The sequence below is a fragment of the Heptranchias perlo genome, chromosome 22, assembly GCF_035084215.1.
Source record: "Heptranchias perlo isolate sHepPer1 chromosome 22, sHepPer1.hap1, whole genome shotgun sequence".
NCBI lineage: Eukaryota > Metazoa > Chordata > Chondrichthyes > Hexanchiformes > Hexanchidae > Heptranchias > Heptranchias perlo.
The window spans coordinates 18642779-18702835 of NC_090346.1; the positions used below are offsets into that span (position 1 = coordinate 18642779).

General features: G+C 46.4%; 2 protein-coding genes across 3 annotated transcripts in view; both read right to left on the minus strand.

The window, feature by feature from the left end:
• The window catches only part of llgl1 (LLGL scribble cell polarity complex component 1), a 116532-nt gene extending 99777 nt beyond the window's left edge, over positions 1 to 16755 (minus strand). For both annotated transcript variants that reach the window (XM_068003091.1, XM_068003090.1), the window contains exons 1-2: positions 16378 to 16755; positions 15103 to 15200 (exon numbers count right to left, since the gene is read on the minus strand). In XM_068003091.1, coding sequence (XP_067859192.1) covers positions 15103 to 15200; positions 16378 to 16458 — 179 coding nt within the window. In that variant the 5' untranslated portion in view covers positions 16459 to 16755. The remainder of the gene's footprint in view (positions 1 to 15102; positions 15201 to 16377) is intronic.
• A 10442-nt stretch (positions 16756 to 27197) lies between these two features.
• Positions 27198 to 59185, minus strand: alkbh5 (alkB homolog 5, RNA demethylase). The gene is made up of 4 exons (XM_068003092.1): positions 58086 to 59185; positions 33279 to 33359; positions 31147 to 31302; positions 27198 to 28221 (listed from the first exon to the last, which is right to left on the minus strand). Exons 1-4 carry the CDS (start codon positions 58790 to 58792, stop codon positions 28026 to 28028), a joined length of 1140 nt encoding a protein of 379 aa, XP_067859193.1. The 5' UTR covers positions 58793 to 59185; the 3' UTR covers positions 27198 to 28025.
• Between the last annotated feature and the right edge of the window lie 872 nt (positions 59186 to 60057).

Below are 60057 nucleotides of genomic sequence, written 5' to 3' on the forward strand. Positions count from 1 at the left end.
TATTTCTCAACACACCTGGTTAATGCCATCACTTAGAACTGGAATGGGCAACTCATTCCTGACCAATGGGGAAGGGAGACACATTAACGCATCTCACAGTAAATCAGTAGGTCACAACAAACCGGCAACATATGCATTACTTGTTCAAGTCAATGTGGTTCGTCCGTTTATTCAACTATCTAGAAATCCATGCCCAGCAAGTGTAGTCCATAACCTAGTGCCAGACAGGTAGATGGGACTAACCGTACATTCCAACTTCAACATCATCAAATCTTCAACAAACCAAAATGTTTTCAACTCAGTGGCAGCATAAACAAAAGTCTGTTCCTAAAAGAGCCTCCACCAGAAAGCCCGCCTCCAGCCTCCAGCCACCCCCCCCCCACCCCGCCTCCAGCCTCCCAGCCACCCCCCCCCCACCCCGCCTCCAGCCTCCAGCCACCCCCCCCCACCCCGCCTCCAGCCACCCCCCCCCCCACCCCGCCTCCAGCCACCCCCCCCCCCACCCCGCCTCCAGCCTCCCCCCCCAGCCACCCCCCCCGCCACCCCGCCCCACCCCGCCTCCAGCCTCCCCCCCCGCCACCCCCCACCCCGCCTCCAGCCTCCCCCCCCGCCACCCCCCCCCCACCCCGCCTCCCCCCCCGCCACCCCCCCCGCCACCCCCCCCCCCCTCACCCCCCCCCCACCCCGCCTCCAGCCTCCCCCCCGCCACCCCCCCCCCCACCCCCCCACCCCCCCCCCCACCCCGCCTCCAGCCTCCCCCCCCGCCACCCCCCCCCCACCCGCCTCCAGCCTCCCCCCCCCCACCCCGCCTCCAGCCTCCCCCCCCCCACCCCGCCTCCAGCCTCCCCCCCCCCCACCCCGCCTCCAGCCTCCCCCCCCCCACCCCGCCTCCAGCCTCCCCCCCCCCACCCCGCCTCCAGCCTCCCCCCCCGCCACCCCGCCTCCAGCCTCCCCCCCCGCCACCCCCCCCCCACCCGCCTCCAGCCTCCCCCCCGCCACCCCCCCCCCCACCCCGCCTCCAGCCTCCCCCCCCGCCACCCCCCCCCCCACCCCGCCTCCAGCCTCCCCCCCGCCACCCCCCCCCCACCCCGCCTCCAGCCTCCCCCCCCGCCACCCCCCCCCCCACCCCGCCTCCAGCCTCCCCCCCGCCACCCCCCCCCCCACCCCGCCTCCAGCCTCCCCCCCCCGCCACCCCCCCCCCACCCCGCCTCCAGCCTCCCCCCCCGCCACCCCCCCCCACCCCGCCTCCAGCCTCCCCCCCCGCCACCCCCCCCCCCACCCCGCCTCCAGCCTCCCCCCCCCGCCACCCCCCCCCCCCACCCCGCCTCCAGCCTCCCCCCCCGCCACCCCCCCCCCACCCCGCCTCCAGCCTCCCCCCCGCCACCCCCCCCCCACCCGCCTCCAGCCGCCCCCCCCCACCCCGCCTCCAGCCCGCCCCCCCCGCCACCCCCCCCCCCACCCGCCTCCAGCCGCCCCCCCCCACCCCGCCTCCAGCCCGCCCCCCCCCCCCCCCACCCCGCCTCAGCCGCCCCCCCCCCCACCCCGCCTCCAGCCGCCCCCCCCCCCCCACCCCGCCTCCAGCCGCCCCCCCCCCCCACCCCGCCTCCAGCCGCCCCCCCCCCCACCCGCCTCCAGCCGCCCCCCCCCCCCACCCCGCCTCCAGCCGCCCCCCCCCCCACCCCGCCTCCAGCCGCCCCCCCCCCCCACCCCGCCTCCAGCCGCCCCCCCCCCCCACCCCGCCTCCAGCCGCCCCCCCCCCCCACCACGCCTCCAGCCGCCCCCCCCCCCCCACCCCGCCTCCAGCCGCCCCCCCCCCCCACCCCGCCTCCAGCCGCCCCCCCCCCCACCCCGCCTCCAGCCGCCGCCCCCCCCCCACCCCGCCTCCAGCCGCCCCCCCCCCCCCCACCCCGCCTCCAGCCGCCCCCCCCCCCCCCACCCCCGCCTCCAGCCGCACCCCCCCCCACCCCGCCTCCAGCCGCACCCCCCCCCACCCCGCCTCCAGCCACCCCCCCCCCCCCACCCCGCCTCCAGCCTCGCCCCCCACCCGCCAACGCACCCCGCCTCCAGCCTCGCCCCCACCCGCCAACAACACACCCCGCCTCCAGCCTCCCCCCCCCCCCCACCCCGCCTCCAGCCGCCCCCCCCCCCACCCCGCCTCCAGCCGCCCCCCCCCCCCACCCCGCCTCCAGCCGCCCCCCACCCCCAGCCGCCCCCCCCCCCCCACCCCGCCTCCAGCCGCCCCCCCCCCCCCACCCCGCCTCCAGCCGCCCCCCCCCCCCACCCCGCCTCCAGCCGCCCCCCCCCCCCACCCCGCCTCCAGCCTCGCCCCCCACCCGCCAACGCACCCCGCCTCCAGCCTCGCCCCCCACCCGCCAACAACACACCCCGCCTCCAGCCTCCCCCCCCCGCCAACGCACCCCGCCTCCAGCCTCGCCCCCCACCCGCCAACAACACACCCCGCCTCCAGCCGCCCCCCCCCCACAACACACCCCGCCTCCAGCCTCCCCCCCCCGCTAACAACACACCCCGCCTCCAGCCTCCCCCCCCGCTAACAACACACCCCGCCTCCAGCCTCCCCCCCCGCTAACAACACACCCCGCCTCCAGCCCCCCCCCCCGCCAACACACCCCGCCTCCAGCCCCCCCCCCCGCCAACACACCCCGCCTCCAGCCCCCCCCTCGCCAACACACCCCGCCTCCAGCCCCCCCCCCCTCGCCAACACACCCCGCCCCCAGCCCCCCCCCCCGCCAACACACCCCGCCTCCAGCCCCCCCCCCCCCGCCAACACACCCCGCCCCCAGCCCCCCCCCCCCCGCCAACACACCCCGCCCCCAGCCCCCCCCCCCCCCCGCCAACACACCCCGCCCCCAGCCCCCCCCCCCACCAACACACCCCGCCTCCAGCCTCCCCCCCCCCGCCAACGCACCCAGCCTCCAGCCTCCCCCCCCCCCGCCAACGCACCCCGCCTCCAGCCTCGCCCCCCACCCGCCAACGCACCCCGCCTCCAGCCTCGCCCCCCACCCGCCAACAACACACCCCGCCTCCAGCCTCCCCCCCCCGCCAACGCACCCCGCCTCCAGCCTCGCCCCCCACCCGCCAACAACACACCCCGCCTCCAGCCTCCCCCCCCCCACAACACACCCCGCCTCCAGCCTCCCCCCCCGCTAACAACACACCCCGCCTCCAGCCTCCCCCCCCGCTAACAACACACCCCGCCTCCAGGCCCCCCCCCCCCGCCAACACACCCCGCCCCCAGCCCCCCCCCCCCCCACCCGCCAACAACACACCCCGCCTCCAGCCTCCCCCCCGCTAACAACACACCCCGCCTCCAGCCTCCCCTCCCCCCCCGCCAACACACCCCGCCTCCAGCCTCCCTCCCCCCCCCCCCCCCCGCCAACAACACACCCCGCCTCCAGCCTCCCCCCCCCCCCCGCCAACAACACACCCCGCCTCCAGCCTCCCCCCCCCGCCAACGCACCCCGCCTCCAGCCTCGCCCCCCACCCGCCAACAACACACCCCGCCTCCAGCCTCGCCCCCCACCCGCCAACAACACACCCCGCCTCCAGCCTCCCCCCCCCCACAACACACCCCGCCTCCAGCCTCCCCCCCCGCTAACAACACACCCCGCCTCCAGCCTCCCCCCCCCGCTAACAACACACCCCGCCTCCAGCCTCCCCCCCCCGCTAACAACACACCCCGCCTCCAGGCCCCCCCCCCCCCGCCAACACACCCCGCCCCCAGCCCCCCCCCCCCACCCGCCAACAACACACCCCGCCTCCAGCCTCCCCCCCCCCACAACACACCCCGCCTCCAGCCTCCCCCCCGCTAACAACACACCCCGCCTCCAGCCTCCCCTCCCCCCCCGCCAACACACCCCGCCTCCAGCCTCCCTCCCCCCCCCCCCCCGCCAACAACACACCCCGCCTCCAGCCTCCCCCCCCCCCCCGCCAACAACACACCCCGCCTCCAGCCTCCCCCCCCCCCCCCCCCGCCAACAACACACCCCGCCTCCAGCCTCCCCCCCCCCCCGCCAACAACACACCCCGCCTCCAGCCTCCCCCCCCCCCCCGCCAACAACACACCCCGCCTCCAGCCTCCCCCCCCCCCCGCCAACAACACACCCCGCCTCCAGCCTCCCCCCCCCCCCGCCAACAACACACCCCGCCTCCAGCCTCTCCCCCCCCCCGCCAACAACACACCCCGCCTCCAGCCTCCCCCCCCCCCCGCCAACAACACACCCCGCCTCCAGCCTCCCCCCCCCCCCACCCTCCCCCCCCCCCCCACCCCCCACACACACCGCGCCTCCAGCCTCCCCCCCCCAACACACCGCGCCTCCAGCACCAGCACCAGCCACCCACCCTCACCTATGCCAGCGCCTGTACATTAGGGTTGCCTCCACTCTCCTGCTCTGCAAAATCTATGAAAAACTTCACTCAAATTTATTTTGGAGGCTGCATGGCCAGAGGGTAGTGTGTTCATCAGTTTAAAGTCACCTTTTCACAGGTTAATTTTTTGCTTTCAATTTAACTGTGGCTGAACAAAACAGCCTCAATGTGAAACCATTTGGAAAAGATTTGGAAGAACGTTATCTGGAAGAGCACGTACAGTTCAGACAGTTTTAACTCAGTGAGATAACAAAAATTCAGTAATTTCAGAGGATCGCTGTCCAAGGAGATAACTAAAACACATCAACACCAGAACAAAAATCTCAACCAGGAGCAACAGCCTTTTTGGGGAGGAGGCCATATTAGTTTACTCCATCCCCTCCACAGGCATGGCATCCAAGGAATTATCCTTTCCCCGCCTGGGAACCATCCATGAGCAACCTATCTCAAGGCCTCTTCCAAGGGCTGAAATTGAGCATGTTATGAACCCATTAATTTCTCCTTCCCTCCACTTTCTCACCCATTTATAATCAAAGCAGCTTCCACTGGCAAAACTGATGGACCCTCAATCAGCTGGTACTCTGGAACTACCATAGATACATAAACTTGGTGAGCACAGGGAATCAGTCGGAACCATGAATCTGTACTTTCGTGCAATTGCACGGGGGTAGTGTTAGAATTATCAACTGCAATTAGATTTCTGATCACTGCCTGTTCCCTATACTGTGATATGGTCCATATAATCCCACAGCCAGATAGAGAAATAAGAGGCCATTAGAACTTTGCCTCAAGGCCCTTTGGAAGGCTAGCCTGGGATGTGGTCCCTAAGCAGCAATATAATAAGTGACAACGGAATGGAAAGGTTATTCCAATTAGACACCGTAACACATTCCAGAGCTCAGGACACTACTTTATACCTGTATCTCCCCACAAGGCATGCTTTGGATCGTAACTTCTGTGTTAACTGTATCCATGATGTGGAGATGCCGGTGATGGACTGGGGTTGACAATTGTAAACAATTTTACAACACCAAGTTATAGTCCAGCAATTTTATTTTAAATTCACAAGCTTTCGGAGATTTCCTACTTCCTCAGGCAAATGTTTTTGATTTCCTCCTTCCTCAGGCAAACATTTGCCTGAGGAAGGAGGAAATCTCCGAAAGCTTGTCAATTTAAAATAAAATTGCTGGACTATAACTTGGTGTTGTAAAATTGTTTACAACTGTATCCATGTGATTTATATCAATTGCTGTTAATTGTATTCAGGTGGTGTGTATCAATTGGGGCTCTCGTATCCATATATAAGAGAACTTATCTAGGGTGTGTTGGTGTAATGGGATCTCTGAATAAAGGCTTGGAAGCAACTGAAGACCAGGCTCCAGTATTCTATGATTCACCCCCAGGCTATCCAATTTTGTAACATGTGTGGCTGAGGTACATTCAGCAAACGATCCCAAGCACTCAACAACTCCTCAGTAACACACGCCTGCATGTGGAGCACAACATTAACGAGGATATAGGTCTCCTACAACCAGCCCCCTGCTAATCGCAACATTAGCCATGAGGTGCAGCCATTAGGAGTCACCTCAACACTAAAGCTCATGTCCCTGCTTCGAGTAACATTGAAAAAAAAAATCAGGTTATTTACAAACAGAGATGGCGATCGAGCCCCACAACAGGCACGGCAGTTATCCAATTCATAGTTTTATTAAAAAAACATATTGCACTTCTTTGAACAGTAAACGGGTATCCAACTACAGCAATACCTTGGAGACAGCACACAATCGGAGACCACCCTCCAACTGGTTCTCAGTTGCAAGATCACTAATCGACAGGACAGGTTTATCAATCATGCAAGCCTTGAAGTTCGGCAACATATATGGAAAGGAAAGCCAGAGCAGCAAACAGTGAAACCCTGCTACTGTCCCACCCACGGTCACAGAGCTCCTACCTGCGGGCTACAATAGGGCCTGGTTGTACAGTGAAACCCAACTAGGGCGTTTTGGGGGCGGGGGGGGGGGGGGGAAAGAGGAGGGACACGACCCACAGGTGAAACTGTGCATTAATCTTAAAAGTAAGTTGTGAAGAGAACATAAGGAGTCTGCAAAGGGATATCGATAGGTTAAGTGAGTGGGCAAAAATTTGGCAGATGGAGTATAATGTGAGAAAATGAGAACTTGTCCATTTTGGCAGGAGGAATAGAAAAGCAGTATATTATTTAAATGGAGAGAGATTTCAGAACTCTGAGGTACAGAGGGATCTGGGTGTCCTAGTACACGAATCATAAAAAGTTAGTATACAGGTACAGCAAGTGATTAGGAAGGCAAATAGAATGTTGTCATTTATTGCAAGGGTAATGGAATATAAAAGTAGAGATGTTTTACTGTAGTTGTACAGGGCATTGGTGAGATCACATCTAGAATACTGTGTGCAGTTTTGGTCTCCTTATTTAAGAAAGGACATAACTGCTTTGGAGGCAGTTCAGAGAAGGTGAGGGGATTATCTTATGAGGAAAGGTTGGACAAGTTGGGCTTATATACACTGGAGTTTAGAAGAATGAGAGGTGATCTTATTGAAACATACAAGATCCTGAGGGGACTAGAAGGGATAGATGCTGAGAGGATGTTTCCCCTTGTGGGAGAGACTAGAACTAGGGGCCACAGTTTAAAAATAAGGGGTCTCCCATTTAAGACGGAGATGAGGAGAAATATTTTCTCTCAGAAGGTAGTGAGTCTGTGGAACTCCCTTCCCCAGAGAGTGGTGGAGGCAGGGTCATTGAATATTTTAAGGCCGAGTTAGATAGATTACTGATTAACAAGGCAGTCAAAGGTTATAGTAGGTAGACGGGAAAGTAGGGTTGAGGTCGCAATCAAATCAGCCATGATCTTATCAAATGGCAGTGCAGGCTCGAGGGGCCGAATGGCCTACTCCTGCTCTTAATTTGTATGTTCGTAATATATTACCCCCAATCCCATGAGTCCTTATCTTGTGTAACAACCTCGCGTGGCACCTTATGGAATGCCTTTTGAAAATCCAAATATACTACATCTACTGGTTCCCCTTTATCTACCCTGCTAGTTACATCCTCAAAGAACTAATAGACTTGTCAAACATGATTTCCCTTTCATAAAACAGTATTGACTCTGCCTAATCACATTATGATTTTCTAGGTGCCCTATTACTACGTCCTTAATAATAGATTCTAGCATTTTCCCTACTACTGATGTCAGGCTAACTGGCCTGTAGTTCCCTGTTTTCTCTCTTCTCTCCTTTCTTGAATAGCAGGGTTACATTTTCTACCTTCCAATCCACAGGGACCATTCTAGAATCCAGGGAATTTTAAAAGATCAAAACCAATGCATCTACTATCGCTGCAGCCACCTCTTAAAACCCTAGGATGTAGGACATCAGGTCCAGGGGATTTGTCATCTTTTAGTCCCATTACTTTTTCTAATACTTTTTCTTTACCAATATCTTCATCACCAAGTTCCTCCATCTCATTAGACCCTTGGTTCTCCATTATTTCCAGTATGTTTTTTGTGTCTTCTACTGTGAAGACAGATTTAAAATATTTGTTTAACGTCTATGCCATTTCCTTATTCCCCATTATAATTTCTCCTGATTCTGCCTCTAAAAGACCCACATTTATTTTTGCTAATCTCTTCCTTTTTACATACTTGTAGAAGCTCTTACAATCTGTTTTTATATTTCTTGCTAGTTTACTGTCATATTCAATTTTCTCCCGATCAATTTCTTAGTCATCCTTTGCCGATTTCCAAAATCCTCCCAATCCTCAAGCTTACTACTCTTTTTGGAAACATTGTAAGCCTCTTCTTTTAATCTAATACTATCCTTAAACTTCTCTAGTTAGCCATGGTTGGATCACTATTGTTCCTCAAGGGAATGTATAGTTTTTGTTCCTCAAGGGAATGTATATTTGTTGGGAATTGTGAATTATTTCTTGAAATGTTCACCAATGCTACCCAATCAAGGAGGGGTAGTGTAAATTTTTGTGAGGAAAGGATAGAAATAGGTTTAAGAAACCAAGTGTCCACAAAAAATCATAGACTAATATTGTCAAGGCCAGTAACAGGCTGGGGATTAAGGTCCCAGACAAAAGAGAAAGACTGGATAGAGGTCAGCAAGTACATCCTTTGTCCAACGAGACACAGCTTGTATGTTGCACTGTGCTTCGAGTTATGCTCTAATGCAGCTCAACACAATGCCCGGACACAGGCTTTCTACTAACAAAGGGACTCTTCTCTGGACTGCTCTATTGATCATTCATGCAATTCCTGAGCTACCAAGAGGCAAATCATTTCCCCATAGATGTTCTGCATTTAAAAAATCTTCAGCCAGGATATAGAACTGATACAACCAGAGGAATGTTGGTGCACGAGTGAAAAGTCACTTTCTTTTTGCAAGTTAGGGTCACCATCAAGCACTCTCAGATTAGGGGGAGTAGTTAGATTTAGGATAAAAATCCATGCATTATGTCTATACAATTGCAGTTAGAATTGTCCCCCCCACAGAGCCTCTTATCAGATGGTCAGTTTAAATCTCCATTTCATGGTTTGTTTGGCATCAATCTAGTCCATCATTTCAGGCTGAGGAGAGAGAGAGAGAGAGAGAGAGAGAGAGAGAGAGAGAGAGAGAGAGAGAGAGAGAGAGAGAGAGAGAGATCAGTGCCACAAAAACCTTAGAGGAAAATGTTATGCCTGGAGTGGGTGCAATATAGAGGCAGAGGTGAGGAAGGAGAAGGGAGTAACAAGGGCAGCTGGTGTAAATCTCTGAGACAAAGAAATCTATCAGCTCCTTGCATGGGATTAAAGGGGAGAGCGCAGTTAGCTTTGGGGAAGTAGTATCCATAACCATACTTGCTCACCAGGAAGATCTTGAATAGGAGGCAATTTTGATTGAGGAGAACGGTATAGTAAAGCTGGTTATGGTTACACAGTCAGGCAGTTGGGCACCAGGTATTCTACAGTTTAAGCTCCTCTGACTGGAGGGCATGAAGATGTCGTCTGTACCAAAGGAGACCAACAGTGATGGGAGACAGTGATCGATTCATTAGGAACGCGAGTCGAAAGTAGAGGCAAGAGCACAGTTCATTAGATCAATAACAGTGGATGGACTGCTAGAGGAGTGCACACAAAGATAGTGAGTTGCCTTCGTACATTTCAGAGACTGAGAACAGATAACGGCTGACAAACACCATGTAGTTGGCATGGGGTAGAGGGTCCCAGATCACCAAACAGGATCTAAGCAGTATCAAACTTGCATATATGTTGCATCTCTTGATTTGAAACCACCCAGAACCAAACTGCCTGTACATATTCTGGAATTCTAAAGAACAGTGGAAAGCTCATTTTACATTTACACAACCTTCAGTAACAGCTTCAAACAATGCAATCTGCATAAAGTAGTGAAAGGATTGCAACAAGGTCACACATTTATCACATATTAGAGGAACCTTCCTTTATAGTCTAGACCATCTTGTTATCCATCATCAAGGCCACGCTACTAGCTCAGTGAGTCACGTGGAGATTTTTCTTTTCACCCTCCCCCCACCCCATATCCAATAGTCTCCGCAGCAGACCCCAAATTGCAACAAAGAGAACTTTTTCATGTATTTGGCCACTGATTTGTGGGGTTTTCCAGTTCCATTTATTTGTTCTTGGGATGCTGGTGACACTAACACAGCTGCATTAATCAACTGAAAACACAGCCCAGAGTGAGCGCTCGCAGCTTTATCTGTTTTGGATGTCATTCATGAAGCAACTATGTTTAATGTGCTTGCTGCTCTGAAAACTGCACATTTCATAGTCTATTTAAAATATGTAGCAGTGCTGACAATAGGATTTCAGTTGTGCAAAGGTGTGCGTGAAATGCCAATAAGTCCACCTGAACATTACAATTAGATTCTGCCTCCCTTTCTTGGATTGCACCTGAAGGCTGCATTCTGTGCCCTTTACCAGTGGCAGACTGGACAGGCGGGCACTGCTGGCAGGGGCATTCAGCTGAATTGACAACCTGATGTGCATTATGTTACAGTTTTGTGTTTTCCAACCATTTTCTTTTTCAATGACTTCAGAGCAGATAAAAAAAGTCAATAATTTTGGTCAATAAGCTTGGTTAAATAAATATCTTTAAAAAACTGAAATCATTAAATTGTTTCAAACATCTGCAGTAATTTGAACTTACACAGGATGTTTATGATTTAGCTGCATCATCAATAATGCTTCAGCAAGAGCAGGGTCAGTGACCACACATTAATCCCAATGCTCCCCCCACCCCGAACAGGCCCCACACATTAATCCCAATGCTCCCCCCACCCCGAACAGGCCCCACACATTAATCCCAATGCTCCCCCCACCCCGAACAGGCCCCACACATTAATCCCAATGCTCCCCCCCCGGAACAGGCCCCACACATTAATCCCAATGCTTCCCCCCCCCCACCCCAAACAGCCCCCACACCCCAAACAGCCCTCACACATTAATCCCAATGCTCCCCCCCCCGAACAGGCCCCACACATTAATCCCAATGCTTCCCCCCCCCCACCCCAAACAGCCCCCACACCCCAAACAGCCCTCACACATTAATCCCAATGCTCCCCCCCCCCAAAGAGGCCCCACACATTAATCCCAATGTTCCCCACCCCCCCCGCGCAAACAGGCCCCACACATTAATCCCAATGCTCCCCCCTCCCCCGCAAACAGGCCCCACACATTAATCCCAATGCTCCCCACCACCCCCCCCGAACAGGCCCCACACATTACTCCCGATGCTCCCCCCCGAACAGGCCCCACACATTAATCCCAATGCTCCCCACCCCCCCCTGAACAGGCCCCACACATTAATCCCAATGCTCCCCACCCCCCCCCGAACAGGCTCCACACATTAATCCCAATGCTCCCCGCCCCCCCCCACCCGAACAGGCCCCACACATTAATCCTGATGCTCCCCACCCCTCCCCCGAACAGGCCCCACACATTAATCCCAATGCTCCCCACCCACGAACAGGCCCCACACATTAATCCCAATGCTCCCCACCCACGAACAGGCCCCACACATTAATCCCAATGTTCCCCACCCACGAACAGGCCCCACACATTAATCCCAATGTTCCCCACCCACGAACAGGCCCCACACATTAATCCCAATGCTCCCCACCCACCCCCCCTCCCCGAAACAGGCCCCACACATTAATCCCAATGCTCCCCACCCCCCTCCCCCGAACAGGCCCCACACATTAATCCCAATGCTCACCCCCGAACAGGCTCCACACATTCAGCAGCCTCTCGGCTATTGGGACCCAAACAACAGACATTGATCAGCACAGCAGCTACTGCTGCAGCTATTGAATCAACATCTTCAGTCCACCAGATCCATCTACCCCCACCTGGGGACCCCCACCCCCGCCATTGCAGCCCAAAGACAGGACAGAAATACAAACCAGGCCATGACGACAGGCAGTCCCTCAGCCGGGACCGCTCTACAATTGACCTGGGCTCCCTTATCTGAATCACAATCTGGCAACATTAGCAGGTGAAAGGTGCAGGACTGTGCCTACGATGCAACTTTATTTTCTCTTTCAGAAACTGACTGACCTGCATTTCCAGCATTTGCCACTTTTATCTTTCATCCCTCTGGTATGTAAAGGCCAGATTTCCTTTTGTTACCAGTTCATTTATTTATTTGCAAACATAATATTAAGAAAGAATTGATTAGTCACAGAGTAAAAATACACAGCAAGTTTGGCATTAGTGTTACAGAACAGGTTAAAACAATCATTGGCCCCAGCACAGCTCTAGAAGATGCAACTGGGAACAATAATCCAGACTGTAAACCCCCTGACACACAGACACCATTAATACACTGCAGAAACTCCATTTAATGGTGGCTGTCTAGTAGAATATTAACAAGTTGTGCATTCCCATCAATGCTGGCTAAACAGGTTGAGGATGTAACTGGTAGAATAGATAAGGGAGAACCAGTGGATGTGGCGTATTTGGATTTTCAGAAGGCCTTTGATAAAGTCCCACATAAGAGGTTACTGTGCAAAAAAAGTATGGAATTGGGGGTAATATACCAGCATGGATTGAAAATTGGTTAACAGACAGGAAACAGAGAGTAGGAATAAATGGGTCTTTTTCGGGGAGGCAGGCAGTGACTAGTGGGGTACCTCAGGGATCAGTGCTTGGGCCCCACCTATTCACAATATAGATCAATGATTTGGATGAGGGAACCAAATGTAATATTTCCAAGTTTGCTGACGACACAAAACTAGGTGGGATTGTGAGTTGTGAGGAGGATGCAAAGAGGATTCGAGGCGATTTAGACAAGTTGAGCGAGTGGGAAAATACATGGTAAATGCAGTATAATGTGGATGAATGTGAAGTTATCCACTTCGGAATGAAAAACAGAAAGACAGAGTATTATTTAAATGGTGATAGATTGGGAAATGTTGAAGTACAAAAGGGACCTGGGTGTACTTGTACACCAGTCACTGAAAGTAAACATGCAGGTGCAGCAAACAGTTAGGAAGGCAAATGGTATGTTAGCCTTCATTGCAAGAGGATGTGAGTACAGGAGCAAGGATGTCTTACTGCAGTTATACAGGGCCTTAGTGAGACCACACCTGTAGTATTGTGTGCAGTTTTGTTCTCCTTACCTAAGAAAGGATATACTTGCCATAGAGGGAGTGCAGCGAAGGTTCACCAGATTGATTCCTGGGATGGCAGGACTGTCGTATGAGGAAAGATTGGGTCGACTAGGCCCCTGTATTCACTAGAGTTTAGAAGAATGAGAGGGGATCGCATTGAAACATATAAAATTCTGGCAGGGCTAGACAGACTGGATGCAGGGAGGATGTTTCCCCTGGCTGGGGGATCTAGAAAGAGGGGTCACAATCTCAGGATACAGGGTAGGACATTTAGGACTGAGATGAGGAGAAAATTCTTCACTCAGAGGGTGGTGAACCTGTGGAATTCTCTACCACAGAAGGCTGTGGAGGCCAAGTCACTGAATGTATTTAAAAAGGAGCAAGATAGATTTCTAGACACAGATGGCATCAAGGGGTATGGGGAAGAGAGTGGGAATATGGTATTGAGGTAGAGGATCAGCCATGATCATATTGAATGGTGGAGCAGGCTCGAAGGGCCAGACGGCCTTCTCCTGCTCCTATTTTCTATGTTCACAAGAGATGAGCTTCGGTTTAACTGTTGTTCTTATCCAGCTTAAAAATCCAGTCTTGTGGCAACAAGCAAAAGGGAGGCAGGTAGTTTAATACCAACATCCCTTTTAGCTTTAGCACATGACTCTGCACTTACAGCCAGTGGTGTTGTGGTTCCCACTCACATCTTCATGCGCATTTGCAATTAAATTTTGAATCAGATAATACCCAGAAACCTGCCTGATACCCAGCAGTCCCTTAACCACAAGGCCAAGCTCTTGTTTCAAAAGAGCTGACCTTCTCTGCACATCTGTGAGTTTCTCTCTCCTGGGGAATGTTGTCATTTGCCACTCACCTCTCCCCATTCCCATCTCCCCTGTTAACGTAAGCAGATGTTCCTCTCTCTATGACCTTGCTGTGATCTGGTTAGTTACTATGGCAAGGATTGGAGTGTGATTTACCTGAGATTCCCCTGCCCATGTTGCTACCAACAGCCATGAGGGAGTGCATATTATTTTTTTTCTTCTATGGGAAAGAGGTAAGGATGAAGTCCATGTTTAAGCAACCCTCCCCATCCAATCCCCGACTGTATTTATATTCTTCCAACGACCACAACCTCTTGCAAACTCACTCAGCATCTTGCTGCAGCCACAATACCACCCATCTTACGTGACAGTTTGAACTATAAACATACTGTACACAGAGAAAAAGGAAGCAGCAACCAACGTCTGCAGTAAACTGTATTAACCAAAAAGTCATGCATTTTTGTACCGGCTACAAGACTTCTGCATTAACTGGATCTACTGTAAAAGCCAAATCTCACGTCTCTGCCATTTCTACAAGGTAGACATTGTGCAGGAGGCAAAACATACTCAAGGTGTACCTGCAACCCTCTAATCAGTTTTACTTATTTATATACAATGAATTTGGACAGCAGCATTACCTCTTCTCTCAAATGCTATGACACAAAAGCATGGTATTACAATGTCTTTACAAAAAGTTTATACACAACTGCCAGGAATTCCCTATTTCACCAAATGCCCTGTTTGTCATCAATCCAAAAATCTACACTGATCTGCTCCAGTCAGTGCTCTGGATCTCTGGATTAGCCACTGAAGGAAATCCAAGACATGCCAAATTCCAATACCATCCGTTGGGAAAATCTACCTCAACTGCCAAGGGATAACATGTTGAGAAAGCACTGCAATTATTTTTGCTTTTTAAACTTCAGTCTGCAACCAAGTACAAGCAAAACCAAATGCAAAAAACGGCAATAAAATCTCAAAACAAAAAACTATTTTCAAATTCTCCATTCCGTCATTTTCCACAAGAAAAAGCCTGTTGTTGTGGTAACCGAGTCACATCACCAGACATGCATCCTAGTTGGCCAAGCTGTTACCCTGGCTGACAAAGCTTGCTGGAATTCCAATCTATTCAAACATCTGCTGCTTAATAAGGGACTTCAACAACAGTTAACAGCTTACCTTTATGTGAATCAATCACATCACAATACAGCGTTTTAAAAATAGGAAGGATACATTTTCACAGCTCCTGATTTGGTTGCAATGGCCAGAAGTCGGAGTTTTGGATCATGCGCCAAAGAGCTGGGCTGATTTGGAAATCCATGTTCCACTGTCTGCAAGGTAGGAAAAAATGCATTCATGATTCATCCAACATCAGTAAAGAAGTCTTACTGGACCAATCATTAATTGTTGACTATAAATCAATGTGCCTGGGGAGAACAGATTTCTACCATGTTAAACTTACATGATAGACATTTATCATTGCTGAACCCAATAATCAATAACCATAATGCAGGAAAATGGTGTTGAGGTAAAAGATCAGCCGTGATCTTGTTGAATGACGGAGCAGGCTCGAGGGGCTGGATGGCCTACTCCTGCTCCTATTTCTTATCTTCTTCCGAGACCATACCCGTACCCCTCAGTCCAGCGATATTCCATTACAATGCTTTGGAAATGAGAGGCCCCAGGAGGCTACAATCGTCCAGAGACAACCAGTAGCAAGAAAATATCCAAGTGTTTTATACACTATATTTAAATTGGAATTTTAGCCATAGCAATAATTTTCATTTAATACTCTTATCTCATAAGTGCCAACTTTCAAAAAGGAGCAGGAACTTTCATTAATCTCATTTGCAAGTAGCTGCTGGGTTGCCTTACACAAGGGAGCACCCTGCATCCAGTGTGAAGCACTTTTTAGATACAGTCAGGATGTGATAAGAGCTACATAAATACATGTTCTTTCTTTAACTCAGTCTTTTTCAGGACCACAGCTCTCTTTACTTGCTGCAGTCTTCCTTGACTCAGACAGTCTTTAGGCTTTTAAAACCACAAACCTGACATCACCTAATCACTTCTCCCTTTACTTAGGATTTTCTTTTTCTACTTTCAATCTTACTGATATCCTGCAATATGGGTCCTGGTCCATCACCTTGGTTTCACAGTAATAAAGACTGGCTGACATTCACTGTCTAGGCTCACACATGACAAGTAGTCAGTTAGCCAAAGTACCAAGGACTGGTGGTGCATGTAAGGCAACATACCAAGCCTGTAGAACAGGGGTTTGGTGAAGGCCAATCAATGATGCCCTGAAACCAGCTACAAGTACTCAAGAGTTCAGTACAATTCTCCATCCATTACCTCCTTAGCTGAAAGTACCTAGCCTTAGCTTGGCATCTCACTCCTTCCTTCCTCTCTCTCCCTCCACCACCACCACAACCACAATCTCCTCCCATTACCATTCCTCCGACCCCCCCAATTCCTTCTCCCCAACCTCCCACCCCATAAACCCACCTTATTGAAGGTGAAAAGCTCTAGTTTGAGTTTCTCCCGCTGCGGGTCGTTGCCGGGCCGGCGGAACCGAAACTTCATCATGTTCCCGGGTCGCTGGGCCTCGGTCTCGGGCGGGGGTTCAAGGGGGGTTCCCGGGCCTCGGGCTGGGGTTCAGGCGGGTTCACGGTTCCCGGGCCTCGGGCTGGGGTTTTCGAGCGGGCTCACGGTTCTCGGGCTGGGGTTTTCGAGCGGGTTCACGGTTCTCGGGCTGGGGTTTTCGAGCGGGCTCACGGTTCTCGGGCTGGGGTTTTCGAGCGGGCTCACGGTTCTCGGGCTGGGGTTTTCGAGCGGGCTCACGGGCCGCTCCGTCTCAAGCGGCGCTTCAGTTCCTTTTGTGGCAGCTCCAGTCCATTAGCCCCGCCTCCTTCCGAGCATACCACCCATTGGCTCCCTCCGCCTGACTGGGCCAGATGGGCGGGTCCTCCTGCCAATTAGTGCCCTGATTCCCTTCTGCCATGTGATCCAGCAAGCGCCAATCGTGTGGTGCAGGACGGTGGGCGGGGCTTCCTGAAGCTGGCATTCTGGGATATGTAGTTTACAGCAGGGAAGCAGGCGCCTCCCCTTCCCTCCTCACGTCACCCCCTCCCTCACCCCTATCACCATATCCTTCTATTCCTTGCTCCCCTCATTTGCTTATCCAGCTTCCCCTGGATATACTATTTGCCTCCTTGTGGTAGCAAGTTCCATATTCTAACAACTCTTTGGATAAAGAAGTTTCCCTATTGGATTTATTAATGACTATTTTGTATTTATGACCTCTACTTTTGATCTCCCCCACAAGTGGAAACATCTCTACACCTACCCTATCACGTCCTTTCATTATCTTAAAGACCTCAATCACGTCACCCCTTAGCCTTCTCTTTTCTAGAGAAAAGAGCCCCAGCCTGTTCAGCCTTTCCTGATAAGTATATCTTCTCAGTTCTGGTAACATCCTTATAAATCTTTTTTCCACCCTCTCCAATGTCTCTTTATCCTTTCTAAGGGCAAAAGGGTAACTAGGGAGAGAGTAGGGCCTCTTAAGGATCAACAAGGTCATCTATGTGCGGAACCACAAGAGATGGGTGAGATCCTGAATGAATATTTCACATCGGTATTTACGGTTGAGAAAGGCATGGATGTTAGGGAACTTGGGGAAATAAATAGTGATGTCTTGAGGAGTGTACATATTACAGAGAGGGAGGTGCTGGAAGTCTTAACGCGCATCAAGGTAGATAAATCTCCGGGACCTGATGAAATGTATCCCAGGACGTTATGGGAGGTTAGGGAGGAAATTGCGGGTCCCCTAGCAGAGATATTTGAATCATCCACCGCTACAGGTGAGGTGCCTGAAGATTGGAGGGTAGCAAATGTTGTGCCTTTGTTTAAGAAGGGTGGCAGGGAAAAGCCTGGGAACTACAGACCAGTGAGCCTGACATCTGTAGTGGGTAAGTTGTTAGAGGGTATTCTGAGGGACAGGATCTACAGGCATTTGGAGAGGCAGGGACTAATTAGGAACAGTCAGCATGGTTTTGTGAGAGGAAAATCATGTCTCACGAATTTGATTGAGTTTTTTGAAGGGGTAACCAAGAAGATAGATGAGGGCTGTGCAGTAGACGTGGTCTACATGGACTTCAGCAAAGCATTTGACAAGGTACCGCATGGTAGGTTGTTACATAAGGTTAAATCTCATGGGATCCAAGGTGAGGTAGCCAATTGGATACAAAATTGGCTTGACGACAGAAGACAGAGGGTGGTTGTAGAGGGTTGTTTTTCAAACTGGATGCCTGTGTCCAGCGGTGTGCCTCAGGGATCGGTGCTGGATCCGCTGTTATTTGTTATTTATATTAATGATTTGGATGAGAATTTAGGAGGCATGGTTAGTAAGTTTGCAGATGACACCAAGATTGGTGGCATTGTGGACAGTGAAGAAGGTTATCTAGGATTGCAACGGGATCTTGATAAATTGGGCCAGTGGGCCGATGAATGGCAGATGGAGTTTAATTTAGATAAATGTGAGGTGATGCATTTTGGTAGATCGAATCGGGCCAGGACCTACTCCGTTAATGGTAGGGCGTTGGGGAGAGTTATAGAACAAAGAGATCTGGGAGTACAGATTCATAGCTCCTTGAAAGTGGAGTCACAGGTGGATAGGGTGGTGAAGAAGGCATTCAGCATGCTTGGTTTCATTGGTCAGAACATTGAATGCAGGAGTTGGGATGTCTTGTTGAAGTTGTACAGGGCATTGGTGAGGCCACACTTGGAATACTGTGTACAGTTCTGGTCACCCTATTATAGAAAGGATATTATTAAACTAGAAAGAGTGCAGAAAAGATTTACTAGGATGCTACCGGGACTTGATGGTTTGACTTACAGGGAGAGGTTAGACAGACTGGGACTTTTTTCCCTGGAGAGCAGGAGGTTAAGGGGTGATCTTATCGAAGTCTATAAAATAATGAGGGGCATAGATAAGGTCGATAGTCAAAATCTTTTCCCAAAGGTAGGGGAGTCTATAACGAGGGGGCATAGATTTAAGGTGAGAGGGGAGAGATACAAAAGGGTCCAGAGGGGCAATTTTTTCACTCAAAGGGTGGTGAGTGTCTGGAACGAGCTGCCAGAGGCAGTAGTAGAGGCGGGTACAATTTTGTCTTTTAAAAAGCATTTGGACAGTTACATGGGTAAGATGGGTATAGAGGGATATGGGCCAAGTGCAGGCAATTGGGACTAGCTTAGTGGTATAAACTGGGCGACATGGACATGTTGGGCCGAAGGGCCTGTTTCCATGTTGTAACTTCTATGATTCTATAATAGGGAGACCAGAACTGTGCCCAATACTCCAAGTGTGATTAACCAAAATTCTATACATGTTTAATATAGCTTCCCTGCTTTTCAATTCTAGAGATGAACCCCAGTGCTTGATTTGCCTTTTTTTGAAATGGCCTTATTAACCTGCGACACTACTTTTAGTGATGTGTTTATTTGTACCCCCAGATTCCTCTGCTCCTCTACCCCGTTTAGACTCTTATTATCCAAGCAATATATGGTCTCCTTATTCTTCCTACCAAAATGCACCACCTCACACTTAACTATATTGAAATTCATTTGCTGGGTTGCAATTGTAAAATTAACTGGACAGCAAGTTTGTTTCAAAAATATGAAAAGTTCCCTCAGTGACTCAGGAAGTCTAGCCAAAAAAAAACTGCTTGCAGAGGCACTGGGCTAGAGCGAGGCCATGGAGGTCTATGTCAACACCTAGAATCATAGAAAGGCCTCCTTCCGTGCTGTAACCTTTCAGCTCATCGAGGCCGTGCCAGCTCTATGCAAGAGCTAGTCCCACTCCCCTGCCCTATCCCCGTAGCCCTGCAAATTTTTCCTTTCAAGTATTTATCCAGTTCCCCTTTGAAGGCCATGATTGAATCTGCCTCCATCACCCACTCTGGCAGTACATTCCAGATCCTAACCACTCAATGTGTAAAAAGTTTTTCCCTCATGTCACCTTTGGTTCTTTTGCCAATCACCTTAAATCTATGTTCTCTGGTTCTTGACCCTTCCGCAAATGGGAACAGTTTCTCTCTATCTACTCTGTCTAGACCCTTCATGATTTTAAATACCTCTATCAAATCTTCTCTCAACTTTCTCTGTTCCAAGGAGAACAACCCCAGCTTCTCCAGTCTATCCATCTAACTAAAGTCTCTCATCCCTCGAATCATTCTAGTAAATCTCTTCTGCACTTTCTCTAAGGCCTTCACATCTTTCCTAAAGTGTGGTGCCCAGAACTGGACATAATACTCGAGTTGTAGCTGAATCAGTGTTTTATAAAAGCTCATCATAATCTCCTTGCTTATAATGGAAACTATGTAAACTTGTCACACTGTAATTACTCTCCTGAAAGTGGTGGTGCTTTTGTACCTCTCTCACCTCCTTTAAGACCCTCCTTAAAAACTACCTCTCCTAATATCTCCTCCTTTGGCTCAGCCTCTATTTTTATCTAATTATGCTTCTGTGAAGTGCCATGGGATGTTTAGTTAAAAGTGCTATATAAATGCAAATTGTCTCAATTTTTTTTTTTAAAAATGAACTTTTAAAATAAATATTGATTCAGTTCCTGCTCTTGATCCATTGACTCCAGTCTCAGGATAGGCTTCAGTTATGATGGTCAAATAGCCTATTGACACCTGTGGAACCAACCCCCCAACAAGAGTCAACTCCTTCAGTAGAGGATGGAAGAGAAAACAAGGAGCTACTATCTCCATCAGGATGTCTTTACTTAATTCCTCCCATTTCCTGCCCTTCTCTGCTGCAGGCAGGTAGCTATGCTGTGAAATGGCTTTCATTTGGCAGCTCCTCATTACCTTGCCCAACTGGTCATCCTCCAGTGTGACCCTTAACAGCGAGTGTCAGCACGCTGTTTGACTGTGGCAGCATCAAGTGGGCCTGACCAGCTCCCTTTCCATAGAATCATAGAAATTTACAGCAGAGAAGGAGGCCCATCATGTCTGTGCCAGCCAAAAAAGAGCTATTCAGCCTAATTCCATTTTCCAGCCCTTGGTCCATAGCCTTGTAGGTTACGGCACTTCAAGTGCACATCCAAGTACCCTTTAAATGCGATTAGAGTTTCTGCCTGTACCACCCTTTCAGGCAATGAGTTCCAGACACCCACCACCCTCTGGATGAAAAAATTTCTCAACTCCCCTCTAATCCTTCTACCAATTACTTTAAATATATGCCCCCTGGTTATTGATCTCTGCCAAGGGAAACAGTTCCTTCCTATCCACTCTATCTAGGCCCCTCATCATTTTATACAGTTCTGATTGAGGGTCTCCACCCAAATCGCTAAACTGTCCTTTCTCTTTTCATCTGATGACCTGCGGCACATTGAGAATGTTCTGTTTCTAGCTCTGAATATTTGGTGCTTTTATTCCTTTCCCTGGCCAGCTGTTTTTAAGCCTGTGACCCACTTGGGCCTCAGCCATCAGTGATCTCACCCTACTCACTGTAAGCTGTGGTTTCAGATTATCTCAGAGTGGCAGACCGTTGACAAATGGAGTGGTGGCTGGTTCACAACACAGGCTTAAGCACCATAATCGATGTAACTGGTTAATCTTTGACAATCCCGGGATAATTACTTTCTGACACCTGTGCAGTTCCAATACGCCACATGTAGGTCGCAGTCAAAGCAACTGAGGGATAGATAACTATAAAAAGTAGAGAACTGCATGAGGTAGAGAATGGTACTAGGTAGAAAACCGTACAAGAGATGGAGAACCACGAGAAATAGAGAACGGTATCAGATGGAACCTTGTGATATTGGGAAGCGGGTCACAACCCTGTCAGGACCTGCTTGCTTATCTGCCAATAATCTACCATTATGGATGGAAAATCACACAGGCATTCTCAATATCTACTCCATCACACAAAGCTCAGCACCAAGGGAGCCAGTTAGTAAAATTTAACACTCGTCTTTTATCTGTAATCATCCATGAAAATGTTATTCCTGCAAAAGCCTAAAGCTTTGCTTTAGAAAGTGATTCAGCAGTCATCAGAATCTCAAAGCTAGTCAGTTCAACGGTAATTTTTTTTGTGGAACTGTTTGATATTTCTCCCTACCTGGCTCATTTAACTCTCCTACTGCTTTCCAGCTGAGATCCGCTAACTCAGCAAAAAAAGGGATCAAACCCAGCACTTTTCTGCCCTGAGTGCCTGTATGGGTGAATTTTCCACATTAATAGCAGTACTTCTGTGTGTTCGTCTTAATTCAAATGGCAAGGAAGGTCTCATGCTGTGTTATTTAAATTGCTTAATTTGAACTGCTGAATAATTCAAATTCTTTGAGCAAAAAATAACTTTGAATTAAGAGTTGACTGTACTGACTTCACTGTGTTAGAGCTGGGATTGCCACTGGTCTCATTTATATACCTCTGCTGCCATCTTCTGTACCAGCTGGAAATCTACATTTAAAGCTCCAGTTCTGCCAGCTCCGTACCTTTTGCCTTGAGCCATAGGGGCAGGAATCCAACAGGGACTGAGTGTTAGTGGAGACCTGGGAATTAGATGAAATGTCAGGAATTTAACTTAAGGAAAGGAAAGAAGTTTCAGGGGAGCAGAAGGAAAAAGGAGGAAAATATAAATAGCAAGCCTTTATAAATAAACTCATCGCTATCTCAGTGCAAGTGCAGTATTTTGGGTATGGATTATTAAAGACTTCTTTGGAGATTTTTAATTTAAAAACATGCTTGTTTTTAGGTTTTATTAGCAGCATCAAAAACTGGGAGAAAATCAGAAAAAAATGGAGTCCTAAAAATCCTGGGTAAATCAGTAAAAATTGTTTTTATTTAGAACACCACTAAAACTAAAAACAAGGGACTAAGAGCAGGGACAGTTAAGCTAAATGAGAACCCAAAATTACTTACACAGTTCACAGTCACCACTTTGTGTCAGCTTAGCTCAGTCGTAGCACTCTCACTTCAAGTAAGAAGGTTGTATCAAGCACCACTCCAAAACTTTTAGCATCTAATCTAGGCTGGCACTTTAGTGTAGTACTGAGGGAGTGCTGCACTGTCAGCGGTGCTGTCTTTCAGATGAGATACCAAACTGAGACCCCATCTGCCTGTTTAGGTGGGCATAAATGGCACTATTCGAAGGAGTAGGGAGGTATGATGGCCAACATTTATTCCTCAACCAACCCCACCCAGATTTACTATTTCCACAGGTGTTTGTGGGATCATCTTGTGTGAACATCTGGTATGAAAATTGGCTGCCTTGTTTGCCTACATGAGTGACTGCACTTCAAAAGTAATTCATTGGCTGTGAAGCACTTTGAGATATCTTGGGAATGTTAAAGGAGTTATAAAAATGTCTGTTCTTTATGGAGCTCAGTGGCAGTTCCAAATGTTCAGGCAGGTGTATGCTTTACTACTGCCTTTAGTTTCTAGTCATTTGAGTCACAGAATCACAGAGCCTGAAATCTGTGCATTTCTGTTGTCTCTTACACATAGCTTTTAATTGTATATATACTGGGAATTTAGAATACGTGGGGAGTAATTACTGTAACGTTGCACACAGGAGTCAAGACTAAGTGCAATCTTCAGGTGAATCAGGGATAACAGGACTAAGGCACATAGATGTAATTCGGTCCCCAATTTAGTCATACATTCTGTCCTTATTTTATTTCTATTATAAATTCCTATATCTACATTTATAATTAAAACAACCTATGTAAACAACACTGTAATTACACACTCCCACCAGTGGTGGGATGACAAGTTTATAAAAGCAGTTCTCATTTTAAATATGGATATAGGGATTTCGAATGGGAAATGTTGATAGGAAGTGTACGCAGACACAAGATTTTGATCGCCTGTGGGACTGCACGTGGAAAGTTGGAGAACATAGCCTCTTACCTGTCTCTGCTGTCTTTGTGTGGCTGTTTCTCTGTCTACTCTTCAGGTTGTCTTTCTCTTCTGCTTCTCTCCCAATTTTCCCCCTTTCCTTCCAGCTGGTGGGAGGTATGGAATAGTGAATCCGGAACTGTAGCCGGTGAGTGGTATGGAATGGTGAATGCAGAACGGTGTAGTGAGCAAAAAGAGCCAATGACTGCATTTGGGGAAGGGGGTTGCAGGGAAAAGGTCCTCAGCAACTTCCTTCCCATCTCCCCCATCCCCTCACTTCCATCGTGAACCTCAACTCGTCTTCTTCACAGTCTATTCCCCTTATCTATTCCTAATTGATTAGCATTGACTGTCAGGTGTGGTGATACAACAAAGGCTATGGGCTCCGACAACATCCCGGCTGTAGTGCTGAAGACTTGTGCTCCAGAACTAGCCGCACCTCTAGCCAAACTGTTCCAGTACAGCTACAACACTGGCATCTACCCGACAATGTGGAAAATTGCCCAGGGATGCCCTGTTCACAAAAAACAGCAAAATCCAATCCGGCCAATTAACGCCCCATCAGCCTACTCCTAATCAGCAGCAAAGTGATGGAAGGGGTCGTCGACAGTGCTGTCAAGCGGCACTTACTCACCAATAACCTGCACACCGACGCTGAGTTTGGGTTCTGCCAGGACCACTCAGCTCCAAACCTCATTACAGCCTTGGTCCAAACATGGACAAAAGAGCTGAATTCCAGAGGTGAGGTGAGAGTGACTTCCCTTGACATCAAGGCAGCATTTGACCGAGTGTGGCAACAAGGAGCCCTAGTAAAATTGAAGTCAATGGGAATCAGAGGGAAAACTCTCCAGTGGCTGGAGTCATACCTAGCACAAAGGAAGATGTTGGTGGTTGTTGGAGGCCAATCATCTGCAGGAGTTCCTCAAGGCAGTGTCCTAGGTCCAACCTTCTTCAACTGTTTCATCAATGACCTTCCCTCCATCATAAGATCAGAAAAGGGAATGTTCGCTGATGATTGCAGTGTTCAGTTCCATTCGCAACCCCTCAGATAATGAAGCAGCCCGTGCCCGCATGCACTGTGACCAGGACAACATCCAGGCTTGGGCTCCTAAGTGGCAAGTAACATTTGTGCCAGACAAGTGCCAGGCAATGACCATCTCCAACAAGAGAGAGTCTAACCACCTCCCCATGACATTCAATGGCATTACCATCGCCGAATCCCCCACCATCAACATCCTGGGGGTCACCATTGACCAGAAACTTAACTGGATCAGCCACAAATACTGTGGCAACAAGAGCAGGTCAGAGGCTGGGTATTCTGCAGCGAGTGACTCACCTGACTCCCCAAAGCCTTATCCACCATCTACAAGGCACAAGTCAGGAGTGTGATGGAATACTCTCCACATGCCTGGATGAGTGCAGCTCCAACACTCAAGAAGCTCAACACTATCCAGGACAAAGCAGCCCGCTTGATTGGCACCCCATCCACCACTCTCTTCACCATCGGCGCACCGTGGCTGCAGTGTGTACCATCCACAGGATGCACTGCAGAAGCTCGCCAAGACTTCTTCAAAGCACCTCTCAAACCCACGACCTCTACCACCTAGAAAGACAAGGGCAACAGGCACATGGGAACACCACCTGCATATTCCCCTCCAAGTCACACACCATCCAGACTTGGAAATATATCACCGTTCCTTCATCGTCGCTGGGTCAAAATCCTGGAACTCCCTACCTAACAGCACTATGGGAGAACCTTCACCACACGGACTGCAGTGGTTCAAGGCGGCGGCTCACCACCACCTTCTCATGGGCAATTAGGAAAGGGCAATAAATGCTGGCCTCGCCAGTGACGCCCACATCCCATGAATGAATAAAAAAAAATTAGCCAGCTTCAAAATTCTTTGAAATAACATTACATGGACACTTTTTCCCCCCACCATCTCCCTCTCTCTGACCCTAGTGTCTCCCTTAATTTCTGAAAATTAAAGGAACACAAAACAAAGGCTACAACAGATATGTAGTCAAAACTCATTTTTTCCTCGTTTACACAGACTGTTTAAAAACATACACAATGACTTTTACTTCAGTAAAGCTTTTGAAATTTGTCCTCTTGCTTTTCTTCAAATAATTTTGAAAAAATTTGAGCAGAAACTGCTAAAGAAAAATATTCCTCAGTATAGCAGACTGAACAGTACTGATGCATTCTGCACCTGCTCAGACTGCACAATCCACATTCAACTCAGCATCAATATCACCTCTAAGCCCAGGCTTTTGGGAGAGGCTGAGGCTTTCAACTAAAAACTTTAATAAAAAGGATTAAACAACAGAAAAGAAGTGAAATAGATAAATTTAACCATGCTCTTGCAAAATATGTAATTTTTATTTTGGTTAAAGCTTTATTTTGGACTTTGAAAATTTCAGTTATTGAGCAGAAAAAGACAGGATGAAAATGCTTTCAGAAAGCACGGTGAGATTTGTGGGAATCCAGTGGCCAGATTATGCAATAAGAGTGATGACTTCACAGGCAGCTTCATTATAAGTCTGGCATTAGACATTATAATGGAAAAAGTTGACCACAAAAAATGTGACAGAAACATGACAACAGGAAGTGATCCAGATGGGAATTGCATGTAGACATTAGATTTTTGTTACAAACACACAGATTTCTTGTATGGGGTCTGGATTATGATTGTGATGTTTAGTAGCTAATTTCCTTCAAGGTCACTACTCTAAATAGGAAAATACAGGGAATTGTAGCTACTTATAAACAGTCGAGTTAATCAGAAGGCAGTTAGAATTTCTCAAATTTCAGGCTTCAGGTGAATAACTGGCTCTCTTAAAAAAATTGTTTTACATCTGCAAGTGTGTGGTGTCCAGTGTGTGACACCAACACACACACACACAATACAAGAACGGAAATACTTGTACATCAATGTCAAAAACTATACGCACAGAAACAGCTAGTATGCAGACAGTGAAAATAGTTATTGTGAAATTAAGCAGTTTCCACCTCAAGTTTGCCCCTCCTCCCCTCAAGGTGCTGAGGTGCACTCAATGGACCAATGTGTGAGCCAGTTAGTGTCAGCAGCTATCTAACTGTGAGAGGCATCACAGCAGATCCCATCCTGTCCTCATCCAATGCCACCGACACACACTAACTTTTAACAGCAGAGGTCACTAGCTAGCAACCAGGAGCAAAAGAATCCTCTCCCTAAATTGTCTTCCCTAAGCGAAGTGTGTGGAGGCCAACTGTAACGACAGGGAATGATCCTGGCCTGAGTCTCAGTTCACTTACTGAGTGAAGCATTGAGGGAGCCACAATGTCAGAGTTTTATAGTAGTTTTCATACTGTTCACATTAAAAACCAGCCCAGGAATCAAGTATACGTTTGGACACAAAACACAAACACACAGATTAAAGTGATGCTCTTTGCATTTAATCAAATTTAGCATTTGTACAAGAAATAAAGTAAGCATCAAGGTCAAAGACCTCACTGACAGTCAAACTCTCCTTTTGACAGTTACCCAAATTAAAAGTTTTTTGTTTGTTTTGTTTTTTACATAAAATACCTATTTTCATTTACATAACTTTTTTAATCATTTGCGTACATTTTAAACTTTTTTTGTTTTTTTTCAGAACTGTACAACTTTGTTACAAGCCAACACGTTGGTGTTTTTTTTTCCTTCCCCCATACGGAAACAAAAATTCCTCTCAGTAAGAGTTCCTCTGCAACAATATATTTAACGTAGATTTAGGAACTTTCCTTAACCTGCGACACTAACAATGGAAGCGCTGAAGTTCGAAGGCCGCGCAATACCATGATACTCTGGCTGCTTCTCATTTCAACAAAAAAATGTAGCTTCTGTTTTTTAAATTTTAATTAATATACATTTTTAAACACTTTGCTTTCACACGCACAGAGCAGTGCGCGTTGTTTTGGGGTTTTAAATACATAAAACAAAGAGAGGAAAATAGGTTATACAACAATACCCAGTAACAAAGGTACATTGAAACACTGAGGCCCCCAGCCTGCAACAGAACGGCAATCATCTGCCGCAATCCACCATCAGAGTTCAATAAAATCCATTTTTTTTTTAAAGAGTGTTTTTTTAAAAACTTTTTCCTCTTTGAATTTGAACGTTACTGTTGAGCTGTCCCATTCAGAACTGAGTAGTGCACTTCTTGTCCATCAGCCTTCAAGTTAAAGTCCCCATTTTCTCTCCCCTCCCCAATCAAAAGGTATCAGTGTCGTCGCATTTTAACTTTTCGGACTGGACTATCTACCCCACCACCTTCCTCACCCTCGTCATCATCATCGTCCACACAATCGTGCGTCCTTCTCCAGTAATTTTCTGTAGCACAGTCACTCCTCCTGCGGTGTTTTGGTAAAATCACAGAGCGCCGATTCTCCTCTTTGTCCATTTCTAAAATTCTAGGCCTTTGAAAGGAAACAATGATGGCAGAGTTAACCTCGTACGCACCAATGCAGAGTGTGCTCAAATATTAAGACATTTAGCTGTGTTACTAGTTATATCACAAGTTGACTAGTCTCTTCAGGCCACTGACTTGGGGTGGAATCCTGTTCAATTCTAAGGAATCTTGCTCCATTGGCCACTCTTCCTGCACACCGAGTGACGACAGGTTGTTATACTGTGGGGTCTCAGAACCGATCCCGATCCTCAACTCAGCCAACGTCCATATAACATGCTTTGCTGCAACGAACACTGGACAATCAAAAGGAGCTGGCCAAATGTTCCCCTCCCTAACTCAGTTGAGGTTGGCTACCCTTCACAGTGGATTCTAGGCTGACACCTCAGTGCAGCACTCAGGAAGTATTCCATTGTCAGAAGTGCAACCTTTGAAATGGGAAGTTAAACCGAGACCCCACCTTTCGTTATGTCCTGAATTGGGGGACGTAAAAGATCGTGGGGCATTTTTCAGAGAGCAGGGAGCTCTCCCAGGGTCTTGGTCAACATTTATTAAAAATCATAGAATGGTTACAGCACAGGAGGCTGCCATATGGCCCATCGAGCCCATACTAGCTCTCCAAGAGCAATCCAGCTAGTCCCACTCCTCCATCTTTTCCCAGTAGCCGTGCAAATCTTTTTCCTTCAAGTACTTATTTAATTCCCTTTTGAAAACCACAACTGAATCTGCCTCCACCACCTGCTCTGGCAGTGCATTCCACATCCTAACCACTTGCTGCGTAAAAAAGTTTTTGCTCATGTTGCCTCTGGTTCTTTTGCCAATCACCTTAAATCTGTGTCTTCTGGTTCTTGACCCTTCTGCCAATGGGAACAGTTTCTCTCTATCTACTCTGTCTAGACCCCCTCATGATTTTGAATACCTCTACCAAATCTGCTCTAAGGAGAACAACCCCAGCTTCTCCAGTCTATCCACGTAATTGAAGTCCCTCACCCCTGGAACCATTCTAGTAAATCTTTTCTGTACCCTCTCTAAGGCCTTCACATCCTTCCTAAAGTACGGTGCCCAGAATTGGACACAATACTCCAATTGTGGCCGAACCAGTGTTTTATAAAGGTTCATCTTAACCTCCTTGCTTTTGTACTCTATGCCTCTATTTATAAAGCCCAGGATCCCATATGCCTTTTTAACCACTTTCTCAACCTGCCCTGCCACCTTCAACGATTTGTGTACATATACCCCCAGATTTCTCTGTTCCCATACCCCTTTTAGAATTGTACCCTTTAGTTTATATTGCCTCTCCTCATTCTTCCTACCAAAATGTATCACTTGGCAATTCTCTGCGTTAAATTTCATCTGCCACGTGTCTGCCTATTCCACCGGTCTGTCTATGTCCTTTTGGAGTCTATCACTATCCTCCTCACTGTTCACTACACTTCCAAGTTTTGTGTCATCTGCAAGTTTTCAAATTGTGCCCTGTATACCCAAGTCCAAGTCATTAATATATATCAAGAAAAGCAGTGGTCCTAGTACCGACCCCTTAGAAACACCACTGTACACCTCCCTCCAGTCCGAAAAACAACCGTTCACCACTACTCTGTTTTCTGTCACTTAAGCCAATTTCGTATCCATGCTGTCACTGCCCTTTTTGTTCCATGGGCTTCAACTTTGCTGATAAGCCTATTATGTGGTACTTTATCAAACGCCTTGTGGAAGTCCGTATACACATCAACTGCATTGCCCTCAGCAACCCTCTCCGTTACCTCATCAAAAACGGAATCAAGTTGGTTAAACACGATTTGCCTTTAACAAATCCGTGCTGCCTTTTCTTAATCAATCCACACTTGTCCAAGTGACTGTTAATATTGTCCCGGGTTATCGTTTCTAAAAGTTTCCCCACCACTGAGGTTAAACTGATTGGCCTGCAGTTGCTGGGTTTATCCTTACACCCTCTTTTGAACAAGGGTGTAACATTTGCAATTCTCCAGTCTTCTGGCACCACCCCCATATCTAAGGATAATTGGAAGATTACGGCCAGTACCTCCGCAATTTCCAGCCTTACTTCCCTCAGCAACTTAGAATGCCTCCCATCCTGACCTGATGACGTGTATTTTAAGTACAGCTAGCCTTTCTAGCACCTCCTCTATCAATTTTTAGCCCATCCAGTATCTCAACTACCTCCTTTTACTGTGACTTTGGCAGTATCTTTTTCTGGTGAAGACAGATGCAAAGTACTCATTTAGTACCTCAGCCATGCCCTCTGCCTCCATGCATAGGTCTTCTTTTTGGTCTCTAATCGGCCCCACCTCCTCCTCTTACTACCCGTTTACTGTTTACATGCTTATAGAAGACTTTTGAATTCCCTTTTATGTTAGCCGCCAGTCTATTCTCATACTCTCTCTTTGTCCCTCTTATTTCCTTTTTAACTTCCCCTCTGAACTTTCTATATTCAGCCTGGTTCTCACTTGTATTATCAACCCGACATCTGTCATGCGCCCCCTTTTTCTGCTTCATCTTACTCTCTCTTTCATCATCCAGGGAGCTCTGGTTTTGGTTACCCAACCTTTCCCCCTTGTGGGAATCTACCTAGACTGTACCCGAACCATCTCCTCTTTAAAGGCCGCCCACTGTTCAAAAACAGTTTTGCCTGCAACCAATTCCAACAAAACAGATTAAATGGTTGTTTCTCTCATTGTTGTTTGTGGGACCGCTTTGAGACAGCCTGAGGATGTTGGAGGCATTACATGTGCAAGTCCTTTCTTTCACACAATCCAGCAGTGAGATTTATACATCAGCAGTGTACCATGCATTGGATTCACACATACACCAATACAACTCCTGCGGGGCGGGGCGGGGCAGGGCAGCTTCCAAATAGGATGAGTCCCTAGATTGCTCCATCAAGCAAGTTGCTCTCTACGGAACTCCCATTCCTTCTTACCTGTGTGCAGCATCTGGGTCTGCTTTCCGATGAGACCGTTTCTGTTTCAGTACCACTTGGTATCGGTCACTATTGGACTGTCTGTTGGACACATGAACTGGTAACACTGAGCTGATTAATGATTTTGACTCCAAACGTGGTGCATCTGTCCTTGTTCTGTGGGAGGAAAATATAGAAGCAACAAAAAATAAATCTTGCACAATAGGGCAAATCTTATGAACATCGCTGGTGTAGAACTTCGCACAAGCCAAGTGCATATTGGAAATGCTGGATATATGGTTGTTCCCATCCTACAGTAGCTTTGCAAGACATAACCAAGTGGAGGAATTGGGAATAGCTGAGACAAAAAGAAAAATGACAAATACACAAAATCTGAAATAAAAGCAGAAAATGCACAGCAGAGAGAAAGATGTTTTGGGTGCGGTCCTGCCAAAAGCCCCTTAGTGCTACACAGTCACTGTTACATCCCAGGCAATTAACTGGAGGGTGGAAGTGAAGCTGGGGAAAGAGTGTGGTGAGCAGGAGGGTGGGCAGAAAGAGAGTACATGAGACAGCATGCACAAGAGGGAAAGAGGAGCCAAAGAGTAACACAAAAACGGACACACAAAGTGCCCTCTGCCAGTGTGAGGCACTGCGGTTCTACAACAGACAACAACGTGCATTTATATAGTGCCTTTAACGTAGTAAAATGTCCGAAGGCACTTCGCAGGAGCGATTATCAAACTAAATTTGACACCGAGCTACACAAGGAGATATTAGGACAGGTGACCAAAAGCTCAGTCAAAGTGGTAGGGTTTAAGGAGTATCTTAAAGGAGGAGAGGTAGAGAGGTTAAGGAAGGGAATTCCAGAGCTTAGGGTCAAGGCTGCAGAAGGCACGGCCGCCAATGATGGAGCAATTAAAATCGGGGGTGCACAACAGGCAAGAACTGGAGGAGTGCAGAGATTCCGGAGGAGATTACAGAGATAGGGAGGGGCGAGGCCAGGGAAGGATTTGAAAACAAGGATGAGAATATTAAAATGGAGGTATTGCCGGACCAGGACCCAATGTAGGTCAGCAAGCACTGGGGTGATGGGTGAACGGTACTTGATGCGAGTTAGGATACGGGTAGCAGAGTTTTGGTTGAGCTCAAGTGTATGGAGGGTGGAAGATGGGAGACCAGCCAGGAGAGCGTTGGGATAGTCAAGTCTAGAGATAACAAAGGCATGGACAAGGATTTCAGCAGATGAGCTGAGGCGGGGTGGAGACGATGTTACAGAGGTGGAAGTAGACGGCCTTGGTGATGGAGTGGATATGTGGTCGGAAGCTCATCTCAGGGTCAAGTAAGATGCCAAGGCTGTGAACGGTCTGATTCAGCCTCAGACAGTGGCCAGGGAGAGGGATGGAGTCGGTGGCTAGGGAACGGAGTTTGTGATGGGGACCGAAGAAAATGGCTTCAGTCTTCCCAATATTTAGTTGAAGGAAATTTCTGCTCATCCAGTACTGGATGTCAGACAAGCAGTGCGAAAAAAATCAGAGACAGTGGAGGGGTCGAGAGAGGTGGTGGTGAGGTAGAGCTGAGTGTTGTCAGCGTACACGTGGAACCTGACTTCGTGTTTTCGGATGATGTTACCAAGGGGCCGCATGCAGATGAGAAATAGGAGGGGTTCAAGGATAGTTCCTTGAGGGACTCCAGAGTCAACGTTGCGGGAGCAGGAAGAGAAGCCATTGCAGGTGGTTCTCGGGCTATGATTGGATAGGTAAGAATGGAACCAGGCGAGGGCAGTCCCACCCAGCTGCATGGCAGAGGACAATGCTTGTAACTGTGCAGCAAGAACAGCAGATGGTCTCCTGAGCGAAAAGCTGAGTGAACTCCTCCAGGTTTCAATATTAAAACTGAGTCCAATGGTCAAAATTTATGGATAGAAAACTTTCTCTCTCTATTCATACTCCCTCCAGTCAGAATCAACAACAACTTCATCACTTTCTAAACTCATTCTTTTAGTTACACAATTAGTTATCTTTTTGTCCCTGTACACCACAAATTATTAAAATTAGAGGGGAAAGAACACCTCTATCTGTAGGCATCAAACAGAAGAGCACACTGGTTAGCATTAAAGCTGCTGCATCATAAAGAAAATGAGAATCTCTTACTTTCGTAGTATGATAACAGCCCTCCGCTCCCTGATGTCTTGGGGTCGAATGCAGTGAGTGATTTCGTCTGCTGCATAATCACTAAGGAAAGAACAGATCAAGGGTCAGTGGAAAAAATGTCACTAGTTCTACCCACACACTCATTTGCTCTAGTTTCTGGCCACTTCATTGCCTTTTTTTCCCTTCACCTTCTGAAGCCACAAACTTTAGCTGATTTATAACACCATGGACTCAGGTACCTCATCCAAGAATCACATGAGCCTAGACTGTGAGCATCAGCAAGATATTGTACCAAGGGAGACATCTCAGCTGAGTATGATCCTGTCCATTCTACACATGCAGGAATTACTAGATGACCAGGAACAGGAACTCCGGCAAACAGATCCTCACAGACCAAGATACTTTCCAGCAGGGATAGGGATCAGGAGCAGGGACTTTGCCTCACTCCACGGGCACTGAATCTAATGCCCAACACCTGACCTGGCTGAGTTGCCACATACCAGGTATCACAGAAAATGAACTACACCACGATCTGCACTGATCAGCCCAGAAGATACACACAGCAGCTACAAAACTCGCTGCTTTAAGCTGACATTGCATCTTCTACAATATAAAATCATGGCATATAATATAAACTTGTGGAAAGCCACAAGGGAACAGTGCAAATGGGTTCAAGAGGCAACTGGATGCGTCACTGGCAAGAGGACACCGAAGGACGTAGTATATAAGGTTGAGATCAAACAGGAGTTTCCCCAAAGATCCACCCTTGTTCCTATATCTTAATTTGTATCAAACTCAACAAAACAGTGTCCCACTCTGATATGTGTTCTGGATCAGTTAGTACAGTCACATTCAGCAGCTTGGTGAGTTCCACCTCAAGCAGCAAAGTAAACTTACCAAGTGGGAGGTACCCAAGCATACTCAATCAGCAGTAAGATCACGCTGATAAAAGCACAGCTGCAATGGTCAGAACCAATGGTTATATGAAAGATTCCAGAATGCCAAAAAGGATCCTCTACAACAAGGTGGAACAGAGCAAATGGAAGCCAGGTGGGCTCAAGCACAATCTCAAGTACTGAAATATCAATGCTGCCAGCTACAAAAAGCTCATGGGTGTTCGCACAAAGCGCGTGCAGTGATACACAGTACTCAGTTGGCACGAACAACAGCACGGAAATCATGAATGACAGAAATGTGAACAGCAGCAGGCTGTCTCCCTAGAGGGGCTGTTTGGATCCATGAAACATGGAAGAGAGCTTGCCTCTCCCACATACTGGCCTCCATAACCATCAGTGCTGTCATCATAACCGATTTTCTTTAACAAGGGTCATCGTCTTCAATTTGTGTTAAGTAATATTCCCATTTTTCTGACTTTTTCCAATATTATTTATTTCTATTTATTGCTGCAATTTATTCCCAACTATCACCCATTCTGAGAAAAGCTGGAACAGCAAGATTAATCCCCAGGGGCAGCGTCCCTATACTTCCTCCTTTTTCAATCATGCACATGAATATTGCTCGTGCATTCAACACACCCCAGGAAAATTAATTGTGAAATGTCTCGACAAGAAATGCTATAAATTAGCAAATTTAAACCTGGATTAGTGTCAAACTAAAAGACATGGAACAGAAGCTCTATTATTTTAGCTGAATGTTTGTGTGGAATCTTAAGTATGAGTCAAGAGCCATGTGCCAGGTATTTAAATAGCTCTAAACAGGTTTCAATTCTGTACCTGAGTTTGTCGATGTGTTCTTCAGATTGAGACTCAACCAGGAATGCTATGCTACGCCAGCCAGAACTGTACAAATGAGACATTGTGAAAAAAATCTTTCACTCAAACCTTCCCCATCCCAAAGTTGTCACTCCTCACCCACACTACTTTGAGTCAGGAAGATCACATCTGAAGACATGGATACAGAATTGGCTAAGTAACAGGAAGCAGAGAGCAGTGGTGAACAGTTGTTTTTCAGACTGAAGGGAGGTGTACAGTGGTGATCCCCAGGGGTCGGTACCACTCCTATTCTTGATATATATCAATGACTTGGACATGGGTGTACAGGGCACAACTTAAATTTGCAGATGACACAAAACTTGGAAGGGTAGTGAAGAGTGAGGAGGATAGAGATAGACTTCCAAAGGACATAGACAGGCAGACAGGTTGGTGGAATGTGCGGACACATGGCAGATGAAATTTAACGCAGAAAAATGCAAGGTGATACATTTCGGTAAGAAGAATGAGAAGAGGCAATATAAACTGAAGGACACAATTCTAAAAGGGGTACAGGAACAGAGAGATCTGGGGGTATCTGTGCACAAATCGCTGGAAGTAGCAGGGCAGGTTGAGAAAGTGGTTAAAAAAGCATACGGGATGCCGGGCTTTATAAATAGAGGCATAGAATACAAAAGCAAGGAAGTCATGAAGAACCTTTATAAAACACTGGTTCGGCCGCAGCTGAAGTATTGTGTCCAGTTCTGGGCATCGCGCTTTGAGAAAGATGTGAAGGCCTTAGAGACGGTGCAGAAGAGATTTACTAGAATGATTCCAGGGATGAGGGACTTTAATTACATGGATAGACTGGAGAAGCTGGGGTTGTTCTCCTTGGAACAGAAAAGGTTGAGGAGATTTGATAGAGGTATTCAAAATCATGAAGGGTCTAGATAGAGTAGATAGAAAGAAACAGTTCCCTTTGGTGAAAGGGTCAAGAACCAGAGGACATAGATTTAAGGTGATTGGCAAAAGAACCAAAGGTGAAATGAGGAAAAACTTTTTTTATACAGCGATTTTAGCTGGATTGTTCTTGCATAGAGCTAGCATGGATTCGATGGGCCAAATGGCCTCCTTCCATACTGTAACCTTTCTTTGATTCTATGAGTGGTTAGGATCCGGAACGCACTGCCAGAGAGGGTGGTTGAGGCAGATTCAATCGTGGCCTTCCAAGAGGAACTGGATAAGTACTTTAACGCAAAATATTTCCAGGGCTACGGATAAAGGGTGGGGGGATGGGACTTGCTGGATTGCTCTTGCACAGGCTGAATGGCCGCCTTCTGTGCTGTAAGCTATGATTCTAAGATAGTTATCTACAGCAGTAGAAGACATCATCTCTCCTTGCCAAATTTCTTCTCTGTACAACAAAATGCACATAATTTGGGGGCGAGGGCAGAATTTGAATATCAGAAAAGGTTTGACCTGTTATTTTGCACTTGCAACTCCGATATTTTGGCATGGAGGGAGGGAGGGACCTGCATTTCTATAGCACCTTTCACGACCTCAGGATGGCCAAAGTACTTTAAGGTCATCAAAGTACTTTAGAAGTGCAGTCACTGTTGTAATGTAATAGGGAAACACTGAGTAGTAAACAACTCATTGCTTGGTTTTCGCTCCATCATGGTTCCATAAGTACCTGAGCTTACAGCACATGGTTTAATCAGTTCAGAGTTTAGTTGACAGAAGCAGCACTACACGTGCAGTGTTAAGGAATAGCTTGCCATCACTGGTACAGGCCGATAACTGATCTAAAGAAACTTGTGGTCCTCCTTTGCACATGTTGGGATGTGGATAAAATTAGACTTTTAAAAAAAAAAGCCAGAAGGAATCGGGGATGTTAGCAGATGTCGTCTTAATGGGGATTAACTGCACTGTACAACTCGGCTCTGCCCTCTGGTGCTAACAACCAGTACTGCTGTACTATAAACAGAAAATGCTGGAGGAGGGTGATGATGGATGGGGACTAGTTTCGCCTCTGGAAGATGTTAAAGTATTTGAGCAAGTAGAGAGCTGGGGAAAGGGATTGGGGGGGGGGGGAAAAAGAGGGGAGGTGAGGAGAGGAAAGAACAAAAGGCAGTGTACAGCAGTACTGCCAAAAGCAAAATACTGCGGAGGCTGGAAATCTGAAATAAAAACAGAAAATGCTGGAGAAGCTCAGCAATCTCATCATTCTATTGTTTCTCAATCTGTCCCATTACTACCTTCCTTGCCTTGCACCATCATCCCTTTTGTCATTTAATCACTTGTTCCCTCTACCCTATCACCCCTCCCTTTTGTTCTTTCCTCTCCTCCCCTCCCCCCCCCCCCTTTCCCTGGCTCTGTACTTGCTCAAAAACTTTAACTCTCTTAACATCTTCCAGTTCTGACAAAAGGTCTTCGACCTGAAACGTTAACTCTGTTTCTTTCTCCACAGATGCTGCCTGACTTGCTGAGCTTCTCCAGCATTTTCTGTTTTTATTTCAGATTTCCAGCCTCCGCAGTATTTTGCTTTTGGCAGTACTGCTGTACACTGGTCAACTGCAAGCACTTCCCATTGCACACTTTAAAATACTGCAGCAATACATAGCCAATATCCAATTGGTGTCCCTGATTTTACCATTAAAATACAAAGATACCAGCCACTAATTGGAGGACTAGCTTAGAGTACGTACAGCATTTGAGAGAACCTCCTAAAATGTCAGGTCGTGTGATGGAGAGCAGTCAGTGAATATTCCTATTTTAATAAAAAATTCTCAATTATTTTTCTGAATTTCCATGTTGAAAGTTAAGGGGTGTTAGTGCTGGAGAATGGAATAGCCTCCAATTTCTGCATTAAGTATGATGTGGAGATGCCGGTGATGGACTGGGGTTGACAATTGTAAACAATTTTACAACACCAAGTTATAGTCCAGCAATTTTATTTTAAATTCACAAGCTTTCGGAGGCTACCTCCTTCCTCAGGTGAACGATGTGGAAAAATGCATTAAGTATCAGCTAGGTTGTGGATTCAAGCACCACTCCCAGGACTTGAGGACATAACCTAGGCTGAGGGAGCACTGCACTGTCATAAGTGTGATCTTTCAGATGAGACATTAAACCGATGCCTCATCTGCCTGTTTAGGTGGGTGTTAAAAATCCCATGGCGCCATTTGAAAAAGAGCAGGGGAGTTCTTCTAGTTTCTTGGCCAATATTCCTTCCCCAACCATCACCATCAAAACAGATTAATTGATCATTTCTCTCACTGCTGTTTATGGAATCTTATTGCCATGCTTGCCTTCATAATAACAGTAACTACATGTTTAGAAGTAATTTATTGGCTGTGAAGTGCTTTGGGACGTCATGAGGACATGAAATACACTATATAAATGCAAGTCCTTTCTTTCTTTGCATCAAGCATAGCAGTGTTGTCCAATATGTTAGCCACTATCCACATATGGCTAATTGGGAATCCAGATGTGAACAATTACTTTTTTTATTTACTAAACAAAATTGCAACAAACACCATTGTTGGGCATGTGACTTCAATCCTCATGAGTACTTCAACCATTTGGTGCATGTGTTGGTAAAATGGTAAGACAAAAACCAGAGTGTGCAAGCGTTTTTTGATAGTGTGCGCTGTACTTCCTTGGTAACAGCTTATTGGTTATTGGGGGCGGTGCTAGAGGACTGGAGAATTGCAAATGTTACACCCTTGTTCAAAAAAGGGTGTACAGATAAACCCGGCAACTACAGGACAGTCAATTTAACCTCGGTGATGGGGAAGCTTTTAGAAAGGATAATCCGGAACAAAATCAATAGTAACTTGGGCAAGTGTGGGGATTAATAAAGGAAAGTCAGCACAGATGTGTCAATGGCAAATCGTGTTTCACTAACTTCATTAAGTTTTTTGATGAGGTAACAGACAGGGTTGATGAGGGAAATGCAGTTGATGTTGTATATCTGGACTTTCAAAGGTGTTTGATAAAGTGCCAGCAACATTGAAGCCCATGAAATAAAAGGGGCAGTGGCAGCATAGATACAAAATTGGCCAAGTGACAGGAAACAGAGTACAAGGTGAACAATTGTTTTTTGGACTGGAGGAAGCGATACAGTGGTGTTCCCTAGGGGTCGGTACTAGGACCACTGCTTTTTTTTTTGATATATATTAATGACTTGGACTTGGGTGTACAGGGCACAATTTCAAAATCTGCAGATGACACAATACTTGGAAGTGTAGTGAACAGTGAGGAGGATAGTGATAGACTTCAAGAGGACATAAATAGACTGGTGGAATGGGTGGACACATGCAGATGAAATTTAATGCAGAGAAGTACGAAGTGATACATTTTGGCAGGAAGAATGAGGAGAGGCAATACAAACTAAAGGATACAATTCTAAAAGGGGTGCAGGAACAGAGACCCGTGGGTACATGTGCACAAATCTTTGAAAATGGCAGGACACCATTTGGACACCAGACCATTTTGGACTCTAGGGGAATCAAGGGATATGGGAATCTGGCAGGAAAGTGGAGTTGAGGTTGAAAATCAGGCATGGTCTGACTGAATGGCGGAGCAGGCTCGAGGGGCCCTACGGCCTACTCCTATTTCTTATGTTCTGATGACAGGTTGAGAAAGCAGTTAAAAAAGCATACAAATCCTGGGCTTTATAAATAGAGGCATAGAGTATAAAAGCAAGGAAGTTATAAAAACTAGTTCAGCCACAACTAGAATATTGTGTCCAATTCTAGGCATGAGGGACTTCAGTTACGTGGACAGACTGGAGAAGCTGGGCTTATTCTCTTTGGAGCAGAGATGGTTAAAAAGAGATTTGAAAGAAGTGTTCAAAATCATGAAGGATTTATATAAAGTAAATAAAGAGAAACTGTTCCCATTGACAGAAAGGTCGAGAACCAAAGGACACAGATTTAAGTTGACTGGCAAAAGAACCAAAGGCGACACGAGGAAAAACTTTACATAGCGAATAGTTATGATCTGGAATGCAGTGCCTGAAAGGGTGGTGGATGCAGATTCAATTATGGCTTTCAAAAAGGAATTGGATAAATACTTGAAGGGAAAAAATTTGCAGGGCTACAGGGAAAGAGCGGGGTAATGGCACTAACTGGATTGCTCTTACAAAGAGCCAGCATGGGCTCGATGGCCTCCTTCTGTGCTGTAACCATTCTATGTTCTATTAAAATAGTGTGTTACATGGGTGAAAACACCAGACTTTAGCAAAATGGAAACAGCAGCAACAATGTACGGAGAAGTCAGCGCAACCAATCAGATTAACCACTGCAGGCCAGCAGAAAGCAACTCACTCAATAACACGTAGATCTAACAGGGCACATCACGGCAAAGGGCAAGCAGCATCTAACCGCATTCTGGATCGACAGCAGGGTCAGGTGTGGTGTGAATCACGACTCAACATTCTCAGCTGTCACTCTGATGAAGTAAAAGTACCGCTTGCAACTGCTGGACAAAAACCTAGACATTGCACCAAGATGTGCTACGTCTGATGAATTCATGCCTGAATTACAAACTTTGATAAAAGAGAAAGACTAGAATGTTTCGCACTGAATGGTGGCAGATGTTTGTTAATATACGTGTCAAGAACATTTACTTGTATCGTGTGTATAGTGTTTTCTACTAAAATTAGTGCATGTGGCAAGTTACCAATTTCTACTGGACAACACAGAAATATTGCAATGTTATATACCTAGTAAATCTCCCTCTGCTCTGCCCTAGCATCAGAAAAGCTTCCTCTACTGCAGAGTAACAGTTATAGTTCACACACCTGTCGCACTGCCAATTTGTATTGAATTAAGGGCAGTTTAGTGCAGTAGGCACATGCCTACTGGGAAATGGATTGAGACTACCAAACTCATTTCACATATCACCTTACAACCAATAAAGATACAGGAATCTGTGACCCAAAGATGAGAGGCCAGTGTGTGCTAAAGCATCCTGATTTTTTTTTAAAACCCAAAAATCTTCCAAAGTACTCTGTATGTTGAGCACTTTCCCACAGAATACCCTTACCCTTTAAATGCCTGCCAAGTGTCACTCAAACAAAGCTACTGCATACAGGAGAACAGAAAAGACTATTTAGTCCAGCCTCTCCAAACCATGTACAAAGCCTATACATGCCTTTTTAATGTCAGTCATTGCTTGCAGTATGTCCCGAACCTATTTCAGGACCAAATATGCAATCCTGTGTCAATTTAAACTCTTGGTCACAACTTATGAGCAAATCAGTTCAACATAGCTGCCCTGCAGCAGGATTCTACATCTGGAGGCTGCAAGAACATGGCTGTGTGGGCTAGGGGGCCGTGGGTGAAAAATAAAAATAATTAACAGCTGTAAAGCCACAACCACAAGTGTCTACACGCAACAGGTTAATTCTATAACGTTGAGATGTGATTTATAAAGGAGATGAAAAAAGCCCTGGGTTTATTTCTAAATTGGAAGTTTGTGCCTTTTCAAAAAATGTTAACTTTAGGCCTTGTATCTTAGCTACATGAGCGAATGCAAGCCCCAGCCTAGTATTAACCGGGGAAAAATTGCAGCAAGGCAAGATAGGCTTGGCACACTCTGCTTCTGCCTGTTAAATATATTACTGTTACATGGTAAATGTTTGCACAGAAAACTTGAAGCTACGTCACCCAAAAACTGCTGTGAAAGCGTGAGCAATGCAAAAGGTATGTGTCCTTGGAGAGATAAAATGATTCAAATCATGTTTCATTTTCAAGACAAACTGTGTGTTTTTACTGTTTGCAAACAAATACCCTCCCTCATCAGGTTTGTACTGCTGCCTGCCTCATTACAGAATGCTGCCAACCTGCCTCATTGATCAAGACTAAACTGACTGTTTAAAAACACAAACTGAACGAGACATCAAAAGCAGGACTTCAGAGTTATCAGCAATTTCATTGAGTTTTGCTAACTTTACTGTAATTATCACCATTAAATGAAGTTTTAATCTCCAAAAACAAATTTGAACGAGTACATTTTCCAAACTTTACCCCCACAATGCCTGAACGTGCAGGCTTGCTGCACTAGTTCTACAAGACATCTGCAACCCTTTGGTACCTCACACAAGTAGCCATTCTCTGTGTGTTAGACTGTGTAGCGAGTGTCAGCAGCATATACAAGCCAGGACACAATCACAGGAGAGTCTAATTTTGTGCTCACCTGACGTGTCTATACACATAAATGCGCGAACAATTGCAGCAAATGAGCTAAGACCACTCGACTGAACGCAGACTGGTGATTGAACCCAAGATCTTCCTGATCGGTTTGGCTAAGTATCACACTGGGCAGTGCATTAACCCATATTAGGGGAACTGAATTAGGCAGTGAAGACAACATACATCAGCCTAAAATCCAACAACCAACATCTGCACTCATTCCAGAGTGATAGAGAACTGCCAGTATAATCCAATGCCTTCATTTTAAATCTGTGAGGGATAATTGAGTGGAATACTTAAACAAATCTCAGAGGCACAAACAAAATACAGCTACTGGACATTGTATAAGCTCAAAGTCATTCACCCCGAATTACACTGGCACCAAACCACCCCCCTCCACACCTTCAGTTTACATTAATTTTGGACGACATGAATATACTGTGTTCTGGAAGCTGTGTTCGGAGTTCATCCTGATCTTAGAAAAGCAGTACAAACATAGGGTAAGAGAGTTGCAGACAGAAGCTGATATTACAGACTCACTTGGCACATTACACAGTTTGCAGCAACTTCCATATTGGGACACAGCTACTCAAAGAGGAATACAGGTCTGGCAAAGCAGCCAGAACAGTACGCTGGGGAGGAAAAATTCTCATCACAGTTGTGGTAGAACCTTTGCAGATATAAAGCTGCTGGTGCATCTTCTAGTGGTCCGGCTAGATAAGGGGTTCTTTAAAAATTGTTCTGGCAATAGATGTTTCCTGTTGTCCAGGGTACAGAAAAACAGTCCGTTTGTTCCAAGCGTTGCCCTTCTGGCCAAGTCATACGCCTGTTACGTTGAAGGCAACCTGCCATCAATATTAATAGCAAGAGAGACTGGGAGTCGGCTATTTTTAAGTGTTGCTACGTTCTGGTGGTGCAATGGTTGGTTCCCCAATGATAGGAATCAGGTTTCAGTCCAGGATTTCTCCTCTTAGCAACTTCATGACCAGGTGGACAAGAGATACCAAGTGTCCCCCCCCCCAACTCCAGAAAGAAAAGTGAGCATTTCCCCTCCCCTACAGCTCAGTTGGTAAAGGTACTTTCCAGCGTGGCACTTGGGCATATAGATCAGCAAGATCCCAGGTTTGATCCCCGGCCTGGGCGGAGTTCGCTGATCCAACAGTGCAGGCACTATAATTGGCCTCAACATCTGTAGGGTACAGTGAATGGGGAAGAATGGGCCACAGCTCTGGCTTTTGATCATAACACAGCAATTCCTACTCTGGTCAAAAGCCTACTGTAGAGGCTCAGCCAGTGTCATGGGACCATGCCCCACACCAGGAGTTCCAAAGAGAAGAAAATTGGGGAAAATATCAAACTATATATAAAAAAAAGGACTGTCACCCTGGACATTTGCACACCTTCTACTCACTACACAGATCAACAGTCACAAAAGCAAAATACGGTAGATGCTGGAAATCTGAAATAAAAACAAAAAAAGTTGGAAACACTCAGCAGGTCAGGCAGCATCAGCGGAGAGAGAAACAGAGTTAATGTTTCAGGTCGATGACCTTTCATCAGAATTGGAAGAAGTTAGAGATGAACTGCTTTTAAGCAAGTACAGAGCCAGGGAAAGAACAAAAAGGAAAGGTTGTCACTTGCCTGGAAACAGGTTTCCTTGATCACTCAGGGATGGCACTGCACTGGGTGACCAAAAGGATTGAAATCAAGTAATTCTGAACTTAAGGCCGATATCATCCATTAAACGTTACAAAAGCAATCCAACCGATAGAGACAATAGTAAACAGATGGATAAAATCAATTCTAGGCTGGATGGATTTTTTGTTAAGTTGTTGTTTGATCTCACTATCCCTATGTGACTGAGGTTGCATTGGCTGCTGCACTTTACTATATAAACTAACTATTCAGCAAATAATGTGATACATGACTTACTGAAATCAAATACATTTAGTGGTTTTCAAATTTTTCTGTATGGCAAATTACCTCAATATTGACACGCCCCCAGAGACCCCCTGTAAATACTGACACGCCCCCAGAGACACCCTGTAAATATACTGACACGCCCCCAGAGACCCCCTGTAAATACTGACACACCTCCAGAGACATCCCCCCCCCCCCCCCCCGTAAATACTGACACTCCCACAGACCCCCCCTATAAATACTGACACTCCCACAGACACCCCCCCCTGTAAATACTGACACTCCCACAGAGATATCCTGTAAATACTGACGCCCCCAGAGACCCCCCTGTAAATGCTGACACGCCCCCGGAGACCCCCCCCCCCCCCGTAAATGCTGACACTCCCTCGGAGAAACCCTGTAAATGCTGATACACTACCGGAGACCTCCTGTAAATACTCACATGCTCCTCAGACCCCCTCAGTCCAATTACAAAAGATGATGTCAGCTACCCAATGGAAATCAGTGATACAAGTGCAGAAATTGTTTTTCATCAGTATATGACGACAGAACTAATGTACTAGTAAGTCAACAAATTTAGAAAAGATATAAAATGCAGCATTTGAGACACTCTGCTCCATCATGCAGGACGCTCAGCCCCACAGGCAGAAATATGACGACCATGCAGATTCCATTTCAAAAACCCGAGACTGAGAAATAATTGTACATTTTCAAGCAACATACGTGAAGTTGAAATGAAGAAGCATTTCAATACAAGAAATCGAAACAAGAGTATCAGGTCATGGAATCATTCATCATTTCTGACCTAAGCCACTATCCGAATGCATTTTGTACAAGTTGCAGGTTGTACAGGTACAGGTTTGTACAGGTTGAAGCCGAATGGCAACTTTAGAACCAACCAGGTAAACTCACAGCAATGTTCTTCAAATAAACTTTTTTAAAAAGCACGACACTTTAAAAAAAATATTTTACTATGAATATACATTCCTGAATGGAGTAACTACAGCTACTGGCGGCTGTCAGGATTTCCATTTAAGATACATTTTATCCCAGTGACAGCACCTAAAATGGACGCGATCTGCAAGAAATCACTCGAGTACTCTGCTTTGATTCACAAATGGATCGCAAATCAACGTCACAAACCAAAAACAAACAATGGCGTACACTCATCTGGTTCTCTGAATGTAAACAAATGTCTCAGAGCGCTTTACGTAGATAGAAGGTTAAATGGAGCGATTTAGGACAAAGCAGGGGAAAAAAATATTTTTTTTAAACACAGAGGGTTGTGAGGCTGTGGAATTCACATGAGTTAGTGATGAAAACTGAAACCATGTCAATATTTAAGAATAGGTGAGCTAGGTGTTTGAAAGAACAGTGAACGAAAGGCACATGGGATTAGGACCACTGATGATGTGGAGGATAAACACCAACACAGACTGATTGGGCCAAACAGCCTGTTTGTGTTATAGCTTCGATGTAATTCACAAATGAAGACCAGCACTGAAGAGGAAGTAACTGAATTTTGCGGTGGGAAGAGGAAAGAGAAAGACTGAACAAAGTCGCAGAGTCAGGGTTTTACGAGGCTTTTAAAAGCAGGGTGGGAGGTTGAAAGGCAAAGTGATTGGTGAGAGAATTCAAGAGGGCCAGGGCATAGTGGCTGAAGAGCGGCATCCAACGTGCAGCAGTAATCTGGAGTCAGAGGACTGGAGCGTGTGGGTTGGAAATTACTAACCAAATAAAATGGAGTGAGATTGTGAAGGGATGTGAACACAAGAACAAAAATGTCACAGTCGATTCACTGGGGCATAAGGATCCAGCGGAACTGGATAAGGATGGGCTCACAAAGCTCCATCCAGGAGGACATGAGCCAGAGTTCTGGATTAGCTGAAGTTTGTAAAGGGTGGAGGCAGGTGAAGAGGGCATTCAAGAAATTGGTACTAGAAGAAGTGATGCAGGTGCAGATGAAGGCTTTGTTGGCAAAGGGAATGAGTTGGGATCATAAGTGGACATGATAGAGATGGAAGGCAGGAAACAGATGTTAGGTAGGAATGTCAGCTCAGAGTTGAACAGAATACAGAGCCTTTGCAGCACCAAGCTCAGCTGAGTAAGAAACCCCAAGAAGCTTGATGAAGTCACAAAATGCTGGTGAGAACCAAACAGATTCAATTGATTCAATTCTGCCAACATTGAGACGTAGAAAGTTCAACTTATCCAGGATTTGATGTCAAACTAGCAATTGATAAGTATAGCAACAGCCCTAAAGTTAATGGTGGCAGTGAAGAGGTAGAGTTAGGGCATCATCAGCGTACATGAGGGAACTTGCAAATGATATCACCAAGGGCTAACATGTAGATAGTAAATAGGAGGGGACCAAAGATGGAGCTTTGAGGCACACTACAAATGACTCTGTGGGTTGATAGCCATGGATCTGGGTGGGAAGTTTTGTGGAAGGTGTAGTTGAGGAAAGGAGGTGGGGTGGGGGGGGGGGGGGGGGAAAGGCAAGGTGATAATGAGTGCAACCCAAAACGATCTAAGGGCTCTACACCAGTCTCACTCTCAGTTTACAACAGTGCCAGTAGACTAAATTGCTGCCTTGTAACTACTAGTCATCTTTAACCAGTAATATTATATGGTGTTTAATTTGATATAAAACCAACTTAGTGGCTGAAAGGTTTCATCCTAGGAACAATGCAATCTTTGTTTCTCCGTATCTACATATTAGCATGGATAAAGGATTTGAGGTTAATGATAGAAAACAGGGAGTAGGGATAAACAGGGCATTTTCTGGTTGGCAGGTTGTAACTAGTGGGGTGCCGCAAGGATCAGTGCTCGGGCCTCAGCTATTTACAATCTATATTAATGATTTAGATGAAGGGACCGAGTGTAATGTATCCAAGTTTGCTGACGATACAAAGCTAGGTGGGAAAGTAAGCTGTGAGGAGGACAGAGTATGCAAAGGGATATAGACAGGTTAAATGAGTGGGCAAGAAGGTGGCAGATGGAGTATAATGTGGGGAAATGTGAGGTTATTCACTTTGGTAGGAAGAATAGAAAAACAGAATATTTTTTAAATGGTGAGAAACTATTAAATGTTGGTGTCCAGAGTGACTTGGGTGCCCTGGTACAAGAAACACAAAAAGTTAGCATGCAGGTACAGCAGGCAATTAGAAAAGCAAATGGCATGTTGGCCTTTATTGCAAGGGGGTTGGAGTACAAGAGTAAGGAAGTCTTACTACAATTGTACAGAACTTTGGTGAGACCTCACCTGGAGTACTGCATACAGTTTTGGTCTCCTTGTCTAAGGAAGGATATACTTGCCTTGGAGGCGGTGCAACGAAGGTTCACTAGATTAATTCCTGGGATGAGAGGGCTGTCCTATAAGGAGAGGTTGAGTAGAATGGGCATATACTCTCTGGAGTTTAGAAGAATGAGAGGTGATCGCTTTGAAACATAAAAGATTCTGAGGGAGCTTAACAGGGTAGATGCTCAGGTTGTTTCCCCTGGCTGGAGAGGCTGGAGCTAGAGGGCATAGTCGCAGGATAAGGGTCGGCCTTTTAAAACTGAGATGAGAAGGAATTTCTTCACTCAGAGCGTTGTGAATCTTTGGAATTCTCTAACCCAGAGGGCTGTGGATGCTGAGTCGTTGAATATATTCCAGGCTGAGATAGATAGATTTTTGCACTCTAGGAGAATCAAGAAATATGGGGATCGGGCAGGAAAGTGGAGTTGAGGTTAAGATCAGCCATGATCTTATGGAATTGCAGAGCAGGTTCGAGGGGCCGTACGGTCTACTCCTGCTCCTATTTCTTACGTACTCTATAAAATCCCTTTATCATTTTAAATACCTTGATTAGATCACCCACTAACCTTCTAAATTCAAGGAAATATAACCCAAGTTTATTCAACCTGTCCTCATAATTTAACCCTTTAAGCCACAGTATCATTCTGGTGAATCTACGCTGCACCCCCTCCGAGGTTAATATATCCTTCCTGAGGTGTGGTGCCCAAAACTGAATGCAGTTCTCCAGATGGGGCCTAACCAAGACTCTATGCAACTGAAGCATAACTTCCTCACTTTTGTATTTCAACCCCTGAGATAAAGGTCAACATTGCATTACCCTTTTGATTACTTTTTGTGTCTATGCAATAGCTTTTAGTGATTTCTGTACATGGACACACATCCCTTTGCTCCTCCACAGCTCCTAGTCTCACCCCATTAAAAAAAAATCCAATTTGCCCTTTTTTCGATTCTTGGGTCCTTGTTTCAAAATTATACTTGACATGTATGGTCGTGTATGACAACAGCAGGCAACTTGAAAATACAAATGTAGAGGCCCCTTCCGCCACAGCCAGTGACAACCTCAAAGTAAACTTGCCACATTTTCTGAAGACAACCAACTAAGAGGTAAAAGAAAAACACAGGCCTGCTTGGCTGCTGGCCTTAGTGAATCCAGCAGGTTTACTGGGGGTGCCAACTAGGTGCGCGAGACCCCACATGTCGGGATCCAGTGGCACTAACACCGTCCTTAACCCAGTATAAAAGTCTGAGAGCCCCCCCAAGGGCTTTTTAGGTATATTTAAGAGAGTTTGATCTGGTTATACAGCAAGCATGAACAACTGAACTCTGCATCTTCTCAACAATACTGGCAGAAGCATTGACACAGCTTCTGATTATCAATGATTCCTGGGATAAACAGATAGATGTGCATAACCCAATCCAGCACATGATTACTAGTCAAAATTCTGTGGGTAGATCAGCAAAATGTTAGTGTTGAAAAATTAGCAGCTTGACAGGTAGAGCCAGAATAAAACCAAGAAGTAATGCAGTCTGCCACTGCAAGGACGGGGAGGCAATTTCAAATCTCTTTCCTTTGTTCCATGCTCCGAACTGTATTTTCTCAACTCGCTCTCAGAGATCAGAGGTACCGGCATCAGATCTTCAAACTGTCACACATTAAGAGCAGCTACTCACTTAACCAGAGACCGTCTTAACCAGAGACCGTCTTAACCAGAGACCGTCTTAACCAGAGACCGTCTTAACCAGAGACCGTCTTAACCAGAGACCGTCTTAACCAGAGACCGTCTTAACCAGAGACCGTCTTAACCAGAGACCGTCTTAACCAGAGACCGTCTTAACCAGAGACCGTCTTAACCAGAGACCTTGCTGGAATGCTCATTAGTAGCATGTTTACCCACTGCAGGATGCTCCTTCCCCCAAATAACTTCAAAATTGACTCAGTAAAAATACAGCCTAGCTGCTTGAAATCCAGAATGCAAAATACAGTCCCTAAACAGAGAAAGCAGCCGGTCAGTGATTGGCAAGGATCAGGGCAAAAGTTACCATCCTAGGTGCAAATCATGCCCTATTTACCAAAGCATTAAAAAAGTTAAACAAAGCTCGAACACATATCACTTTTTCATTAAAGAATTTTAATATTTAAACTAGGTTTGGCAAATATATAGGTCAGGTTATCACACAATACCATTATGACAAATTAACTTGAATTTGCTCCTATAAATTAGGTTAATTACAACACACTTTGTCCTATAATAAAAACTCTACGATCTTTCTTTGGGAAACTTTATGGCCACAAACTTTTGAAGAATAGCATAATAAAAGACACTAAGGGCCAACGACTTCACCAAGAAGGAACTTATGAAATATGACGAAGAATCCTGCCTTTTTCTTCCACCACACTCCCGGGCTACTGAAGCCTGCTCAGTTTTGCCACTTTTTCCATACCTCCCCCTCCTCTTCTATTCTGCTTTAACCATTCACACATCCTCTGGGGCTGGTAGTACCTTTTATTTCTACATTATCTCTCATCCTGCCTCCCTTTGTCTTACACTATCACACATCATTTGATCATCCCCTATTCTCCACCTAATCACTTTTTCTTTCCACGTACGTGCTCATTTTTTCCCCCTCGACTCTTTACCTGGTTCTGTTCCTCCTTATAGGCCGCTCATTTATATAACAGGTCACAAGACCTGAAACATTAACCTAACCTTTTTCCTCTCCCCACAGATGCTACATGACCTGCTGAGTATTTCCAGCACTTTGTTTTCACTTCAGATTTCCAGCATCTGCAATATTTTGCTTTTTGTTCTGAGAATATGGATGATATTACCACAAGACATTCGCTTATGCCTCCAAGTGGCAATGAGGATAAAAGGCAACCATGGAGTGCATAAAAATGTTTAAAAATTAAATATATACAACAATTTACTTTTATATAGTGACTTTCACATAGTAAAACATCCCAGGGTGCTTCACAGGAGCATAATCAGACAAAAATTGATAACCGGGTCAAAGTAGGAGATATTAGGATGGGTGTCTAAAAGCTTAGTTACAGAGATAGGTTTTAATAAGGGTCCTAAAAGGTGGAGAGGTAGAGGCAGAGAGGTTAAGGGAGAGAATTCCACAGCTTAGGGCCTAAACGGCTGAAAGCACAGCCACCAATGGTGGGGTGAAGAAAGTGGGGGACGTACAAGGGGCCAGAGTTGGAGGAATGCAGAGATCTCGGAGGGTTGTAGGAGGTCACAGAGATAGGAGGGGCGAGGCCATAGAGGGATCTGAACATGAGAATGAGAATTTTAAAATTGAGGCGTTGCCGGACCAGGAGCCAACGTAGGTCAGCGAGCACAGGGGTGACAGGTGAACGGGATTTGGTACGAGTTAGAGGATATGGCAGCAAAGTTCTGGACAAGCTTAAGTTTATGGAGGGCGGTAGATCGGAGGCAGGCCAGGAGAGCATTGGAACAGTCGAGGAAACAAAAGCAAGGACGAGGGTTTCAGCAGCAGATGAGCTGAGGCAGGAGCGGAGGCGGGCAACGTTAGAGGTGGAAGTAGGCGGTCTTTGTGATGGAGAGGATACGGGGTCGGAAGCTCAACTTGGGGTCAAATAAGACGCCGAGGCTGTGAGCAGTTTGGTTCAGCCTGAGACAGTGGCCAATGAAGGGGATGAAATCAGCGGCGAGGGAACAGACTTTGTGGTGGGGGCCGAAGGCAATAGCTTCGGTCACAGTGTGAGGGAATTGTGGCTCATCCAGGACTGGATGTTAGATAGCAGTCTGACAACACAGAGGCAATGCAGTAGTCAAGAGAGATGGTGGTGAGGTAGAGCTGGATATCGTAGATTAGAAATAGGAAGAAATTAAGGATAGATGTTTGGAGGACTCCAGAGGTAATTGCGCGTGGGTGGGAAGAGACGCCATTGCAGGAGATTCTCTAGCTACGACTGGATAGGTAAGAGTGGACACAGAAAGATGTGGGGTTGGAAGAGGTATGAGAGTGGTGAGGGACATAAGGAAGTGATCAGAGTTGGCTTTGTCTGTGAATGAGACTGTGGGAATATAGAGAACACGCCAGATGGCAAAGTTGAGGGAGTGGACATGAATATCAGGAGGAATATTTTTATGAAGGGAGAAGTTAAGGGAGGACAGGAGGGCAGTGAACTCAGAGGAGAGAGGGCAATGGAAAATACAATCAGTGTTTCAAAAACATCCTTCACATCTCTCTCTCACCCTTCATTTTTGTGAAGACATTTTCCTGCTTCGGTTCACCCCAACTCTACACAGTGAACACACAGCCGGTCAGGTCAGGCACATCTTTGGACAGAACAAACCAGTTAACATTTCAGGTGTGGATCCTGCTTCAAATCTCAAGGCGGCCAGTTCTCTCCACAAATACTGCCTGACCTGCTGAGTGCTTCTAGTATTTTGTGCTTTTGTTTCATATCTTTAGCAGATGCAGTGTTTTTCTTTTGTCTCAACAGCGATCATTTCTTTCTCTAGACCTTTCCCAGTACTGCTTTCATTCTCTGTGGGGAATTATTTAGATCCCATTCTGTTCTCTCTTCTCCCCCTTCCAGGCTCCAAACAGCTCAGCTGAGATCTGTAACTCACCATGAGTGCAGATCACAAGTACAAGCACTTGGTATCCAAAAAAGTGCACTGCTGTATAGAACAGAAATCCCATTCAGAACACAAAATATAATACTGGACCAGAATACCTATAAAGGGAGTGAGTAATAATTTGGAATTTTATCATCGGATCCAGATTCTATCATCGAGCTGCATTTATGCCACCAGTTGGAGATCAACCGAGATGGCTCCAGTTTTGTTCAGGTTCCAATCAAACCGATTTCTAGCAGCCTGCCGATCACAACTACACTAGAAATCGGTGCAGACCATCACAAAAAGACTTCCATCAATCAGGTTCCACATGACAGTCCAAAATGGACGATGATGAAATTCAGTTCTATTCCAAATTGTAATGGGAATGAAGAGTAAGAGTGAGCATTCCTGAGTCGAAGCAATTTTCCAACTGGACAACAAAAAACAGCAGAATTCAACAGCTTCACCTGAATGGCAATGATCTGAATTCAACCTGGCCTTGAGCAAACTAAAGATATCCAAGAAAACTCAAACAATCCATTATTCATGCAATTACACTGTATTGATTATTGAAGTGTTTCATATATTTGCACACATTAATTGTTCATGGATTAAATGCGCTTTCACCAACTTGGACAAGGACACGTTGCCATCTGCCTGCTTTTTGTCACACACCTTCAGGCCCAATGCAGATGTCTCAATCATACTGAAGAACTGAAATTTTCACAGTAGCTTCATAAATCAAGTGATTAAAATGACCAACTCCCAACCGTAGGTTACAACTTGCAATCCTAGAGTGAGCTACCCCTCCAACTTGCTAGCTTCTACTGAGTGGGTTTGATGAATTCTTAACTAGACCATTGGTTGTGTGCTGGGTGGGGGGTGGGGGGGAAAGAAAGGAAAGAAATAAAGACCAGACAGACATCCTTGCTCAAACCTATCTTCTGCACATCACACACAGAACAGCAGGAACAGATTCCCAGCTGGGGGGGACCGAGCGATCCCGCCCTCCCAGCTTTTGGGGGGGGGGGGGGGGGGGGGGGGCCCGAGCGATTCCACCCTCCCAGCTGGAAGCATTCCATGCAGCAGGTAGTATACAGGAGAAAAGACATTTCAGTGTTGGTTAGGACAATGAGATTAGTGATTTGCTGTACAATGAGACTTCAGCAACTCTAGCATGTGTCAGAATGGCTGGTAACCAAAACAAATGGACAATGCCCACCTACACTTTCATAATTTCAAACATTTTCCAGATCTAACATCAAATTGTTAAGTAGTGTACATTGCTGGCAGGTACGTAAGAAATAGGAAGAGTAGGCCATAGGGCCCCTCGAGCTTGCTCTTCCATTCAATAAGATCATGGCTGACTTTTTGACCTCAACTCCACTTTCCCGCCCGATCCCCATATCCCTTGATTCCCCTAGAGTCCAAAAACCTATCGATCTTAGCCTTGAACATACTCAACAACTGAGCATCCACAGCCCTCTGGAGTAGAGAATTCCAAAGATTCACAACCCTGAGTGAAGAAATTCCTCCTCATCTCAGTCCTAAATGGTCAAACCCTTATCCTGCGACTATGTCCCCTAGTTCTAGACTCTCCAGCCAAGAGATACAGCCTCTCAGCATCCACCCTGTCAAGCTCCCTCAGAATCTTATATGTTTCAATGCAATCACCTCTCATTCTTCTAAACTCCTAAGAGTATAGGTCCATTCTACTCAATCTCTCCTCATAGGACAACCCTCTCATCCCAGGAATCAATCTAGTGAACTTTCGTTGCACAGCCTCTAAGGGGAGCATATCCTTCCTTAGATAAGGAGACCAAACTGCACACAGTACTCCAGGTGTGGCCTCACCAAAGCCCTGCACAACTGCAATAAGACTTCCTTACTCTTGTACTCCAACCCCCTTGCAATAAAGGCCAACCTAACATTTGCCTTCTTAATTGCTTGCTGTACCTGCATGTTAACTTTCTGTGTTTCATGTACAAGGATGCCCAAATCCCTCTGAATGTCAACATTTAATAATTTCTCAGAGTCATAGAAAGTTACAGCACAGGAGGAGGCCATTCGGCCCATTGTGTCCGTGCCAGCCGAAAAAGAGCTATCCAGGTTAGTCCCACTTTCCAGCACTTGGTCCGTAGCCCTGTAGGTTACGGCACTTCAAGTGCTCATCCAAGTACTTTGTGAATGAGTTGAAGGTTTCTGCCTCTACCACCCTTTCAGGCAGTGAGTTCTAGGTCCCACCACCCTCTGGGTGAAAAAATTTCTCCTCAGCTCCCCTCTAATCCTTCTACCAATTACTTTAAATCTATGCCCCCTGGTCACTGACCCCTCTGTTAAGGGAAAAAGGTCCTCCCCATCCACACTATCTAGTTTCTTCATAATTTTATATACCTCAATTAAATCTCCCCTCAGCCTCCTTTGTTCCAAAGAAAATAACGCAGCCTATCCACAATCTTTCCTCATAGCTAAAATTCTCCAGCCCTGGCAACATTCCTGTAAATCTCCTCTGTACCCTCTCTTGTGCAATCACATCTTTCCTGTAATGTGGTTACCAGAGCTGTATGCAGTACTCAAGCCGTGGCCTAACCAATGTTTTATACATATCTAACATAACCTCTCTGCTCTTATATTCTATGCCTCAGCTAAGAAAGGAAAGTATCCCATATGCCTTCTTAACCACCTTATCTACCTGTCCTGCTACCTTCAGGGATCTGTGGACATACACTCCAAGGTCCCTTTGTTCCTCTACACCTCAGTATCCTCCCATTTATTGTGTATTTAAAAAATATTCTGTTTTTCTATTTTTCCTACCAAAGCGAATAACTTCATTTCCCCACATTATACTCCATCTGCCATCTTCTTGCCCACTCACTTAACCTATTTATATCCCTTTTGCAGACTCTGTGTCCTCCTCACAGCTTAATTTCCCACGTAGCTTTGTATAGTCAGCAAACTTGGATACATTACAATCGGTCCCTTCATCTAAGTCATTAATATAGATCGTAAATAGCTGAGGCCTAAGCACCAATCCCTGCGGCACCCTACCAGTTACAACCTGCCAACCCAAAAATGACCCATTAATCCCTACTCTGTTTTCTGTCCATTAACCAATCCTCAATCCATGCTAATATATTACCTCCAATCCCATGAGTCCTAATCTTGAGTAACAACCTCGTGTGGCACCTTATCAAATGCCTTTTGAAAATCCAAATATACATCCACAGGTTCCCCTGTGTCTACCCTGCTAGTTACACCCTCAAAAAACTAAGATTTGTCAAACACCATTTCCCTTTCATAAAACAGTGTTGACTCTGCCTAATCATATTATGATTTTCTAAGTGCCCTTTCTTAAGGTATGAGGGAGAGAACATCTGATGTAAAATGATGTTATTACCTTAACATCAAAAGCAATCTATCCCTTTAGGGTCTCCATTCCCCTTTATTAAAATATCAGGAGGTAGAGAACAATAGTCCACAGCAAATCACTTCAGAACAAAAACAATACTCCAGTGTACCGTGCTACACAGCTGGTGGTTTACAGATTCCTACCTGAATTTCTGCACGTCCTTGAGTATTACTGACCCTCAGAGACCACTTTAATTTGTTAAAAGGACCAGTTCCCAATGTCAAATAAAACAGAAATGTTGGAAATACACAGATCAGTCAAGCAATTATTTTCAATTTCTAACATTTGCAATTTTTCTATTAATCCCAATTTCAGTTATGCCATAAACCTGAGGCAGAGTGGAAGTTGAATGCTTTTCCATAAGGAAAGGGGTTGATGGAGAGGAACATCCAAGGCTCCTGGTTTGAGGAAATAATGCTTGAGACCTCCAAGCAGGTTGTATCAGTCTTCATCATGCATAGGGTACTAATGGCACCTCAGTGCACCACCCAAATGGCCTTTCCTCATGTGTGAGCAGTGTCAGCAACTAATTCAAGCATAACGGACAACTTAGCCAAGCCAGATTCTATCTTCACCAGACAAACTCATGGGTACACTGAACAAAAGCAGAAACCATGGCTGATTCCTTCCTACTCCTTAATGCAGGGGTGCTTAGATAAAGAAGTACTCCTCAACTAAGATCAAACCTGGACATTCTTGTTCTGTGAAGCTATTACACTGGGTGATGCATTTCCCATTAAGCTTGGGGGGTAGAAAGTATATAAAATTAAGGGCATTGATATCAGTAGCCATCTCATTCTATTTGAATATTATTGACCTTCAGAGGCCATTCTAATTTTCTGTTAAGCATGCTGTAACAGAGTGACTACTGTAGTGCCATACACCATAGGCATGCCTATGCTGGCTAGCTTAAGCGCGTAACCCCTTACAAAATTTGATCCACAGAAAATCAATTAGATTTGATGGACACAGTCCTAATATCAGCAATTCTCAACGTGCCAACTACAGGTTTCAATAGAAAAAACAAAATTTTATAAACAACAGCACTATTATATAAGAGAAAGATTGGCAAGCTCTCTACTTAGATAATGATGTCCTGGAATGAGTCATTCCTCAAACCATATTTTGGAGTCTATGATACATCCTCAAAAAACAGAATGATGGAAATACTGTTTTTCAAAATTACATCTATTTGATATATACCTGTCTAGTGTCTAAAGTTTTTAGAAAATTTGAAAAGCCACATGCACTGGTTGTTAATTTAATACAGAAGCACTTTAGCAAGGAGCAATTATACTAAAATACATAAAAGAGTTGATAAGAATGCATATACTTAGATTTAAATATAAAGATGGAAGAATTTAATCAGAAGCTGCTGATTGAGTACTACAGAAATCAATAATGGGGGGATTTGAGATTTGGACATGAAAATAATCCACGGAAGAAACAATACCAAACGGAAAGATTATGAAATAAAATCTAACCCTGGAAATGGGCTTCACAGGTCAGAGCCTACAGTGCATCTAGGTACGAAGACTTAATTCTAGTGAACTGGAACAAATATATACAGACGAATTGGTGATAATTATATACATTGCCATGATCCTTAAGCATTTTACTTCCTTCTCCCAGCCCGATTTGATTTGTTTTGCCTTTTGGCTAGAAAAGGGAAACAACCCACTCACTGGCCTCTGCCAACACCATTCTTCAACCAGCTGCTCAAAACAGCCTCCAAAGCCTCAGCTGCCAATCTTCCCTTCCCATGGGAGAAGTGCTTAACCTCGCTTTTCTCCACCCCCCACCCTTCCCCAAATCAAAACCTCACTTAGCAGAGAACTGCTAACTGCCAACCTGTGTCCACACTAATTTGTGGCACAGCGTGTTGGTGCTTTCACCCTTCCCTGTGCTCAGGATCTGAATTTGACCTTCCAATTAAATGCACACATTTACATAACTGCTACATGGTGCTGACCTGAGGCAGGCAACATTATAATTAGCAGGGTAACCCAGAGAGAAGTCCTGTGAAAATGATTGGGAATGTTAATTTAATAGGTGTTCAAAATTATGTGAAGGTTTGATGAAGTAGACAGGGAGAAACGGTTTCCACTGGCAGAAGGGGCGATTAACAAAGGACACCGATTTAAGATAATTGGCAAAAGAACCAGAGGGGAGCAATTTTTTTTACACAGCGAGTTATGATCTGGAATGCACTGCCTGAAAAGGTGGTGGAAGCAGATTCAACAGTAACTTTCAAGAGGGAATTGGATAAATACTTGAAGGGGAGAAATTTTCAGGGTTATAGGGAAGAACAGGGGAATGGGACTAATTGGATAGCTCTTTCAAAGAGCCAGCTCAGGCACAATGGGCCAAATGGCCTCCTTTTGTGCTGTAAAATTGTGTGTAAAGAATGAGTTAACTGTCCTGATTTGAAGACTCAAATCTTCCTGTTCAGGCAAGAAATTATAAATTTATACTATATTAAGTGGTGCAAACCACAAGAAGGGATGTGCTTTCTCCCCTGTACCCCGTTTTTTGGCACGAGTCATATTCCCCTCTGGAAATCTCCCGCCAGGATAAAGACTGACTGAACTTCGGAGAGATTCCACTTCTGAAAGATCAATCAAACGTAGTGTGACTATATTGGAAGCTGTTCATTTCTCCACCTCACCTGAGCACAGTGACACTCCCTCTCCGTACAGGTAAGAAGTAGACGGGCTCGGACACCCTGATGGGTTTGAACTGGAACTTGCAGCCGAAGCAGAGAGCCGAGTCGCTGAAGAAGGACACGGAGACGATGGGCCTCTCGAAGATGTGGATGGGATCCACGTGCGACACGATGCAACCCCCCGGCTGATAGTCGTTGATGACGGCGCTGTTGACAAAACCCTCGGGAATAATCCGGTGATCCACCAGCTTCTTGATCACCAGGTGGTGGATCCACTCGGGGATGTCGTCCACATCTCCCTTGGGATACAGGCGCTCCTGGCCGGGGCCTCGCTTTTCCAACTGCGAGCCGTACGTGTAACCTTCCCCGAAGAAGTACTTGTTCCGCAGCGGGGCCCTGTCCACCGTGTGGTCCCGGTAAATGCCCTTCTCGGCCCGGGAAACCACGTCCTCGATTTTGGTCTCGATCTCGGTGCACTCGTCCGCGGTGAAGAGCCGCAGCTGCCGGATGCCTTGCCTGACTCGCCGAGCTTCTCCCTGCCGCTCATCCTCGTACTCCTCGCCGCCACCCGCCGCCAGCAGGCCCTCGTCTCCTGCCTCGGGCTCCTTGTGTTTGCGCTTGCGGCCGTTGTAAGGCGGCACTGCCCGCTGCTTCTCGCGGTGAGGCGACTGAAGCTTCTCCCTCAAGTCTGCGTAGCCGCCGGCCGCCATCTTGGCCGGAGCGGTGGGGGAGGGGTTGGGGATTAGGGGCGGGGCTATGTGGCAGGGGCGGGGCTACGAGAGGGGCGGGGCTAATAGTTGTCAACAATGGGACACTGCGCATGCTCGCCACAGCACACGCTCAGTTACGGCCACTAATTGCGATGCGCATGCTCAGTGGCGGCCGTACGGTAACGAACGCAGCTCAGGTATTTAATAATATTAACAAACGAATCATCTTCTGTAATAATTCTCCGAACAAACCGAGCGCGACCGTCGCCTACTCCGATAATTACTACCCGCTGTACTTTCTAAGTGTAATGTTGACAGATGCAGCTGTAGGCCCCACACCGCTCCCTCACGGCCTCCACACACACTCTCGCCTCAACCTAAACTCGCGCCGGAAGTCCCGCCCACAAGCTGCACTCATTGGTGGTAATCTGCATCCTGTAAAGCGGGTGGTGCTATACTCCACGCTGAGTGGCCGTATGTCCTGTCAATCACCACAGGACCCGCCCCTAACGGTCAAGTGGCTGGTCCTCCCCCACCGCAACCGCTCACAGAAGAGGTGTTCTTCATTTTGCCTGTAAAATTATTCTGACTGAAAGCAACGTTTATTTATTTCATGTTATTTTACTGCCAGAGATTTACGGATCATTACTGAATTTTCCCTCTCTACGGGTAGATGACACTTGTAAGGGAGATGTAAATAATGTAGTGGTTGTCTAGCCAGCTAAGATGCTCCAAGTTGAGGGATGGGGATAGTTGTGTGGAGACTGGAGACGCTGGGCTTTTGCTGAGAGCAGAGAGGGTTAAAGGGAGATTTGATAGAGGTGTTCAAAATCATGAACGGCTTTTGATAGAGTGAATAAGGAGAAACTGCTTCCAGTGGCAGACGGTCAGTAACCGATGACACAGATTTGAGGTAATTGGCAAAAGAGCCAGAGGTGAGATGAGGAAACATTTTTAACTCAGCAAGTTGTGATGATCTGGAATGCGCTGCCTGAAAGGGTGGTGGAAGCAGATTCAATAGTAATTTTCAAAAGGGAATTGGATAAATACTTGAAGGGGAAAACTTAACAGGGCCATGGGGTAAGGGGAGTGGGACTAATTGGACAGCTCTTTCAAAGAGCCAGCATAGGCACGATGGGCCGAATGGCCTCCTCCAGTGCTGTACCTACTATGATAAAGTTATGCTGAATAGGGGACAGAAGGCCCCATGGCAGCAGCATGTGACTCAGGCCCAGGGCATAGGGCTCATACTCAGGGCCGGTTGC

Excerpts from the sequence above, each read along its gene's own strand:
- alkbh5 (XM_068003092.1), bottom strand. The coding sequence starts at position 58,792 with ATGGCGGCCGGCGGCTACGCAGACTTGAGGGAGAAGCTTCAGTCGCCT. Across the intron at positions 31,303-33,278 it reads GCTGTTATCATACTACGAAA|AACAAGGACAGATGCACCAC; the intron begins GTAAGAGATTCT and ends TTCCTCCCACAG. Across the intron at positions 28,222-31,146 it reads GACCCAGATGCTGCACACAG|GCCTAGAATTTTAGAAATGG; the intron begins GTAAGAAGGAAT and ends TTCCTTTCAAAG.